Source organism: Aulonocara stuartgranti (genome assembly GCF_965226115.1).
Source record: "Aulonocara stuartgranti genome assembly, chromosome: 3".
Lineage (NCBI taxonomy): Eukaryota > Metazoa > Chordata > Actinopteri > Cichliformes > Cichlidae > Aulonocara > Aulonocara stuartgranti.
Genome location: NC_138941.1, coordinates 49,308,619 through 49,380,707, shown reverse-complemented (window position 1 = coordinate 49,380,707; position 72,089 = coordinate 49,308,619). Strand labels below are relative to the sequence as shown.

The window sequence follows — 72,089 nt, the reverse complement described above, 5'->3', positions numbered from 1 at the left end:
TGACCAAGTCATGGAGTCAGAAACCACTGAAGCAGAAGGAGGTCAGGATTCAGAGTGAAGCTCCTGCAGCAAAGACACATGTGAATGTGAAGTGTTTGATGCTTTTCAGGGTGAAGTACAAACAGGACCTGATGCTGTGAAAACTGCACCAATGAAACACACCTGGTCATCCACACAATCCTCAGCCTCCATCACATATACAGCTGGTGATGAAGATGAGCAGCATCATTACGTCACCTGCAGAAAGGGAGAGCGGGAGCACAGACATGTGAACAAGCTTAGAGCCGACCTCAGCTTAAAACAACACATAAACACATAAAACGAGCCGTGAGAACAACAGACCAGCTTTGACTGCATGTCTTTGATTGAAGCGGTAAGTGCATACAAGCTCCACAGATATCAGTGTTAGCATGCTTGTTTTCATCTGCCTGAAGGGGGGAAAATTGTGTTATAGTCACTGAAATCTGTCGTAAGAAGTACAATATCTGTACAATGTTGTTGTCCAATATCTACAGATATTGTAGTCCCCATATAAGTTATTTTACAGCATTGTTGTACAGATAGCAGAAATGGAATGGAAATGTATCTGTACATACCCATATGGAAAAGATATATATAAATCTTATAAAGTTTGTATCTGTCTTGTGTGAAACTTGTATGAAAAGCATATAAGAGTGAAAACAGATATAAGATCCCTTGAAAAATTATATAATGAAACTTGTATGTTTTGGATACTTACTAAAACAATGTATGAAAGTAATGCGAAAGTGGCCACTTTCATGAGTAAATCATATAAGGCTTACTCATGGAAGTGGCCACTTTCATGAGTAATCATGAACCATGAAGGTTTGGATTTTTTCCCACTATAATAAATTACTCACGTTATCTTTGTCTGATATTTAAATTAGAAAGAGCTCAGTCAGAGCAGAGAGTAACAAACACTTTTATTCTCAAGTGTCTAAAATGTTTTATGTGGCTTTGATTTGAAATGAAATTTAAATAAAAGCAGCTCAGAGCCGGTTCTGTTGACATATACTAAACGTTACCTCAAGAGCAGGAAATATTATTCAGGGCTGAACTTTAACCAGCTGCTCTCTTTTTTGGTAGACTTCACTAAATTTACATACGGTACATTAAGATCCATATAATGCAGCAAAGTAAAAATTTACACTCTTACTATAAACATTACAGTAAGTACAAAGGGCTTTCTTGAAATTTGATTTTTAATTTTAGTATTTTTGAGCCCTCATAACTTCATTAGTAGGGATGGGTACCGGTATCCGGTGCCATGATGGCACCGGTTCTGACATAAACGGTAGTAACCAGACCGAAAAGCAGTGCACATTTCGGTGCTTTATTTCGGTGCTTTTTTTCCCCCCGAGCTGTGATACACTTTAGCCAATCATTTTACCTTTGCAAGCGTAGTAGGCGGGGCCAGGTACGTATGTTCTTTTAGAGCAGAGCTACAGATTAAAAACGCCCAGGGCGAAGTGGTCAAAAGTCTGGCTGTACTTCACAGCAAAAGATGCAAACTCAGCAGCAACAAGTGCTTTAAGCTGATACTGTGATACTGTCAAAGGAGGTAACTCCTCAAATCCAATGAAACACCTGGCGACGCATAGCGTTCTTTTTAAAAGCCAAGAAATGCGCCGTATTTGATAGCTTGCTGCGAGACCTCACACCGAGCACATCTACTGCGGGTGGGTTGCCTGTTATCGGACCCGGAGTTTGCAACATCCCCCAAAAACACGAAGAGGAGAGTCCTGGCCTCTAGCCCTGCCAGTGTGGCAGAAATGATGAGGATGATGATGGCAGCAGCAGCCGCCGTTCTTCTCTGCGTGAGTAGCTTAATGTTGTTCGTGTGTAATTTACGTTGAGTAGGCTAACCACTTATTACATTAATGCATGTAAGGTTAACTAGCAAACACCGTCGTAGTTACATGCGGCTGTCTTCTTGTTTGATGGCAGATGCTCCCTTCACCCTGGCCAAAAAGGCTAAAATGACCAAAGAAAAAGTGGAAAACAGTTAAACGAGAGTTTTTTTCCATTGTTTAAGCACTGCTTCCAGCCAAGAGTGATACCATATATGCCCTATAGCTGCAGAAAAGGCTAACATTGTTATCTTTTTACAAAAAGACAGCTGAACATGAGAGGTTTTTGGACCAATTTTGTGTTCTCCGTTCTTTAAGCACCGGTTTGAGCACCGTTTAAGCACCGGCACCGTTTCAAAAGTACCGGTTTGGCACCGGTATCGGATAAAACCTAAACGATACCCATCCCTATTCATTACTGTGGGACCGACCAACACATGAAACTAATTAGAGTTTCATGTAATAGATAATAGATAAATTTTATTTTTATAATACCATTAAAAAAAACTTTCAAAGTTGATTAAAAAAAAAACAAGTTTGGATGAACATTAAAGGCTCAGATCATTATGCAGGCAGCTGGCTGGTCAAACCCACCCAGCAAACATGGGATTTGTCCATGCATAACTGGTTTATCTGCTATTTGCCAGACTGCTGCTGATTAGCCTGCTCCACTCTCTGTGTGAGGATGTCACATGACAGAAAAAAAACAAAAAAAACAAACAACAAAAAAAAAACGTGCCACACACTTCTGGACAGCTCCTTCAACCTGCTCAACAGTGTTTGCGTGACCCAGCATTTGAACTCCTTGACCTCATTAGCTGTCCCCGTGCCTCCTCTCGCTCTCTGATCTCCACTTCCACTTTCTTGAAAAGAAAACAGGGGACAACTTGACTCGGGGAAAAAAGACATTATTTTGTCAGATGAAAATGTAGAGTGGCTATTATTTCTATCATGGACCAAAAATCTGTTCTATGCTAATTATGTTGCAAACCGATCCCCACCACAGACTCAAACACAGCAAAACTCGTTCCCACCTACACAAGAATCACTTCAAAGAGTATGGAGAGAGTTTATGGATGAAAAGCAAAAAAAAAAAGAGCTGTCAAGTTTCATGTAACTCCAGGTACACGACGGCCAGCTGAAAACACGTCATGCACGTCGAGTTTGGATGAGTTTTATTTTAGTCATATCGCACAGCCCTAAGCTGGAGCTCAGCGGACTTATTCAGTGGAGGAGTGACACTAAATCAAAGTAAATGTGAAAGAGGATGACTTCAAACACTGAAAGCCACACCTCTGTGTGACTTATTAAATGTCACACAGTAACAGCCTTATCCTGTATAAATCCAAATAAATTCATACTACACTGGGAATGTTTCTTGGAGTCATTCCTAAAAAACTGCATATCCAAAGATCATCAGTTCAAACAACTGTACAACAAAGGCTCAACCTCACTATATACTTTATAAAGATCCTTATAAAGACGCCACACCCTAAAGGAAAAAAGGACACGGGAGGTGGCGTTTAGTTTCATGGTTTGTATCGCTAAAACTCTAGTTACACTTGCCTTTTGTGGTGTCGGGGTCAGACAAAAAGATGTAACTGGAAGTAAATTAAACACATTTCTACTGTCAGAAAGCGTGTGGCAGAAAAGAAGCCAGCAGACGGTTTAGAAATGCCGACGAGGCCCGTGTATGCTAAGCTTGTTAGCCTTGCTAATATGCGGGACAATAGTCCTTCTAGTCTGGTCAAAGTAGCACAGTTAGCACGTGTCTCATTGGCTCAAAATTATCTTGACGGTTATAATAACCAAGTGGATGAGCCAAAAAACTCAACATTTCCTGGATATATCTCACAAACCCTGAAGGTTTCAGTCAGCGCGAGCAAAGCTAACGACCGACGAAAATGGCTGATAGCTCAGAAAGCTCACCTAGAGTCTGAAGACCTCTCAAATCCCAAACTGTAAGTGAGAAACTGACCAGGATCTTTTCCATGTCTTTAAATGGTTTTCCTGAAAAGACTGAGGTTAGAATCCGTTTATTTGACTTGCTTCTTCCGCTGCCCGACACCAGCCGACAAGAATAAATACATGGCTTCAGCAGTGGCGTCTACTTCCGGTACTTTTATCTTAAAAGTACTCTGTAACAATGAAAAACTATAAATGTGCAGTAAAATGCAGTTGATACACATGTGTATCTAATATTACTCTACTTAGTGTTAATATAATATAATATAATATAATATAATATAATATAATATAACTGTCTAAATTCTTTCATCTTGAATAAAATAGTCAGCGTTGCCCTTTATCAGGTATAACAATTAAGTCTAACATCCAGGCATCCATGAAAACAGAATTATTAACTTCAACGGAGTTAGAAGTTAACAGGAAGTTTGCTCGCTAGTTTACACCTAAATATGATATGCCATGTTCTGACTGAGGGAATTCTGAAAAAATTAAAACCTACAGGTCTGCTATCACTTCCATCATAAATGATGGGCCAGAGATTCAGCGCAAGATTCATCACGTCGTCATTACAGAATGACACCGGGTCATTTGCATACTAACAGGTGATTGGATGTTGGACGTCCCTCTAGAGTCCCGCCTGCCCCCGGGCGGCATCTGAACATTTGCGCGTCAAGCCAATCTTTCTATCTTTCGTCCAGCACTCTGTAAGAATGAGGCTTTTTCAGCTGTTCGTATTTGTGTCCTTCATCTTTGCCTTTTGCAGTCAGGGACGGATACCACATGTGAGAGTTATTTTAGGAGACCCGTTTACGCTTCCAGAAAACTGTCAGACCAATGAAGAGGGTGATCTGTACCGGCCTTATCTTTACGAGACCCCCGAGGTGAAGGTGGCTGCTCACACGCAAGGCGTGTGGACACCGACCGAGGTTTACAAAGAGCGCATCGGTAAAAACTCGTCGGTCGTGTTTAATCACGCAGTTTATACCGATACCGGGGTTTATGAGCTTCGATGCGGCGCTCGGAGGGTGGGTGTTCAGATCAAAGTTGTCATGTCCTCTGAAAGATGCGTTAGCGAGGGAGAAGCGGTGAGCCTGCCCTGCTACTTTTCAACTACAGGGAAAGCGCGTTGGTCTGTGCGGTGGGAGAAAAACGGAGAAGACGTGTTTAAGCGGAATTCCTGGGAAGACACCGGGGCTGCTGAGGGCAGACTGTCGCTGTCAGCGGACTGGGTCACACACGGAAACTTTTCTTTAACCTTGAAGCAAGCTCAGAAAGACGATCAGGGCGATTACTTCTGCTACATCCAAGATGAAGTCGTGATTGCTGTGAGGCTGACGGTCACCAGCCAGAGGAGTCCGGATCAGAGCAACAGCACCCGTCCTCCGTTTTTGCCTGTGAGTATTCAGGGATGTCACATGTGTCACATGTGACACATGTGACACATGTGACATCCCTGAATACTCACACACACATACATATATATATATATATATATATATATATATATATATATAAATAAATAAATGTGACTTATGCAAGCCAGATCCTTTTATTCAGCAAAATTGTGATTAATAGCTACTGTTGAGGGGCACAGGCGGGACGCCACACGCACACACATAAAAAAAGAGGGAAAAAACTTCAATAAACGGTACTTGCCTGCTACACCGGCCTCTCCTCTCCACGCCTGCCCTTAAGTGGGGGAAACGTGTGTAACCGGTTTCTGCTTCATCCCGCTGGAACAGTTCGGCCCAGGGGCGATTTTAGCCCAGTAATTAAGGTTAGGATATGTATTTTTTTTATTCCAATCCATTCTTCTTTTGCAGCATTTAAATAACCTTGATCAGATTTGATGGTTTTGTTACAGACTTTTCAAAACAAGTGTTTTGCTTTTCTTTCACAAATGTGGGGGTTAAGTTGTGTTAAAATGTACAAAACAGTGATGTCATGTTTTGAGACGAGGACCCAGACACAGGGAGACTTGATGAATTTAAGAATCTTATGATTTAATAAAGAAATTTGCAGACTTACACAGAGATGGTAAAATGATGATGACTGATAACAGAGACGAAGACAACAGACGATGAGGACAGGGAGGAACAGGGGTTTAATTGCACCAAAGTGACAGAGAGAACTCGGGACAACATTTAAGGATGCAGGGACTGACAGAGACAGCTTTATCTCTCCTGGCTGGGCAGCTCTCTGGCTGCTCAGCACCCCCAAAGCTCTGATTCTAGAATCGCCCCTGGTTCGGCCCAAACAGACTCCTCGACTCTGCGATGTGTTGTGTTTTTAAGAAGACAAGGAGTCTCTGATCGTTCGTTGCCACTTTATTTCCTGAATGGAAACAACGGTGTTTTATCAATGCACAGGCTCGCCACACACCACTCCACAGCACACTACGGCAGAACATCTCATTAGCATACAGTTTTACACAATAATAAACAAATGAAAAGTACATAAAACTGGTGTTGGACATGTGTCCACTAGCACTTATTACACTCGGTGCCCATCAGCTTATCAAACATGTTTTATGTCTGTACTACTTAGCTATATCGTGTGCGGAATAATACACCGAGAGGGGGCGGGAGGGTGGACGTAGTCTCCCCAATACACGGACATTTGTGGCAAGTGGAATAATACCACGTAAACACTGTTAATGTGCTAACTAGGTGGTGCTGGTGGGGGACTCTTGAAGCACTTAACTTTCTGACCGGTGTTCAGTGTGACACAGATATGTTAGCCTTGCTGCTCTTCGTCGCTGCTTTTACCCGTTGGTGTGCAGATGGCCAGCCTGTTTTAGGAAGCTCCTTCACGTTTCCACAAAACTGTAAGAACGACGAAGAAGGAAAACTGCTCCGGGATGAGCCCCACCCGGAGGTGGAGGTGGCTGTTCACCAGCGCGGTGTGTGGACACCCGCCCGGGGCTACCGAGGCCGGATCTTTCGAAACTCGTCCATTTTGTTCAGTCGCATATTTTACAATGACAGTGGCGTTTATTTATTAAGATGCGACAGCCGGGAGATGCGCATCCAGGTTACAGTTCTGGTTCCCTTCAATGTCACCGTGAAAGAGGGAGAAAAAGCGTCGCTGCCGTGTTACTTTTCAACTGCCGACAACAAGTGTGTCTCTGCACGGTGGGAGATGAATCAGCAAGTTGTGTTTGAGTGGAATTCCTGCAAAGACGAAGATAACGGGACTGCTGATGGAAGACTCTCTGGAGACTTTTCCTTAAATCTGCCACAGGCGAGGGAGGAAGATCGCGGGTATTATTTCTGCTATAAACAAAATGAAGACGGAGAGAAAGAGAGGGATCCATCTGTCGTGAGGCTGGAAGTCAAGAAGAGATGATAACACCCAGAAGCGGTAAGTAGCCTATCCGGGGTTTTTTTTCCCCATAGCCGGGTTCGACATTAGATCAGTATGACGGAGTATTAGGGCCACATAAAAAAGTGTCTCTTTCGATCGCGAATAAACGCAAATTTTTTGGGGGGAAAAAGATGAAATCATTTTATTATTTAAACGTGGTTGTAATACGCACAAACGCGCGTTTTAACCCTTTAAACCCTGACCTAATTTAGCCTTTTAACCAGGGGTAGGCAACTCCAGGCCTCAAGGGCCGGTGTCCTGTACACAGCAAATCCAGCATGTCCAAATTAACACTGTCAGATTTGATTTCAACACTATTAAAGTGTCTATATGGGTCCACACCAGAGAGTGTTAATTTAACTCTTTTTGGAGAGTTGGTACGTTAACTCTGATTTAGTGTTAAACACCAAATCTGTCTGGAGTTGATAATTTAACACTTGGTGTTAAGAGTTTATATATTAACTCTCAAAGAGTATTTTAGTTTAACTACGTAAGAGTTATCTTCTAATTCATTCTAAAAAGCGGGAATTTTACTGTTCTGAACTTCTAGAAATTTCTTTTGGAAATAAACATTTGCTAAAAAGATGCAATGGTTTTTGAAAAACATTTATTCTGAACTGTGCACCACAATTTCAAAACATTTTCTGAAAGATGTAACAGCATACATGTTCTCACTTTCATTAGAATTTTGTTTATCAAAAGGTCTGACATGGTAAATGCAAATAACAGCATCTCAACACTTATTTCTTCAATACAATATGCATGTCCTTCATTCATCCCTTTGTGGAACTTCAACGCACTTCTGCTCTCCCTCATATTCCATCTTCACAAGCATATCCTGTGCAGAGATTGAATAAAAATTAGTTGACACTAATTAATGGCACAAATAATCCAGTAAACAATTGCAGCACAGTAAAAAAAAAAAAAGGAATCCTCTTTGAGCCATTACTTGTGTAAAGTATTTTCCCAAAAGACAAGGACACAGGCAACAGGTAATACTGAACTAAATGTAAAACCTCAACCTTTTTCATTTTTACCTAAACCGTGTGCACAAAACTCTGGAGGGATCTATGCTAACGTAGAATCCAGTCAGGACGTCTGCTACTGCTGTTTGCTCGTTTTTTTTATGGGCGATCGTTTTCAGGCTTCAAGTAGCACCATTATACCAACATTTCACATTCTAGACATTGTTTTAGGTGTATTTGACCAAAAGTTTGACTGAAAATTGACATGCAAGCTTTTTTCAAGGCTGTGGTATTTGCCCGCAAACAATACCTTTCAGCTAGCTAAAACAGAATATTATGCTATCACCGAGCAACATGGCTAATGCCTTTCACACAGCTTTGTCTCAACTCCAAAGAGCCACAGAAGTAAAAGCTCATAATAATAATTGAAACAATCTTTGAAAAAATGACTTACCAAGCATGGCAAACAACTCAAATATGTAGAGCAAAATGTTCTGAAACGGCTTCACTTCAGCTTCGATTGGAGCCGTGCTGGGGGCGGAGTCTGTGAATTTACTCTGTTGGTGTCATAGCCCCTCTAGGAGTTCAGAGTTAAGAGGTCAAGAGTTAATGTTTCCATTGTAACACCTCCAGATTTGACATAGAAACACTCATTTTTAACACTCGATTTTAACTACTATCATTTTACACCTCAGAGTTACATTAAAAAAATGTGACTCTGCTTAGAGTAAAATTAACTCTACTTTTGCAAGAAGACTATTAACACCAAAACATTTAACACTTTTGAATTTGCTGTGTAGGTTTTAGATGTGTCCTTGATCCAACACAGCTGATTTAAATGGCTAAATTACCTCCCCAACATGTCTTGAAGTTCTCCAGAGGCCTGGTAATGAACCAATCATTTGATTCAGGTGTGTTGACCCAAGGTGAGATCTAGAATCTGCAGGACACCGGCCCTCGAGTTGCCTACCCTTGCTAAAAATGCTAAACGTATCCGGTGACGGGTTTAAAGTGTTAAGCACGATCGTGATTCGTCACAAAAATCGGAAAATCGAGCTTGATACTAAAAAAAAAAAAAGAATAAATGTTTGGTCCTGGGAAATTATATGAAATATTTTTAATATTCTCAGGAATAATAGGCTCTGGTGTGTAAAGGCCTTTAGACTGCAGAGGCAAAGAAAAAGACGAACAGGAGGCCAATTAACTGTGAGCCCACAATACCCTAGATCAGGGGTGCCCAATCCCGGTGATTGTCTGCCAAAAACTGATTTCCGGTATTTGCCAAAAACTGATTGCTCCTATAAGTAACTTGTTGGCCTATAATATGTGAAACATATGTCAAATGCATCCCTCATGGATGACACAAAGCCACAAACAACATTCGTGTAACAAGGTTGAAGCCGCAATCAGTTTTTGGCAGTGACTTTTATATAACCTTTATTTATGCAGTTAAAAAAAAACTCATTAACATTAAAAATGTCTTTTGTAAGAGTAAGACAGCAGAAATGGCAGCAAATATTACAATAGTTCTGTAAAAATATTTTAAGTGGGGAAAAAGGACCGGATTGGTTATAATGTGAGTACAATAACACAGAGTTATAAAGATACTTGAAAAAACAGATAATCTTTTAATTCTATATATAACCCCTTTGTAAACGCTGTTCACCGAAGTCTATTTACCAACATACGTAAAGATATTACACATAAGAAATACACGGAAACATTGGAAATCACTTTTTGGCACAGCACCCGGTCCTCGAGAGCTACCGTCCTGCAGCTTTTAGATGCATCCTTGTTCCCACACACCTGAATCAAATGAATGGCTTGTTATCAGGCCTTTGCCAAACACGATGGCATGCTGAAGAGATCAAACCATTTGATTCAGCTGTGTTGGAGTAGGGATGCATCTAAAAGCTGCAGGACGGTAGCTCTCGAGGACCGGGATTGGGCACCCCTGCCCTAGATCAGCGGCCCCCAACCCCCGGTCCTCGGCCTGGTACCGGTCCGTGAGTCGTTTGGTACTGGGCCGCGAGAGTTGAGACTCAGGTGTGAAATGTATAGTTTTCAGGGTTTTTATCAGTTTTCAGCATTATTTTGTTATCGTTTTTATCATTAACTCAGTTTTCCTGGGTCTTTTCACGTGTGTTATGAATAAATCTTCTTTTTTTTTCGGTACCTACTAGTTTTATTTTGTTGTATTTATCCGCAACACCTTAAAGGCCGGTCCGTGAAAATATTGTCGGGCATAAACCAGTCCATGGCGCAAAAAAGGTTGGAGACCGCTGCACTAGATAGGTCTCCATTTCATGTGCTGGTTATCATCATAATCGTAATGGCTGCTAAACTGTGACTTACACTGAGCTCGTATTACAGTAACTTTTCCTCAGTGTGATTGTTTATGGACTAGTGTAACTTCTAGATGAAGCACATCAGTATATTTTGGATGAGAGGGCAGAGTGACTTTGACCGAGGCCTCGTGACTTCATAGGTGTAGCACGATCACGAGAAGAGCAGCGTGAAATTCCGGGTGTGCTTTGGTGTCATATACGGACAGAGAACCGAAAGGAGCGCGTATAAAGGCGTGGACCCGCTCATGGTATTCAGATGATTATCTCCATTTATTTTGAAGGTGGTCAGAGGGCCCGGTGGCACCAGTGTCCGGCAGCCTCGCCTCTGTCAGTGCGCCCCAGGGTGGCTGTGGCTACAATGTAGCTGCCATCACCAGTGTGTGAATGTGTGAGAATGGGTGGATGACTGAGTGTGTAAAGCGCTTTGGGGTCCTTAGGGACTAGTAAAGCGCTATACAAATGCAGGCAATTTACCATTTACCATTCCCTTTTCTCTGCAGCCGACAAAGAAAACAGGACAAACGACAAGAAACCTGAGTAGCTGTCAGCAGAGGAGGAACTTTGGTGTGCCAGCCTGGAGAAGTTCACTTTCCAGTCAGTCCTGTGGAGGACATTTGGATTCTCGGCCTTATGCACTCAGAAAAATAAAGGTGCCAACTGGAACCAAAAGTGGTTCTTTAGACTGATGCCATAGAAGAACCTTTTTTGGTGCCACAAAGAACCATTTCTTTCAGTGGTTCATTAAAGAACCATTTCTTTCAGTGGTTCATTAAAGAACCATTAAAGGTTCCCCAAAGAACCATCAAGAAATGGTTCTTTGGGGCACCTTTAATGGTTTTTCAAAGAACCTTTTAAAAAATGGTTCTTTAAAGAACCATTTTTAAAAAGGTCCTTCAAATGGTTCTTTAAAAGAACCATTTTAAAGAACCTTTTTTCAGTGGTTCTTTAAAAAACCATTTTAAATCTTTCAAAATAAAATGCATCATAAATTGAATTTGAGTAGGGTAAAATAAATACGAGCACAGCATAGACATATATTAATGGTTTATTGTCATTTTGTAGTTGACAAAAAGGCATTTTAACACTCAGCACAACATCACTACTAATACATGTCACATATTAGTGTTTTAAACAGTAATAAATATATTTGCTATACTATAAATAAATATATATAAATACTATAGCTACAGATAACACAACAAATAATACATGTATTGTTTAATTAATAAAACATCAGAAAGTGATAAAAACACATTAGAAATAGCAATAGCTTCATAACAGACCAATAAATCAACACATTTTCATCAGCAGATGTTTGCATGTTCAGTAAAAATATTTCAACAACAAGTTTATGATTAAAATGATCAATGAACTTCAGCCTTACGCTATGTAATGTACGTTTCATGTTGTACTCATGGTCCTTGGTTAGTCCAGTTTAGGACAATGTCTCTGACGTATGTATCATATCAAATATATGTTATATCAAAACAAGGCCACACCTGCAGTTGTTTCAGTTTTTCACTGGTGTTTCCTGTCAGCTGGTCAACCTCACTCAGGCAGACATCCATATCAGCCAACCAAATGACAAGTTCCTCCCTTTGTGCTTCAAATCCCTCCCACTCTGAGACAAGGAGCTGAAAGAGAGAGAAAAGAGTCAATTATAAAGAAGAGAGAAAAGTGAAACCCTCCTCAGAAGGTCTGACTCGCATACCTGCAATTGACCTGTGATGGACTCCAGTTTGGCGTTCACGTCATCCCTTGCTGTTGCCAGTAGCCGAGTCTGCAGGGTGCCCTGGAAGAGCTGAGTTAATGTTCGACTCCTCCTGGTCAGGCTCTCCAGCTGGATGAGCTGAGGTCTCCCCTCTCACCGCTGCCTCTGAACACAGAAACACAAATTGCATCTGAAGCAGGAGGTGCAGATTTTTTTTGCTATTCTTTTCTAAATCCAGGCTTGATCACGTGGAGGTAATTTGGAAAACTTTTTTGGCCAGTGGACGACTGTTGTCTTGCAGAAAGTCAAATCAATCAAACATATGCGATACACAATCAATTCACAAGAACACATTGTAAAAAATAAGTCCAGTTCTTGCCTGATTTCAAGTGAAATCTGCATCAAAACAGGGTGACAGAAGTAAAACGAGTGCACAAAGCCTCACTTTGTACAAGCCTGCTATTACAGTTCTCCTCTATGCAGACGACTTTCCTGTTTTGAAGGCACAACTTGGATCTGCTGTACGAATCTTATGGATACACACTAAATGAAACAATAGTGTGCATGACTCCAGATTCTGATCCCTCATCCTAATATGGTCCCAACATAGCAACAGCAATAAAGCAAATGTTGAGGCTTCAAAATACAAAGTCCATAAACCAATGGCTGACATGGGTTTTATCATAAGGGTGATAAATATACAGATTTCCGTCTGTCTTAGAGATTTGATGTTCATTTACCTGCAGATGCACTATACGTACCTGCTCTGTGGTTTTTCACAACATTTTGCACATCACTATTTAATACAGGAAGTAGGTGAACTAAAACAAGGCATCTTTCTTTGTGAGAGGACCATATTAATGAAACAAACCTCAATGACATCATAGGGAGCCCTAAAGATGCTCCTGCTGCTTCTCTTCCTCCTCATCCAAAGCTTCCTTCTCCTTGTCCTCGCCTTCCATCCAATTGTAATTCAACCTAATTGTGTTTCTCCCCCTTCTCTTCCTCATTTTGTTGGAGCTGTGAACACAATTAATGTGAATCTGGATTAATTTGTGCAAACAAGAAAAATCTACAGCTTTTTGGTCAGAGGTGCTCTTGTGATTTAAGCCGGGTAGAGTAGATTTATGTGTTGATGCTGCCTGCTTCAGCTGAGTGATATTTACACCCTGGCTGGATTACAAACTTTAACCATGTGCTGAACTTTGGCCCAGCGTTATAATAATGTATAATGTGTATAATGTGTATGTGTTAGTCCCCATAGGGAAATAGTTCCTCTGCATTTAACCCATTCACCCAGTGAAGCAGTGGGCAGCCATCAATGCAGCGCCCGGGGAGCAGTGTGTAGGGACGGTACCTTGCTCAGGGGTACCTCAGGGTAGCCGTTCAGTGGAGTTGAACCCCCGACCTTCCGATCATGGGGCCACCACTCTACCTACTGAGCTATCCCTGCCCGTTAATACCTCTTGTTAGTATAACGACCTCTTCTTAGCTTGCATGTATGATGTATGATGGTGGGTAAATGAAATATACAAAAAAATTAACTATATTACAAAAGAACATCTATCTTGGAAACATCAAATGACCGGAGCATAACTTGTCAACTAGTCCGAAAATAAGTTATACAGGAACAGTCAAAGACACACCTTCTCATGTCACATTTCTATTCATTTCTATATAATTTGATTAGACAATAAAGAGTTATCTAATCTAATTATTCATTCAAAACTCTTATGCATAGCTGTATTTTATAAAGCTCATACAGAATTCAAAGTACAGGTTCATGTGAGTATTTAATGTACGGCTCAGATCTACAGAATTTCAAGAGTTTCTAGAGCAGACACAGAGCTCACGCCACAACAGGCTTCAGGCGCCATTTTAGTGACTTTAACAATATATTAAATTTTAATTTCGGTCTAGCTGACATTAGGTTATGTACGCAGCACGCAATTGAACCACATATTTTAGAAGCCAAAGGTTCAAATTAGCTGGGAGCAGCTTCACTTCATTATAACAGTGGTTTTGTTAAGAAAACAGTTGGATACTAAATTGCGCTGACGTCAACGGCTAACGTATCTAGCTAAACGCTACTGTTAGCGCAACATTAACAGCAAGCTACAATGACGAGTAACAAAAACAAAACAGTAATAAGGTTTTCATGAAAATGTTTTACCTCTTCCAACAGTCCCAGAATCCACAGCTTCAAAGTCCAGAAGGTACTGAAGACTGTTATCCGTTTCGCTGTCACCGTCCGTGAGTTTTTTCCCCCGAAGGTCAAGGCCCTCCGCTCGCACACTGTCTGCGCATGCGCATCCCAACGACTGACCCCGTCCGCTCCCGGGAGATTATAGTATGACGTGTTCTGACGTCACTCTCTCTCCCTGTCATTTATTTGGCTCGAAACACATATCAACAAATTGATCAGTGATGAACAACTACTCAGATCATTTACCTAAGCTGTGCTTTGTCAAAACGAAGTGTGTTCATTACACTGACATTCTGTTCTGCAATTGTTATTTACTTGTATTTTATAATTTGACTTTACATACTGCTGGGTGGTTTGTAAAGTTTACAATAACTAGTATTATCATTATGCTATATTTTCAAAAATATATAATAATCTCAAAAGTAATGCCTTGGAGTAGAAAATAGTAATGCTTTATTAAAATTTAAAACTAAAGTACAGTATTTGAATGTGTGTATTGTGTCTACTGCTTGTTAACTCACCATATTCATAATGTGTTTGTGGGGTTAGGGGTGTGTGTCTGTGTGTGTGTGTGTGTGTGGGGGGGGGGGGGGGGGGGGGGGGGGTTAGGGTCTTTAGGCTTTGGCCCCCACCCCTGCCACCAGTATATTTTTAAGCAAATATTTCTAACTTTTATTTGAATATTCAGTTTCCTACCATCTTCTCTTAAAGGGTAATTGCCAGGTAACCCGCCCTCTCCCTTCGCACACACATGCACACAAAGAAAACACACAGTATAATTCACAGCCTCATTATAGTGAATAAATATTTATGCCATTTACACCATCAAACTTAGATTGCTAAGGATGAAGAACCTTTTGTTCTTTAAAGAACCATTTGTAATAGCTGAAGAACCATCCACAAAATAAAAAGGTTCTTTGACGTATGATGGTTCTTTAAAGAACCATGAAGCCATCTGAAGAACCATTTAAGAACCATAATTTTTCTGAGTGTGGGCTGGATCAGGGGCGATTAGGATCAGAGCTTTGGGGGTGCTGAGCACCAGGAGAGCTGCTCAGCCAGACAAGACAAACTTTACTTGTCACAATGAGACTTCTTCCCCATCTCTGTCAGTCCCTGCATCCTTAAATGTCTCCAGTTGTCCCGAGTTCTCTATAACTGTCTCCTTGGTGCATTTAAACCCCTGTTCCTCCCTGTCCTTGTTGTCTGTTGTCCTCATCTCTGTTATCAGTCATCATCATTTTACCATCTCTGTGCAAGTCTGTAAACTTCTTTATTAAATCATAAGATTCTTAAATTCATCAAGTCTCCCTGTGTCTGGGTCCTCGTCTCAAAACATGACATCACTGTTTTGTACATTTTAACACAACTTAACCCCCATATTTGTGAAAGAAAAGCAAAACACTTGTTTTGAAAAGTCTGTAACAAAACCATCAAATCTGATCAAGGTTATTTAAATGCTGCAAAAGAAGAATGGATTGGAATAAAAAAAACAAACATATTTAACCTTAATTACTGGGGGAGAATAATGAATGATGCTCATAGTGAGTAAGAAGTAAACTGAGTGCAATTTATGGACAGAGATTCACTTTTAATGTGTAATATACTACAGAAACAAAAAATGATCCCAAAACAGAATAATTACAAATAAATTATTACAAAATATTAATAAAAAACTATAAAAATTGAGGCAACTTTGCCTGTGTATCTTTACTGCAGACACTAATTTTACTAATTCAATAATACTAATTTTGTGTTGTAAGATTTATGAGTTTCATGCTTTCATAGTGGTACTTGAGAGCTTGGCATTTTCTCACACTGTAAAAAGTTTAAGAAACACTGATAAGTTAAGTGTATGTGTGCTTTTAGAAAACATTTAAACCTGCTGTACAGAATCTTTGAAACCAGTTTAAAACATTTTTAGAATATAAACAGAGCATCTGCTTCTCTTTACAGCTCCTCGCTCCACCAGGGCTGTTTGGTGGAGTGAGTAAATCATATAAGGCTTACTCATGAAAGTGGCCACTTCCATGAGTAAATCATAATATGGTTTACTCATGAAAGTGGCCACTTCCATGAGTAAATCATAATATGGTTTACTCATGAAAGTGGCCACTTCCATGAGTAAATCATAATATGGTTTACTCATGAAAGTGGCCACTTCCATGAGTAAATCATAATATGGTTTACTCATGAAAGTGGCCACTTTCATGAGTAAATCATATAAGGCTTACTCATGAAAGTGGCCACTTCCATGAGTAAATCATAATATGGTTTACTCATGAAAGTGGCCACTTCCATGAGTAAATCATAATATGGTTTACTCATGAAAGTGGCCACTTCCATGAGTAAATCATAATATGGTTTACTCATGTAAATTGACCTTCGTGTAAATGCTTGGAGCAGACTAACCTGTGAGCTGGAGGGTTCTGGGACGTTATATTTGATCTTTGAATGGCTGCAATCCAGTCGCCTCTTTGTTACTTCGGAAACATGGCTCGAACAATTTCTCTTCAACGACGTAATCCGATAACAACGGATCTCTTTACCCGTCGGCTTCCCGTGGCTGTCATGCGACCGGCTATTGCAGTTAATAATACAACAGCTTCTTGACATTTTTGTGTTTCTTTTTATCGCTGTATAACTGATTTTAATTGAAAGCCTGCGTGCGCTAGTACCGCTTGCCACGAGTTCCCAGAATCCTTTGCGGTTCTACCCGTGAATGACGTCACATTTTCAATCTCTATATAATATGCATGTTAAATTTTATATTTGGGGTAAAATATCAAGTCTTTTCAAGTAAACCGGTTCAAGTCCAATTCAAGTCCCAAGTCATTGGTGTAAAAGTCCAAGTCAAGTCACAAGTCTTAGAACATTTTTTCAAGTCAAGTCTAAAGTCATAAAATTAATGACTCGAGTCTGACTCGAGTCCAAGTCATGTGACTCGAGTCCACACCTCTGGTAGTTCAGCCCTCAGGGTAGTGGAACCAACTCTACATGTGGAGTCGAGACACTCTGTGAACATCAGGAAATAAGAAATCCCAAGCCATGCTGATATAATCAGGATCTGCCTGCATGAAACACTCAAGAACAGAATCTCTCTCGCTGATTTATTTCTCTTTGTTTGCTGTTAGATAGGTGTGTGTACACACTACAGCAGTGTGTGGCAGCAAACATTGTCAGATTCAACTGACTCAGCACATAATGCACTGAGAGATTAATGCAGTGTATTCTATAAGAGTTGTCACAGTGGGACAGAAGTTTCACCTGAACAGAGACATTTTACTTCCAAAGAGGTTTTGCTTGGATCCTCAGATCTGATCCCAACTCTGCTAACAAAAGCTCCACCGGCTCCACTGACATCCTGAAACATGTACGAAAGCTTCAACTCTCGGATCAAACCATGAAATTCTGTCTGCTGCTGAGAATCAGATGAACCCAGAATCTCAGTTTCCTCCTTTTCATGTTTAGAAACATCAGCTCATCATCACTGGATGTCGACTACATTTTTTTCACAGTGGGTTTTTTATGAGGACATATAGTCTTTATAGTCGTGGCTGGAGGTCGGGGCTGTGTGAAGGCTGATCTAACATCATCAGTTATTTTGTATTTTACCAGGTCATGAACACAACACTCTACTTTGTTTTTTAAATGGAGTAAATAAAGTTTGTTACACACAGTGGCTAACAGTGATGACTGACCTCAGAAAGTGAGAGGAAGGACTCCAATCATCCAGCTGGTCACCATGGTGACCAAAATTATGGAGGCACAGAAGCACAAGGAGGAGGTCAGGACTCAGAGTGAAGCTCCTGCAGCAAACAAACATGTGAATGTAAAGTGTTTGATGGTTTTCAGAGTGAAACACAAACAGGACCTGAAGCTGTGAAAACTACACCAATCAAACAAGTCTGTTGACCGTTGTTGTCATCATCATCATCATCTTCATCCATCTGGCGTTTGAGCTGGATTCAGTGAAGTGAATTTGGACCATGTGATCAGTTGACCTGAGGTTTCTTTGTTTTTGTTGATTTAACAAACTGCATTAAAATTTACCACACGCTACTTTGTCCATTAATGTAGAAAAATATAGCCTTTTAAATTCAGATGAACATATCATACAATACAACAACATGAACCTCAATACCACCAGGACAAAAGAGCTGAAAGTCTACTTCAAAAGGAGGAAGTCTGTTCTACAAGTGCTACAACCAAAAGAAGAATGGATTGGAATAAAAAAAAAAAAACATATTTAACCTTAATTACTGGGGGAGAATAATGAATGATGCTCATAGTGAGTAAGAAGTAAACTGAGTGCAATTTATGGACAGAGATTCACTTTTAATGTGTAATATACTACAGAAACAAAAAATGATCCCAAAACAGAATAATTACAAATAAATTATTACAAAATATTAATAAAAAACTATAAAAATTGAGGCAACTTTGCCTGTGTATCTTTACTGCAGACACTAATTTTACTAATTCAATAATACTAATTTTGTGTTGTAAGATTTATGAGTTTCATGCTTTCATAGTGGTACTTGAGAGCTTGGCATTTTCTCACACTGTAAAAAGTTTAAGAAACACTGATAAGTTAAGTGTATGTGTGCTTTTAGAAAACATTTAAACCTGCTGTACAGAATCTTTGAAACCAGTTTAAAACATTTTTAGAATAGACAGAGCATCTGCTTCTCTTTACAGCTCCTCGCTCCACCAGGGCTGTTTGGTGGAGTGAGTAAACCATATTATGATTTACTCATGAAAGTGGCCACTTCCATGAGTAAATCATAATATGGTTTACTCATGAAAGTGGCCACTTCCATGAGTAAATCATATAAGGCTTACTCATGCACTGGGGTGGGCCTATGGTTTTTTTTTTTTTTTTTTTACCAGAGCAGGAAGTAACAAAAATGGATCTTGTTATTGCTTGCCAAAGTGGATAAATAAACCATAAAAACGCAACTTCCTCGTTTGGACAGTGGACTTCTTTTGCCTGCGAACGAAATAGTATCTCGGTGCAGCAGTGGCTTGTGGACTTTTAATTGTGGGATGTTTGGTTTGTCAAGCAAAAGGAAATGCCACTACAAGATCTTTAAAGTACTCCCTCCTCCTCTTCAGCACATCTGCCACCACAGCTGCGTCTCCTGCACAATGCCAGCTTTTATGAACGCGCTTTAGTGTTTAGTGTGCACTTTAATGATGTCGACGTTTTTATAGAAACAAATGATAACAATGACTATTCACATGTGATTTTATATTAAAACTCCCATTTGATCTGTTTTATTTAATCTATGCTATCCTGTATTTTTAGATATTTGTATATATATTTTCTCAATAAACTGTCCAGTTCCTGTCTGAGTGAGGACATTCGAAAAGGCCTCCTGTTAGATTATCAGGAAAGTCTGGACATTTGCTGATTGCACTGTTTTGTTTTTTTTGTTTTTTTTAACGAATCCTTTATGTATCCGAGTAATTGAGATTCAAATTTCATTTTCAACAGAGACCTGTCCTATTATGGATTTCAGTTTATGTTAAAGGTTCATCTTTCCAAACAAAAGCTTTTAAAAAAGAAAGACAACAGATCTAACTTACACATCATTTACACTCCAAAAGGGAGCTGAAACACTTCTTTATATTTTACTACAAAATCTTCAGTCTCAGGATGTTGGCCAAAACACTGGCAAACGTTTGCCCATAAATGTGTTACACTCATTTCCCTGCTTTCAGCTTTTCAGATTTAACACTGCAGTCAGCAGCTCGATCTTCAATATGAGTCATGCAACTTAGCAGGTCTCACAAACAAAGCCAACAAGCCTGAGCTCTCCACTCATGAACTTGTGAGATACAACGAAAATGACATTTGTTCACCACACCTCAGTAAAGCCACAGCCATGTAAGAATAAATGGTCAGAGTTTAGTTTTATTGATATAAAAGCATCCAGTCTCTGGGACCGCCACAGAAGTTCTCTCTCTGAGCTATTAGACCTCCACTGTTAGACATAAACAGTGGAGGTCCATTAAAGATAAGTGATGTCACATATCCATACATAAATTAAACCGAGGAACGTGTAATGTCAATCAGGCTGTTTTCCAGCATTATTTTAATAAGAAACCTGACACGCCAACAGAGATTTACCCTCAGCCTTCGTTTTTTGTGTTCATTCCTCTTCTTTTTATCAGCGGCGTTTCTGGGAAACTGATTCAAGCCGCTGCAGGAGACGATGTAACGTTTCCCCTCACAGAGGAGTGCATGAAAGGAAGAGGCACGCTGAAACGTGGCCTGCAGGACAACAGCCTCCATTCAGTCGGGGATCTCGACGGCAGCTGGAAGCCGGCTCCAGGTTATATTAACAGGCTTTTCCAAAGCAGCGACTCTGTGATACTGACCAGTGCAGATATCAGTGATGAAGGCTATTACGAGTTTGACTGCAACAACAAGAAAGAAGAGAGTGCACAGCTGCAGGTATTCATACCTTCTGATGTTTTTGTACGCGAGGGCGAGGATGCCATCCTCCCGTGCCGCTCCATCACAGCAGGTCAGTGGGTGAAGTCTGTGCGCTGGAGGAGAGATGGAGAGGTGGTGCTGGAGCTGGATGTCGGGTCGGGGAAAACCACATATGGAAAAAGCTTTGATGAAAGCCGGGTCTCAATACCATCAGACTGGGACCAACGAGCAAACCTGTCCCTCATCATAAACACCGCTACGCTGTCCGCCTGCACGTCTCCACACCACCAACACCACCGAGCACCACATCCCAGCCTACAACCACAGAGAGGGTAAGAACACAGACTGCATTCGTTTTAGACTTCACTGTGAACATTAAAGGTCTACTGAGGTATTCTTCCACACAACCACACATTCAGCCACACACAGTGCAGATAACAGATCAACAAGATATGTTGTATATGGGGAAGGGAGTGGGGGTTGGGGGGGGATTAGGCGTTTAGGGCAGTCATGGGCTCTGATAACATAGTCTGTGTCGTAATAAAATTCAGAAGCCCACGTTTTTCCTGTTTTGTCGACATTCTACAATTTTCTGCAAATTTAATGTCACCATATCTGCTGTCCAAGTTTCAGACTCATCACTTAACTGATGCATATAAATATCTCATCTTTATGTTGAGCTTTACGTTGTTTTATTTTCACTTTAACTGAAAGCATTTAAAGTCAGTTAAAACTGCTCACTAACATTTCTGCTCTGTCTTCTTGTCCTCTGCAGCCATCAGAGTGCTCCGACTGGTCGTGGAGAACATTCTTCATAACGGCAGCTGTATTTGTGATCGTTGCCCTGCTTGTTTGGCTCTGCTGGTTTCTGAGGGACAGGATATTCAATGTGTGCACTTGAGATTTTGGTGGAGGATCCTCAGAGCAGGAAGAAATAAACTTGGAAAATGTTACCATTAGTAATGGTGACGGACACCTCTGCAACGGCACAGAGGAGGGAGGAGGAGGAGGGCCTGAAGAGGGCAGAGAATCAGACTGTGACCAACAAAACATAATCAAGTCAAACCCTGACTTTATAAATGATGAGTCAAAAACAAAAAACAACTCAACCCTTAAATTGTAGAAGAAGCTTCTGGGATGAGAGGTGAAGGTCCACTCACTTTCTTTCCAAGCTCTTCGGATCACTTTGCTAAATCGTTCACTCTTCATAACTTTTTTACTTCACTTTTATTTATTCAACTTACTTATTTACAGAGATGGGCAGTAACGCGTTACTTGTAATCTGATTACTTTTTTCAAGTAACGAGTAAAGTAAGGGATTACTATTGCAAAAACGGTAATTAGATTACCGTTACTTTCCCATAGGAACGCTGCGTTACTGCGTTACTAAAACCGTGATTTTTTTGCGAGAATGTCTCATGGCAGTGACGTAAGCGAGTGCGCCGTTCGTGACAACAGCTGTGTGCAGATCAACAATGGATCACATATCGATTGTGAGAGAGTATGAGCGTGCAGCGTTTAAAGCGTGGACGTACTGACCTTACTTTAAGTTTGATTCCATAAAAAGTGACAAAAACATTAGCGTCCATCGTGCGTGGGAAGAAAACTTCTTTTTACAGCGAAAAAACCCCTAAACTTCCAAGCAAGCACCGAGTGCGCAACAACGTAATGGGAAATTCACAGAGAAACTCGCGGATTCTTCCACTGACCGCTGCACACCTGCACCAGGGTAAACCTCCGCCTACCCTGCTCCTGCTTTACAGGTGAAAATAGAGCAACAGGACCGCTGAGTCTTTGACTTTATTTATTTTCTGCTGTGTTTTACTTGCATCTATTTGAAAGAGTGAGTGTGAACACAAAAAACATTTTATTTTATGTGCTGGAATGTGTAGAAAATAGCTTTAAATGTTAAACAAATTACTTCCAGTCAGAGAATGTTGCATATAATTAAATTTTTGCCAGATGCATGAAGTTAAAAGATTAAAACTGATAAAACAAGTTAAAAAAAGAGACTTTTCCATTTGATTACATTTTGTATGATGGATTATGCAGAAAAAGTAGAATTGGGCTGAAAGATCTATCGCTTTATCACCTCTTCAGGTTGTAAATCGTGTTTTTAAAAAGTAACTAAAGTAACTAAGTAATTAATTACTTTTGAAAATAAGTAATCAGTAAAGTAACGGGATTTCTTTTTTGGGGAAGTAATCAGTAATTAGCTACTGATTACTTTTTTCAAGTAACTTGAACACTACTTATTTACTCTTTTTATATTAAAACTATTCATTTACAGTGAGCCCATGTCTTGTTTGTTTGTACAGATTTACAGTCGTTACTCTTTTTACTTTGCTCTTTATAAAAAGCTCAGGGAAGCTGCTATGTGCCAATAAGGTTGAGTTGATAACAAAGTGACACTCCCCTGATGAAGATTACAGTCATTCAGACATTTTGTTCATATTGCACATTGTACATATTGAGACGTTTTTTAAATGATTGCTGGAGGTATTTGTGTGAAATAAATACAGCAAGGAAAAAGTTCATTCCAAAGATATTTGAGGAAATAACAAGTGAGGCGGAAACGATGAAAATCAAAGATACAAAACATCAGCAATATCAGCAATATCAGCTTGTAAAAGAGCAAACAGGGTCTTTGTTCTACACAAAGACCTTCATTTACTTTACTGCATCCTCTCCACCCTGAGAGCAGGACAACAAGCTCAAACACTGACAGTGTATTTATTTGGTATGAACCTGATAAGATCATTAAACAAATAACAGTAGAGATGAGTTCAGTTCTAACTTCCTGACAACTGCTCAAGGGTCTGAAGTGTCTCTGAAGTGTTGCTGATCTGTGCATGTAAAGCTAAAAGTAGACTTCAGATTTTCATTAACCATTTAAACGTACAAGGAGGTAGTGTTTTCTTTTCTGTTTATGGGTTTGTGGCCTCTGTCAGTAACTGTTCTCAGTCTTTACACATCAATTTGTCAGCTATTGCCATGCAAAACAAGGTGTGTGCACACACAAGGCATCAGATGAAAGTACAACAATGATTCAATGACTTTGTTGTTAACTTTCTCGCAGTGCTTACATACTGATCGTCTGCAGCACTGCTTACTCTCCTTACTCACTTATCAGCACCACTGCTGTTCGTTTGTTGTATTTGCTAATCTCTATTGATCTCTATCAACAGTTCTTCTAATATTGTTTTGGACTGAAGTAGGTGTGAAAGGAGGCGTGAAATCACTTTCAGTGTGAGAGCAAACAGAGACTGAAGCATGTCTGTTATATCTGACTGAGGTTTTATGAGCCAGCTAATGCAAAGAAAGCTAAGCTATGCTGGACTTGCTTTGTAGTTCACAGAGGTGGGACCAAGTCATTGTTTTGCAAGTCTCAAGTAAGTCTCAAGTCTTTATCCTCAAGTCTCAAGTCAAGTCTCAAGTAATGTCAGGCAAGTCAGAGTCGAGTCTCAAGTCACTGGTGTAAAAGTCCGAGTCAAGTCTCAAGTCTGAAACTTTGAATTTCAAGTCCTTTCGAGTCTTTAAAAAAAACAAACGAAAAAATAATGTTGCAGTTATGCTAAATGTAAATATTAGACCATGTAATTTTTAAATCTGTGTTTTTCTCAACACATGACAAAATAGTGAACTTAGAAAATATACACAAATTGTGAAATTGCACCTCTTTAAAATGCAGCTCAATTAAACCTAGCTCCAAGAATAATTTTCACCGACAGTTCTGAGATAAGCTGCATGTTATTCTTGGATGCGGTTGTAGGACCGGCTTTAAAATCGCATGACAAAAATATCATACATATTAAAAAAAACTGCATCACCAACGTAGCCTGGACAACATTTGCTAGTTAGATGAAGTCAGCTATCTCATTGTAGCATATTTATATGCATATTTATAATCATACGGTTCTTGGAGTGAGTGCATACACTCATGAAGTTTAGTAACTTCAGGTCACTGCAACAAGCCCATGTACAGTTTACCGACGGATGGGTGCAGGACCTTGAAATGCACCGTGTAGAACGAAAGACCATCGTACGTATCATAAGTTTACCAGTCTCACAAATCGTCTTCATAAATACACATTCCTTAACCGTTTATTAATAGGACCTTTGAGCTCAACGGTAATTAATTAGTAGTGGAAATAATTTCTGGTAGCATCACAGAAATGTAGCAGTGACAATAATACTGTATGCTGTAATCGCACTGGGCAATTAGTGATACAAAAAACCTGTTTTATCCTGTGAATAAAAGTATATGTTTTTGTCAATGTACCATAATAACAGAAGCGAAACGCAATATTGTGTCAGGACAATTCACTATTTATGCACAATAAATAAAGGAGCATAGCGCGACAATTTCTGTTCTTGCTTATAACCTATATCACCAATTATGTTATGTAAATGACGTATTAACTACTAATAAACACTGACCTTCGTGTAAATGCTTGGAGCAGACTAACCTGTGAGCTGGAGGGTTCTGGGACGTTATATTTGATCTTTGAATGGCTGCAATCCAGGCCATCCGTCGTGTCTTTGTTACTTCGGAAACATGAACAATTTCTCTTCAACGACGTAATCCGATAACAACCGATCTCTTTACCCGTCGGCTTCCCGTGGCTGTCATGCGACCGGCTATTGTAGTTAATAATACAACAGCTTCTTGACATTTTTGTGTTTCTTTTTATCGCTGTGTGACTGATTTTAATTGAAAGCCTGCATGCGCTAGTACCGCTTGCCACGAGTTCCCAGAATCCTTTGCGGTTCTACCCGTGAATGACGTCACATTTTCAATCTCTATATAATATGTTAAATTTTATATTTGGGGTAAAATATCAAGTCTTTTCAAGTAAACCGGTTCAAGTCCAATTCAAGTCCCAAGTCATTGGTGTAAAAGTCCAAGTCAAGTCACAAGTCTTAGAACATTTTTTCAAGTCAAGTCTAAAGTCATAAAATTAATGACTCGAGTCTGACTCGAGTCCAAGTCATGTGACTCGAGTCCACACCTCTGGTAGTTCAGCCCTCAGGGTAGTGGAACCAACTCTACATGTGGAGTCGAGACACTCTGTGAACATCAGGAAATAAGAAATCCCAAGCCATGCTGATATAATCAGGATCTGCCTGCATGAAACACTCAAGAACAGAATCTCTCTCGCTGATTTATTTCTCTTTGTTTGCTGTTAGATAGGTGTGTGTACACACTACAGCAGTGTGTGGCAGCAAACATTGTCAGATTCAACTGACTCAGCACATAATGCACTGAGAGATTAATGCAGTGTATTCTATAAGAGTTGTCACAGTGGGACAGAAGTTTCACCTGAACAGAGACATTTTACTTCCAAAGAGGTTTTGCTTGGATCCTCAGATCTGATCCCAACTCTGCTAACAAAAGCTCCACCGGCTCCACTGACATCCTGAAACATGTACGAAAGCTTCAACTCTCGGATCAAACCATGAAATTCTGTCTGCTGCTGAGAATCAGATGAACCCAGAATCTCAGTTTCCTCCTTTTCATGTTTAGAAACATCAGCTCATCATCACTGGATGTCGACTACATTTTTTTCACAGTGGGTTTTTTATGAGGACATATAGTCTTTATAGTCGTGGCTGGAGGTCGGGGCTGTGTGAAGGCTGATCTAACATCATCAGTTATTTTGTATTTTACCAGGTCATGAACACAACACTCTACTTTGTTTTTTAAATGGAGTAAATAAAGTTTGTTACACACAGTGGCTAACAGTGATGACTGACCTCAGAAAGTGAGAGGAAGGACTCCAATCATCCAGCTGGTCACCATGGTGACCAAAATTATGGAGGCACAGAAGCACAAGGAGGAGGTCAGGACTCAGAGTGAAGCTCCTGCAGCAAACAAACATGTGAATGTAAAGTGTTTGATGGTTTTCAGAGTGAAACACAAACAGGACCTGAAGCTGTGAAAACGACACCAATCAAACAAGTCTGTTGACCGTTGTTGTCATCATCATCATCTTCATCCATCTGGCGTTTGAGCTGGATTCAGTGAAGTGAATTTGGACCATGTGATCAGTTGACCTGAGGTTTCTTTGTTTTTGTTGATTTAACAAACTGCATTAAAATTTACCACACGCTACTTTGTCCATTAATGTAGAAAAATATAGCCTTTTAAATTCAGATGAACATATCATACAATACAACAACATGAACCTCAATACCACCAGGACAAAAGAGCTGAAAGTCTACTTCAAAAGGAGGAAGTCTGTGCTACAAGTGCTACAACCCAATCAGCATCAACAGGGAGTTAGTTGAAAGGGTGTCAAGATTCAAGTTCCTGGATGTGCACATAGACACAGACCTCCAATGGAGCTCAAACACCTCAGTGTAGAAGAAGGCCTAACGGCGTCTCCATTTTCTGAGAATCCTCAGAAAAATGGACCTGAAGAAGGAGCTGCTGATCGCCTTCTACGGTTGCTCCATTGAAGGTGTGCTGACATACTGCACCACAGCATGGTCAAAAAAAGCACTTCAGAGGGTCATTAAAATGGCCCAAAAAATCGTTGGACATCCTCTTTCCTCCCTGAACGATCTGCACAGCATTCGCTGTCTCATGAGGGCACGCAGCATCCTACGGGATTGCACACACCCAGGACACCGGGTGTTTAAGCTGCTGCTGTCTGCCAGGAGAGTCAGGCTGCTGAGGTCACAGACAAACAGACTCAAGGAAAACTTATACAATAGTCCTAATCAATGCTAACAGCTGACCTGATTGGCTACCTCCCTGGACTTTAACAATAACAACAATAATAATATTAATAACAACAACGTGCAATAAACATTCACTCTTATTTATTTATTTATTAAGTCATTTATTTTTATTTTATTTTGCTCATACTCATTCGGGGCCTTGGGTCCTGGTTTGTGTGTTGCCGGGGTTGTGGGCGGGTGGGTGCATGGGGGCCCATCCCTGGCGCAGGGTGCCGCCGGTGCGTCGAGCCGCCTGTGGGGCTCTTCAACCGGTGGGGGAGATTGTCACACCTTGCAGGAGCTTTCCTCCCCTCAGGAACTCTCTGCAGGAGGGGGAGATACAGGAGAGGTGGAGGAAGATCTCAGCCTGGGCGTCTATTGTCTCATGTAGTCTGGAAGACGAGTGGATGGTGGGGTGGGTGCAGTTTTCTCTGTGGTGGGGTTGGGTTGACTGTCCCGGGCTCTGTGGGGCCGGGGGGCGCTGCTGCGCTGGGCCCCGGTCTGGATGGGCCTGGGCCTCCTTTCCCTGGTGGGTCGCGGAGTATGGGAGTGCCTACTGGGGTCAGCGGGGGAGCTGGCCCCAGGGAGGGGGTCACCTGCCCCTCCCTTCCTTCCCTCCCCATCTCCAGCTGCCTCCCCCTTCCCGCTCCACCACAACCACCCACACATGCAGGGCCTTGGAGTAGGGGTATGTCACCAGGGTGCAGAGGAGGCTACCCCCCCCCCTGTCCCCTTCTGGCTGCCTCTGCCTCAATTTTATCCCACAACTTAGACATTCACATTATTCACACTCTCATTACACATACATATAGGATCTTGGGGGTGGGCACAATACACGGAGTCCAAGTTACCATCAGGGTGTACACCTCACCCCTGGCATCGTTGCCCACCTCTCAATTTTAAATACATGTAGACATTGAGGGCTAGCAGGAGGGACCATGTGCTTACCTGCTGCTCTCTGGCAGGTAGCTCCATGCCCTCCTGGGTTTTAATTGCACCTTAGAACACACATGCATCAATATTACAATGAGCGGGTGGAGGGAGGTTTGGAGTCTTCTCTCACCCCCATTCTCTGCGGCCTGCTGGAGCGGGGGGGCTAGGAGGAGTTGGCCGTCCGGCTGTGGTCTGGGGTGTGGGGCCTTCCTGCTGCTGCGGAGTCGGGGCGGTCTGCCTCTCCCCACCGCAGGGAAAAGGGTAACACCACCTGGGTCTGGGTGCAGTTCCCCCCTCCAGGGGCAAGGGTACCTAGACCCGGTTTGTAGAGTACGCTTGGGGAGTGTGATCGTGTGTACAGCGTCTCTTTATGTCTGTCTCCACGTCGGTTGAGTGTGGAGTAAGTGCACATGAGAGCATGAGGGTGGGAATGGATGTTTGTATCTGTGTGTGCCTGTATGTCTGTGTCTATATGTCAGGTTGGGTATCAGACGCCACCTCTCTGGGGACATCTCAGGCCCTCCAAGGTTTGGAGGCCTATCTCCACCCACCACCACTTCCCCTGCCGGTGGCGGACTCCCTCAGGTGTCGGTGCGTTGGTGGTTCTTTGTATCTGGGGGTGGGCGTCCGGGTACACACCGGCTCACTCCTTGGCGGCCGCTTATTGGGGCTCGCTCGGGCCATTTCGGAGGTGGGGTGCCCCCGGCCTCTCGGCCTGGGGCTCGGTCACTCAGGCACAGCTGGCTGCCGGCGGAGCTCACGGGCGCGTCACTGCAACTCCCCCTGGCTTCTGCTCCGCGGCTGCTGAATGAGCCCTCATCTGGGACTCTCCTCAGCTCTTACTAGAACAGTGGCGCGGCTGCCCCTCTGTGGTTCTTCCTTGGTCTCTTGTGCTCTGGGGGCCTCTGGATGTCTGGAGTTTTGATCTCCTCCATACCTGCTTGATACCATAAAGGACAGGGCTGTGGCTCCCCACACTCCCTAGCAGATCGTTACATGGAGAAACCTTTGGAATGCAAGCATGCTGATCCACACAGGTATGCACACAGGTGTACACACGGGTATTCACAGACGTGGACTGCAGCTTTCTTGGCTGCTGCCTCAAAGCACATTGTGCGCTGTCTATCTTGCGTGCTGCACAATATCGTTTATTATGTAGTAATTATTGATATCTATTGCTAGCTAGTTTATTGTGATGGTGCTTTTTTTTTTCTTATTATGTTGCTCTGTTGTTTGCTTTCTCTTCTGTTTTTTTTTCTCTCCATACAGGTGATCCAGGTGTTGTTTTTTTTTTTTGTTTGTTTGTTTGTTTTTTCTCTCTTCCCCCCCTTCTCACTGTCTCTTCTCCCCTTTGGTTTTCTTTCTCTCCCTCTCTTTCATTCTTTCCCCCTGTCCTATCCCACAGTCATGTCTGTCCCGTTCACACTGAACACTGGTGCTCCACAGGGGTGTGTACTGAGCCCTCTCCTGTACTCACTCTACACCTACGACTGCACAGCCACTAACAACTCCAACATCATTGTGAAGTTTGCGGACGACACTACAGTGGTGGGTCTTATCACCAACGGTGATGAGACGGCTTACAGGGAGGAGGTCAGCACCCTGACCCACTGGTGTCAAGACAACCATCTCACCCTCAACGTCGCAAAGACAAAGGAGTTGATAGTGGACTTCCGGAGGTGCAGAGAAGTACACACCCCCATCACCATCAACGGCGCTGCTGTGGAGAGAGTGAGCAGCTTCCGGTTCCTTGGCGTACATCTGGCTGAGGATCTTACGTGGTCAGTACACACAAACAAAACAGTGAAGAAGGCGCAGCAGCGCCTCTTCTTTCTCAGGAGACTGAAAAGATTCGGCATGAGCCCCCGCATCCTCAGGACCTTCTATCGCTGTGCCATTGAGAGCATCCTCACTGGATGCATCACCACCTGGTATGGCAACAGCACCGCCTACAACTGCAAAGCTCTCCAGAGAGTAGTGCGGTGCTCTGAACGGATAATTGGAGGTGAGCTTCCCTCCCTCCAAGACATCTACAGGAAGCGGTGCCTGAGGAAAGCAGGGAGGATCATCAAGGACTCCAGTCACCCCAGCCATAAACTGTTCAGACTGCTTCCATCAGGAAGGAGGTTCTGCAGCATCCGGTCCCGTACCAGCAGACTGAGAGACAGCTTTTTCCATCAGGCCATCAGACTGCTGAACACGTCATAGACACCTCAGCTTCACTACTGGAACTTCAACATTATGCACTCCATACTGTACAGTAATGCCACTGTTTTGCACATGTCTCAACTCTGTATATTTTTATATATTTTATTTTATTATTTTTTACTATTTAATTTGTAAAAATGTGTACACACACACACACACACACACACACACACACACACACACACACACACAGAAAAATATTTAGTATACACATCCAGAAATGCATACACTATTATATATTGTACATATATTTATTAGTTTCAGATGTAGCCATTCTTGTATTTTGCTCGTTTGTGTTGTTGTGTTTTGCACATCTCTGTTGCTTGTGGGGCTCGCACACAAGAATTTCACTCACATGTACTGTACCAATGTACCTGCACATGTGATGTGACAATAAAAGTGATTTGATTTGATTTGATTTAAGAACTGGTTGTTTTGTATCCTGAGTTTAATGGGAAGTTGTGTAAATCATGTTTGGTTTTTTTAAACTAATTTTCCACGCCTAATAACAATAACAACATTATAAATGATTACAGTGAATAAGGCTAATAGGACCAGAGCAGAAAGATTCACTGCTCTAGAAGCCTCGAGAAAAATCTTCAAGCCCCACAGGAGACGAGTCAGCATCACACACAAAGATCTCAGCGAGATCAGACACGAACCTGGCCACAAGTTCCTGAAGGAGGACGAGGGCCTGACTGCTGAGAGTAATTTATGCAGAGAGGGGTGTTCACCCACTACCCACTGGACACAGAAGACTGTTGGATGCTGATTGGTTGGGAGTTCATACAGAGTTCACCAGGAACAGAACTACAAACTGCATATGTGACCCACAGCTGTGATATGAGTGTTAAGATGCCTGCTGCATCCTGACCCACAGCAAATGTGACAGGAACTATTTTCCACAACACAACCCACCACAACCAACACTTTATAATAAACCTCCCTGAACAACAGACAGCCCTTCTTTACACAGTGTTGCCTTCATAGTTTTTTTTTTCATATTTTTATTGAGAGACAAGTGTACATTAGTTTTTCTTACATGAACAGATACAATAACACACCCAAAACCTAAGAAGAAACCCAAAACCTAAGAAGAAACCCAAAACAAACACTAACCACACACCCAAAACCTAAGAAGACACCCAAAACCTAAGAAGACACCCCACACCCACACACCCACACCCCCACACACCCACAGACACGCTTAAATAAAATTGAAAAAACAAACAAACAAACAAAACAAAACCTAAGAAGAAACCCAAAACAAACACTAACAACAAACCCCAAAACACACACACAAAAAAAAGGGGGGGGGGGGGGGGGGGGGGGGGAGAGAGATGATATTAATCAGCTGGTAGAGCGTTTAATGACTTGCAATAGTTTACGAAGGGGTCCCAGATACAATAAAATTCTCTGTATTTGCCCTTCGCCACAAGGCCTATCTTTTGCAATTTAAGAAATGACATCACATCTCTAAACCTAAAAGAAACTGAAGGTGGCTTTGAAGATTTCCAAAGGAGTAAGATGCAACGTCTAGCCAAAAGTGATGTAAAGGCTAATATTTTGAAGTGTGTAGGGTCGGTTAGTACGGTGTTGACTGGAAGCCCAAAAACAGCTAGAAAAGGGTCCATGCAGATTTGGGTCCCAAGAGCCTTCTCCTAATTTTAACAACTGAATGGACATTTAAATCCATAAGTTGTTTATATATTAAAGATATAATTGACTTCTTATTGGGTTTAAGGGATAAGAATTCCTCCCACGGTTGGACATTTGGAAGAAGAGGGTAGGAGGGGAAGAGAGCAGAAGTGCAATGCCGTGCCTGAAAATAACGGAATAGATCGGTAGCCGGAAGATTTGTTTCTGAACACAGGTCTAAAAAAGTTAAGAAAGTGCCATCTTTATAGAGATCCTTAAACGTATTAATACCATGACGCTTCCACTGTACATAGGCACCATCAATGAGACCAGGACTAAACAGATGGTTCTGTGTGATGGGCATGTGTACTGATGCAGAGATGTACTTAAAATGACTCCTGAATTGTTACCAGACCCTTAGACTAGACTGTACCACGGGATTTTTGGTGAAATGAGAAGGCTTAAGTGGTAGTGGAGAGAACAATAAAGCTTCTAAGGATGAGGAAGTGCAAGACAGGCGCTCCAGTTTGCACCACAGCAGTTCTTGAGATTCAAGCCAATGGGTCAATTTGTGAATATGAGAGGACCAATAATAAAATAAAAAGTTAGGCAAAGCAAGACCACCATCAAACGTCAGTCTCTGTAATAATGATTTCCTCACCTTGGGATGTTTCCCTCCCCACAAAAACGATGTAACTAGCTGGTCTAACTTTTTGAAAAAAGCTTTAGGTAAAAATATAGGAATACTCTGAAACAGAAATAACAATCGAGGCAAAATGTTCATCTTTACAGCATTGATCCGACCAATTAGGGACAAAGGTAGCGATTTCCATCTCTGAAAATCTGATTGAATTTGAATGATTAAAGGGGAGAAATTGGAAGAGTATAAAGAAGACAAAGTACGAGTCACGTTAACTCCCAAATATTTAAAGCCGGTAGGGCTAAGTCTAAAAGGAATGTCAGATTGTTTAAGTGTAAAACTTAAAGAATTTATGGGGAAACATTCACTTTTAATAAGATTTATTTTGTAACCTGACAGAGAGCTGAACTTGTTTATAGAGACACAATTGATGGCATGCTAGATAAGGGATCAGATTGGTTCTGATCTGGTTTGGGGTGTCTTGTACAACAGTCGAATCCATGAAATGAATCTGTCCTTGAAACCAAATCTTTGTAAGACCGCAAAGAGAAAGCTCCACTCTACACGACTGAAAGCTTTCTCAGCGTCAAGTGAGATAACTACTTCTGGATTAGTGGTTGAGTGTTGGGAAAGAATGACATTCAAAAGCGTGCGAACATTAAAGAACAGCTGGCGGCCTTTAATAAAGCCATTCTGTTCATCTGAAATAATAGTAGGAAGAACCTTTTCAAGGCGAATTGCTAACATTTTAGCCAAGACTTTAACATCCACATTCAGTAGGCCTATACGAGGTGCAAGACGTAGGATCCTTACCCTTCTTTAAGAGAACAGTAATTAGTACTTGAGACAATCTAGGGGGCAATAGACCACGTTCAAAAGATTCATTATACACTGAAAGAAGTAGTGGGGCTAACTTGTCTATAAATGTTTTTAAAAATTCAACTGAAAACCCGTCAGGTCCTGGTGCCTTAATATTGTGCATGGTCTTGATTGCATGCACAATTTCATCCAACCTAAAAGGGGCATCTAATTGTTCAGCTATAACAGGATCGACAGTGGGAGAAAACATGCCACCTTCATAGTTGAGTGAAGCCAACACTGTGGACTCGTAGAGCCACTCGTCTACAGCATGAGTCAGAACACTAGCTCTCCCTCTCTAGCTTGATCAGTGAGAAAACAAATGTAATCTGCAAACATGTACTTCCACAAAAAGCTATAAATGAACATCTCATGCTGCTGAGCTGTGACTCACAGAAAACTGAAATTAAAAGTAAGTGGGACTATTTCACCTCATACACCAACACTAACAGGCACTTTGAGCGCTCAGTCACTCCATCATTGTTTCTCTTCAATATAAACAATGGAAACGCCGGAAAGATAAATGATGGCAGATTTTACTGCAAGATTCTGCATTTGTCAGAAAGAAACTTGACATGCTGACAGAGTTCTACCTCCAAAACAATAAGAAAGACACAGACTGATCTTATGGGCTGAACACTGCTCTTACTGACACCCTGCTGGCAGACTGCACAGACTGAGTGCCAGATTCATTTTTTTATTAGTTCAAAGTATACAAAGAAGAAAAAGCAAGAAAATTTCTGATCAAACTAACCCACTGATCAGACTTCGATTAAACAGAGTATCCACAGTTCTCAGGGAGAAAATGAGAAACACTACAGATGTTTGTGGTCTAACAAGTTTCATCACAGCTCATGTGTGACTCAGCACAGGACGGCTAAAAATGTTGGCTGACCTGTTGGATGATAATCCTTCTTTGTTAGGTGTGGCTGTGTGCAGACAGAAATAGGACCCAAGGTGCAGACTCCAGAGACAGACTTGAACTCAACAAAGGCTTTAATTCTGAACGCAACATGACATAACTAGAAAAACTCAAAATAAACTAACACAGGACAGGCAAAACACACAGCAAAATAAACGGTAGATCACGACACAGACACTAAGAAACACAGGGCTTAAATACACAGAGGGAGCAATCAGGGAATGAGTAACAGGAGGGAAACACAGCTGGGGCAAATCAGGCCTAACGAGACCAGGGGAAGCAAAACCAGACACGGGTAGGCACTTTAACAAAGGGAACAGAGACACTGACTGGATGTGGGGATACAGCAGAAAGGGGAGACAGCAACATGGAACACAGACAGAAAACCAGAACACTAAAACTCTAACCAAACCCCACCCAGAGAACCTAAACTAAGAATAATCCTAAAACCCATAAAGCAAAGCTAGAATATAATGAAATAACAAAATCAAAGAACCAAAAACACAAAAACACTGGGTCAACGACCCAGGGACCCTAACATTCTTGTGCATTTCTGCCCACTTTTTCCACCACAGCTTTTGACCTTTTTGTGAATAAACAACAATGATCACCTCATTATAACTAAAAATAATCACCACTTCAATATCTGGAGAGAGATTGCTGAAATTCAAATAAAGAAAACTACATGACTCAACTATGTGCTGCACCACATAGTTGAGTCATGTAGACACAAAGAAATCCAGCAATTCTTGATATTTGAATATTGTCACTTTTTTTTGTTATAAGTTATTGAAAGTCACACTAACGGATTCAAACCAGATGTTTGTGGTCTAACAAGTTTCATCCCAGCACATGTGTGACTCAGCAATGGAAAAGACGGCTAAAAATCTTGGCTGACCTGTTCAGTAATGACAATCCTTCCTGTGCATTTCTGCCCACTTTTTCCACCACAGCTTTTGACCTTTTTGTGAATAAATAACAATGATCACCTCATTATAATTAAAAATAATCACCACTTCAATATATCACCAGTGAAATATCTGGAGAGAGATTGCTGAAATTCAAATAAAGAAAACTACATGACTCTATGTGTTGCACCACACATTTATAAACATTTTGCAGCCTTCTGAGTATTGCAATAAAACACACTGTGATTTATCACGTTTTTACTGCAAAATATTTCCTCAAAGTTAAACTTTGTCAATATCTGTTTCATCCAGTCAGATCAGCTATTTTTTTGCACTAAAATGAGACGATCAAACACACCAACGCTGTCAACAAAATCTGCCATAAATGTTGCCATGAGACAGTCAATCATCATCATCAAACGTCATTAAAATATCTAGATACTATGCTCTATCAATTTATTTCCCCCCAAACCTAACGGCAATAACTCTAATTTCAAACAAAGTCATGACTGGGCGTGAAGTTGGTGTGTGTGTGTGTGTGTGTGTGTGTGTGTGTGTGTGTGTGTGTGTGTGTATTTTTGTCCTAGATGGCCTGACGCAGCAGTTAGGGGCAAACTCTATGTCAGAGTTTGTCTTTGCACAAGCAGTGCAGAAATGGCTCCGATACGCCCCAGATCGTTTGGGTGGTGCAGGACGCACATCATGCATCCCCATCCCAGAGTAAAAAATTACAAACTTCTGTGAAACATATAAATGTAAATAGGAAACTGTCTTTTAATAAAGTATTTAGCAAACGAAACATGCCTATTGACCTTTTTTTGTTTATTTTTTTTCTGTTACATCACATGCAATGCTTTCTTATTTTAGGATATTAATATTGACATGATACATTGTGAGACATTTGGGGTTTTTTTTTATAAAGGGTGTCCAATTTGAGGAATAAGTACAATTATGTGTTTAGGTGGTTTAAGTATTGATGGAAACATGCAGTAGTTTAGTATTGGTTAAAATACCTATAAAGAAAGGTAGATTTCCAGTCATGATTTAACTGTTGTTTTAATAAAAAGCAACTGTGCGAAAGAGGTGGAAAATCAACACCATAGCTCAACAGTGTTTCAATATCAGAATCTGACATTGTTTCAATGTCAGCAGTATTAGAAAACATAACGTTGAATCAATGTCAGGTTTCAACATTGATTCAACATCAAAACCTGACGTTTCAACGTTAAAAAAGGGTGCAAGAGTGACGTTAGGTCAACGTCACATTTCAACGTTGGTTCAATGACACAGCCTGATATTGACTCAACAGTGTTTCAATGTTTCCTTGCTATCTGGGAACGATGAGCTAAAATGATAATAATAATAAAAACAACAAAACAGTTTACCTGAAGTTATGCAGGAGTATCCGGGATGAATAAAAGACTACTGAGTAACGTCCTCATGTCTGTAGCCGGTTTAACGCACATACTGTGCGGACATTTTAACATTTTCCGCTCTTTGCGGCTCCTATTTTATGCTCCTACACTGTTTTACTATTTCACTCATTCAAATGTTGTAATCGGGGCAGGGTAAGCAGCAGCTGCCAGAAGCACACAGATGTCAGAAGCATAGGGCAGACCGGGGATAGTTGTAACGTGGGTCAGTTGTAACACTTCCAGTTTCTCCAATCAGGGCTAAGTTTCAAATGATGTGATTCATCCTGTGCATGCCCAATTCAGTTCTGCTATCACATGTGAAAGATTTGCACATTTTGTCAAACACAGACAATTTAACACGAAAAAAAGTAATTTGTATGCCAAAAAGTAAGTGTTTTTTTAAAATTATTTAAACTTCTAATAGCATTATCTGCTTTTCAGTTAAACTCATCAAACTTAAATTATGTTATTTGTATGTCTGTGGGGATATATTCTGTGTAGGTCTTTAGTGCTAATGTTTTAGCCGTTGGCTTAATGCAGATGTTACAACTTACCACACTATTACTTTAACTTATATTAAACAAGTTGGGGCAACGACATCAGCAGAGAGACGTTCACTGCACCTTTGTATATGTGGTTAATGCCATTGGCAACACAATTCCTCCACTGTTTGTGTTCCCACACATACATTATGCAGACCTCTGTGTCAGAGATGGACCAGTAGGAAGTACTGGTAGTGGAAATAAATCAGGATGGGTGCAAGAAACAGATTTCCTCATCTTTCTGAAGCACTTTGCAAACCACACCAAGGTAAGCCATGATAAAAAGTAATGGAATTGCGATGCTGGTGAACAACTACATTTTTCCAGCTTCATTGTTATGTTCAAAATTGGTGCAAGAGTTGTAGGTTATAATGCCCACTGAGCCAATGAGGCCAAACTCAAGGAAGACCAACCAAAATGAATGAAATATTCAGTTGCAGAAAATTCCAGAATTTGTCTTTTTTGGGGGGTTGGAATATGTTCAAAAGCTAGATTTCTGCATTCTGTCACACACACACACACACACACACACACACACACACACACACACACACACACACACACACACACACACACACACACACACACACACAGCTACATTAATGGCTCTAAGTGCATTCATGTGTTGAATAAACAAAGATTACATGTTAATGTTTTGTTAGTACCCTTATTTCATTGTGTTACATTTCACCCCAGAATATGTTACAACTAACCCAGACTATGGGGTTAATTGTAACATTTCACTCTTTGTGTTTGACACCATACCATGCAATGGGTAATTGTGCTGCAGAGAAAATAGCTGCACTATTTAATAGCCGAGACATGTAAATACTTTGCATTACATTTTGAATCCACTACCTTAAAAGAGCTCCAATTTACAGACAGAAATGTCAAAAATGTTAAGACTATCCCCGGTCTCCCCTACAGGATGGAAGTGTGCGAAAAAAAACCAATCATTGCTCTGGACTACAAACATTCCATGTCTGCAAAATAGTCCCCACCCCTCTCTTCCACTCACCAGTTAAGAAAAGTAACCAATCAGTGTTCAAAAAAAAAAACAGGCACCGCCCATCATATGTTTCCTCCTACTTCGCATCAAAGAAACGCTCTAGTCCTTCTCAAGATGAATCCTTGGAGCTATTTCCCCGTTTTATTTGGTATCAGCCAAGTATTTGGAAAGTCGACCAAAGCTCCTAAATCTGGGATTTCCTTTAACGTAACTGTGGAAGAAGGACAATCTGCATTACTACCGTGTTACTTTCTAATAACCAATAAATCTGTGTCTGCAAGGTGGGAGAAAAAAACGCATGTTGTAGTTGAGCGCAATTCCTACGAAGACCAAAGAAACAGAATTGATGGCCGATTTTCTGTGTCATCTGGCTGGGAGGAAGATGGAAGATTTTTTTTAACACTACAACAGACAGAGAAAGCAGATAAAGGGGTTTATTACTGTTCCAGACAAGTGGAAAGCGGAGAAAAAGTGAGGGGATATCCCTCTGTTGTGGTCCTGAAGGTCAAGAAGAGAGCATCGGTAAGTAGCCATATCTTGAGCCGAAACAAGGAGTGTGTGTGTGTGTGTGTGTGTGTGTGTGTGTGTGTGTGTGTGTGTGTGTGTGTGTGTCGAAAAAATCTCCGAATCGGTTTTATGAAGTTTAGTATAAGGAATTCATATTGATTTGCATTTGCATACTAACAGTGATTGACTGTGTAGCTGGGGGGTGGAGGGGGGAAAGAGAGGCCTCGTGACCAGATAGGTGTGGCACGAAAACGAAGAGAGCAGCGTGGAATTCTGAGTATGTCCTCCTTATGAGCTTTTATTAACCCGTGTCTCGCTCCTGGAATTCAGCTAATTATCTTATGTTCCCTGTACTCTGACACAGAAACTCCAGCCGAACATCGACAAGTAGCTGCCAGCAGTAGAGGAATTTGGACTGCCAGCCTGGAGAAGTTTTGATTCCCGTCAGTCCTGTGGAGGAGAAGATTTGAAGTGTCGGCCTTGTGCTGGATGCTGGTGAACCACCCAGCGCAGATGCGTTACCTCCCTGCCCCTGCGCTCATCAGTTGCTGCAACCGGTTAAATATATTACTGCTAGCTGCATATTTTCAGCGTGTAAAAGCATACCCTCTGAATGTGTTTGAGGATGCAGGAAAGGGAATTCATATTAATATGTATTTTATTCCGTTCATTTAATCTTCAAGTTTGCATTTTTTGAAACATTCCGTTAATAAGCCTTTTGTTTATGTAACATTTTATCCAACTGCATGTATATTTATACAGACTGTCACTAAATAAACTATTCAATGAATGTCTGAGTAATGAATAATTTAAGTTTTTAAAATCACAAAAATAATGCGAATTATTTGTTTTCTGGGACACACTTGAGTTAATATTATTATCCAGAGTGTCAACGATTATGGTGAACATTACTGTCACTGAATAAATGTTTTAGGTACAAGTTATGTTTGTGTTGCCGATGATTTTAGGTTACATTTGAATATAAAAAATAATTTTCTACGATGCAGAAAAACTGCAGCTTCTTTTTTGAGGCCTGCGTGTGGCCCACGGGAGAAACCTCGGCCTCCTTTCCTCTCTGCAGGAAATCCGATTACTGCTGCAGCTTGAAATAAGTTCATGTAATACAAAATTCTACCCTTATGCATTTATACTGTAGGCCTACTTCAGTTTAAATTTCAGGTATACGTAATTTACTTCTACTTGCTATATTTTAACACAAGTATCTGTATTTTCTACTCATGACATTTTCAAAACAGGCTCTTTTAGGTTTAACACATTTGACGGGAAGTTATTATTTCACGTCACTGCGCGCATTCAAACATTAGTACAGGGCTCGGCAACCTGCGGCTCCGGAGCCTTAGTGCGGCTCTGCGTGGTTTGGGAAAATAAATTAGAAGTATTTAGCTGAAGTGTATTTTATTTAATTATTATTTTATTTATTTAACTTGTAGTTCTCAATTTGAAGATTACTGTAATATTGAAATGTAAAAACAAAATTATATTCTATTATTTTTTCATCGCTCAAAATAAGCGTCACACTCGCGGAAGCCGGTGTACCCGCCGAAACACCGTGCATTTATCGAGACTTTCAACCCCAGGTAAGCCAATTATGGATCTTCGGATCTACATTTTGTCAGCAGCTGGTCTCCACCGTGAACTATGTTAAAAACAAACACCGCTCACGCCTCAAAGATGACAGCTTACAGTCCTGCGTAAACATGAAAGTGACTTTGTAAAGCCCCGATTTGCAGACGCTGTGCCAGAGGTTCGGGAGCAGAAGTTCCATTGAAAACATACCACGGCAGTGTGTGAATGTGTGTGTGAATGGGTGGATGACTGGATATGTAAAGCGCTTTGGGGTCCTTAGGGACTAGTAATGCGCTATATAAATACAGGCCATTTACCATTTACGGCATATAGGGCTGCTCGATTATGGCAAAAATGTTGGCAAATTATGGCAAAAAAATTGAAAATCGTTTTTGTTTTGTTTTTTTTACATATATTTCTACTTGGAGAAAGGTTTATCCCTCAAAACTTTAAATACAAAAAAGTTGCAAAAAATAGTTTACAACAACAGGAAATTTATTTTTAGTATCTTCATAGTTTTATTTTGGAGATACAGCAATTTTTATATACTGCAGGAAAAACAAAAAAACAATCCTATGATGCAAATTTGCAAAGAAAACAGCATGTGCATCAAAATAAACTATTGCCAGCAGTGCAATTTGAGTTCTAAGCATATCAATCATAAAGTTTGACACCCTCCCCCTAAACAGTTATTGGTTTGTTGCTTCAAGGTAACATTGTGCGACAAGGGTAGTCAAAACCAAGTTATTCTATAATACGTTTTATTAGTACAACAAGGATGAACCAATAATCAAACAACAAATAAACAATGTAAACATTTCACAGAACAATAAACCACCAAAATACATCCGACATTTGACCCTAACCCCATGCACGTGTGTGCGCGCGCACACACACACACACACACACACACACACACACACACACACATACTCGCTTAAGTCCCGTTTGGGGTCGCATATCTTAACTCCCACCCTTTGGGGACACCACTTTCTGTATGGTTTAGAAGCAAGCTGGCAACTCAGTTTTACTCCTCCAAGACCACAGAAATAAAAAATCACTTGAGATTTTCATTTTAAGCAACATTTGTCCAGACAGTATTTTTACCTTCACATTGGGGACTGGGAATGTTTAATGTCCTCTTTGGGGTCTTCAGCGATACACAGATAAACAAACTATTTTATGCTACTTTTGGGGACCTTACTTCCATTTGGGGTCTTCAGCGACACACACATACACAAACTATTTTATGCTACTTTTGGGGACCTTACTTCCATTTGGGGTCTTCAGCAATACACACATACACAAGTTATTTTATGTCAGTTTTGGGGACCATACTTCCATTTGGGGTCTTCAGCAATACACACATACACAAACTATGTTATACCACTTTTGGGGACGTTACTCCCCTTGGGGTCTTCAGCAATACACACATACACAAATTATGTTATGCCACTTTTGGGGTCGTTACTTCCATTTGGGGTCTTCAGCAATACACACATAACTTCAGTTTTGGGGATATTACTTCATCAAAGTAAGTACAAGGTAATGTTATGATTTAACCATCTAGAAATGTTTTAGGATGCTGCTGCTGCTCAGTGTCACAATGTTAAAAGCCATCTTTTTCTACCCAACCTAACAATATTCATTGCAATTAGGTCTGCTAACTTGACAGAATCCAATGGATTTGCCAGAACTTCAAAGTCAGGTCATTACTTATTATGAAAGAAATCACAACTTATTGTGCCACAGAAACATTTAAATATTCTGCTTCTTTTATTTCTACCGTGTTGTTTTTAGCACTTTACATGCACTTCATGTATACACAGGAACTTGCAGCAACAAAGAAACAACAAAATATCTGCACAATTCATTAAGTGCTTCTACCTGCAAATGTAAAAAACTTTGATTCCAAATACATCTCATACAGTGCGAAGTGGACACAATGAAAACCATGTTAAGAAAAAAATGTCAACTTGAAAAGATTTGTTTTTTTCCTCTCAGAATGACAAAAGGTTTTAGGAAACAAACTTACACCTGCTTACTGAACCTGAAATTTTTGGAGTGCAACATCTTCAAAACATCTTCAGAACCATTTTACCAGAGAAACAGGAAATTTTAACTCACTGAAATCACAAACAGCCCTCAGTCCTTTGCACAAGCTTTTCTTTTTAAGGCAGTAATGCGATTTCTAACATAATTTTTTACCCCAGTCCAGTTTCTGTCTTTCAGTGCATAGGGTTCTGCATTGATGCATTGAGTGCAGTCCAGCTTCTGAGGCAACTTGCATGTGTTGATGAAACGCATCATGTGTTTTTCAACTGCACGTACCTCATGATCTTCCCACTTACATTTGGCGTTACTTCGGTTGCCTTTGAAGAAAAGAAAACAGACATCAATACACTGCTTAAAACTTTTTCAATATCAAATGTTTTCCTCCTCTACTCAATGAATAATGTCATGTATTTAATATATATATATATTATTAGTGCTTATTTGCTGATTATATTCTTTTACGTATAAGAGATGGCCAGCGTTGAGTGTAAACTAGGTCGCAGGCTGATAGGAAACTGCATGCTTTTGCAAAGAATATGAGCTGCAGGCAGAAAGTGAAACTAAGTAGAGTGTTTGATCGAAACTTAAAAGTGTGCGTGACGTCTAGAGGAAGTATATAAATAACCAGACTGCCTGCTGCTGCTTCAGACTTGAGCTGATGTCTGTGTGCTCAGTCTCCATTTTCCGGAAAATGTAAAATTAAAGATCATTTTTTGAGTTAGACCACTTTGAGCCGTGTCTTTCTTCGCTGTTAAAAGAATACAAAGAAATGAATTTAATAATTGGTGCCATGACCTGGATTCTTTTGCGGCTGAGAGGTCTAATTTGGACCTTAAGGTACGATCTGATATGAGGCGGACAACAGACCGGTCTAAAAAGATTTAAAGGTAGGCACAAGCCTGTTCAAAGTAAAAGCAAAATTGTGCATATTGGATGAATTCTGAATTATTTGTTCGCCGAGTTGATGATCGTGACCGTCATTTATTTATCACCTTTTCACTTCATTAATTCACTGAACCATATTTATTTTTCTGTGCCAATGTATAAAGTTTATGTTTATGCCAAAACAAATTGGTCAGTACCCTTTTTCAAGGGAGGACTGAAAGAAGTCCTTGGAGATGAAGACGTCCCTGGAGATGAAGAAGTCCATGGCCCTCTGTCTCCATCCTGATCCGTTGTCTCATTCTCTGGTGTTTTTATTGCCTCCAGAGCCGATTGAAGAGGCTCACTCTCATCGCTTGAGTTATCTGAATTTTCCAGATCAACTTTTTCTAAAGGTTTCCAGAGCATTTAATAATTAAAAAAAAATCAATTATTATATTTTAGAGCATCCTAATAAAATTTACACTCTTACCTTCGGGGTCAATTTCAATATCATCAAGTGTTTGGCCTTTATAATGTGAAACAGTTCCGTTCTCCAGTGCCAAAAGTAATTTGCTCATCTTAGCAAGCTGAAGTGTTCCTTGAGGCAAGCGGTAATACTGCCTGTGCACACGTATGTCATGACCCAGAAAGTCTGCTAGTTGATCTGCTTCATTTTCTTGAAGATTAAGCACCTGCGACATTGTTGCGATATGTTTTCGGAGCCTTGTTGATGTTAAGATTTCAGGGTGTTTTGCTCCACTCTCCTTTGCCAACATTTGGATACAGTCTCTTCCTCGATAGGCAGATAAAGCTCCTGGTCTAGCAAACATGTAAATGTTCTCTTTGGGGACGCCACAAGATTCACGAGTTTCCACAAGGAGCTCCATTGCAGAGACCATTGATGGTTTTAGGAGAATAGGAACTCCTCTCCCTCGTTTTCCACGGATTTCTACTCTGGTGAAGAAATCACACATTTTTTTCTCAAGTGAGGTCAGACAAGCAGCCATGTCCATATTGATTTCTGACTTTTTTCTGTCTTTAAAGGTGGACACCTCCATTCTTGATACCTCTCCTTCTCTTCTTCTGTTAAAAATGATCACTTGAGCTAGTGTCACTTTGGCAAGCATTGCATAGCTGTATGGAGTTGGAGTCAACCTCAGCATTCTTTCAGCACCGCTTTTAACAGTCTCCATATGGCGATCCAAGCATTTGACATCAGCTGTTAAAGGTAAAATCTGTGGTGCATTCCACTTAGACTCCTTCATGGTTGTTGTTGCACCTCTGGTGATCAGTCCCTTCCATCTAAAATTTTTGATAGCCTTAAATTCTCTGGCAAATTGCACAAGGCTTGAGTCTCCGTCTTCTGAGGACAAATTGTCAGTCTCTACAAGCTCACAGATAATTCCCAGATTGTTGCCAATTTTTAGAGCTAAGGTAGGTTTCTGGAACGTATTTCTTTCAGGATCGTACCCAGCCACCTCTTTCACTGCAGATATCAAATGGTTGAAGTTTGCAGGATAAATCAGTTCCTCTGCCTTTTGAATGGGGGTATTCTTCTGAGCTATAAGCAGCAGTCGCCCAAGTTCCCTAAGCCTTTGCCTTATGTAGTCATGTCTGTTCTTTCTTGAACCATTTAGATCATAAAGGTGCTGTCCAAACTGAAGAAGAAGTTGGTCATTTTGGATTAATTGAGTTACCTCGTCATATTTCATGCAGGAAATCACAGTTTTCAAGCCCTCTCCAATGTCACGAACAACAGCAGTTTTCAGTGCACATTTGGATCGAACCCGCTGCTTCCCACTCTGGGAGTCTTCTTCACTTTCTTTCTTTGCTGGGCATATTCTCATGTGCTTCCACAGTGTTTTCTTAGAATAGAGTCCCTGGCAGTGATAACAATGAATGTAATCAATGCCCTCTGTGGATTTCTTTGGTCTATAGCAGGCCTGTAGCTCACCAGCCCCCCTCTTCACAACACTGGCATTATGGGCAAAATTTCCGCGTCTTCTAAGGATGTTCAACCTATTGCGCCTCTCTCTTGAATTTTTGGGATATTGAAATGCACGAGCAACCTCTTCCTTATTTTTATGTACAGTCTCCAGGTGTCGTGCAATTTTTGATGTAGGCTGGAGACAAAACAAACAATAGTTTCTCTTATCATATACACGGCGACTTCCAGACTTTGAAGGTGGTAACACTTTGATCGAGTCCAAAATCTGTTGAGTTCTGCTTTTCTTCGGTGTACTTTCATTACTATTTGTTGCACTGTGGGACGAGAGCTTTCTCTTTCTTGGAGTTTTTGAGATCCTCTTCTTAAAAGTTGTGGCACCATTGCCTTTATTTAAAATTTCTGAATAATTATCTAGTTTTTGTGGAGATAAATCGGGGTATTGCAGAGAAGGCAGAGACTTCTGTGCAGTTGGATAAAGAGGTTCATCTTCATCTAGCTGAGAGGAACTTCCTTCAGTGTCTGGAACATAATTAGCATCACTATAGTCTGTGTGATCGGATTCATCAGAAGATGTTTCTGTATATGTCGAGACCTTGGGGAAAAAATAACATCTCTTTAAGATTTAAGACATGATAGAAGTATTTTTTGTGACAGATTAAAAGTTAGAGCTATTTAAAGATAAATAAAACATGTATATTAAACATTTTCCACCTGTTTTTGTCTTGAGGACCTCTTTTTTGAGTATTCAACGAAGCAATTATCAGATGCTGGTTGAAGTAATGATGTTGTGGCAACTATAGGAGGAACTGCAGCCTTAAAGGATGGACAAAAAACAAAAACTGAGTTTCTAAAAGTATCATATTATTACAACATATTTTTGATATCTATAAAACCAAATAAGGAAATATTAAACTGTAAAAGTAATACTAGTTATAGCATAAAATTCAACACTGGAATCACTGGTTTGAGGATATACATTTGAAAAAAAATAATATGTCATTTAGAAAACAAGGTTGCATAGGGTATTTTTAAAGAGGGATATGAAAATTAATATTAAAACAAACCTAAACTGCACAGCAGTGTACTTGTGAAATTCATTATATAGCAGACATATTTAACAATAATAAACAATCTTTGTGTTTTCAATTACACAGTACTTGTATGGACAGAACTTTGTTGAATTAGTTGGGTAATAAATGTATTGCATGTATAAGAAAAAGCATCATGCGAACAAATGACAGCCTAACAGTAACTGTTATGCTTATTGTAGCTATTAGCTAAAACCAATAATTTAGCTTAGTTTGCCCTGGGCTCAGCTTTGACAAATATCATCAACTGTTATTATTATTAGGCCTCACACTTATAACTTTTGGGGACGTTTCTAACACAAATACACTCTGCTTTAACCTAAGCCTCCCCTAAATTGACCGTGTTCTTCGTGTTGTGCGTGCCCGCGTCTGTGCATCTCATGGCGTCTGTGTAGAAATGACTAGTAAGACAAGGCTGCAAACTATTCTCACAGAACTCAAATGTGAACTTGAATCCAATAAGAAGGAGAAGGATTTTGGGCAAAATACATTTATATATATAAAAAAAAAAAAAAAAAAAAAAAAACGATTCTGGATTTTAATGAATCGATATCACGTTATCCAAGCCAGAATCGATTTTAATCAATGAATCGATTATTAAAACCCACCCATACTAACAACAGCAAAAACATCACCAACTACAGTCATCATTAGACCTCACACTTATAACTTTTGGGGACGGTTCTAACACAAATACACTCTGCTTTAACCTAAGTGAGGACAGTAAATGGCAAACTGAACTAAGGCCACTCATTAGATACTGATGAGAACATAACACTTACCTGAATGCAGAGTTCAAGATCACCGGTTTGGTTGCTGATCTCATAGGTAGACTTATCCTAAAAACAGAGACATGACTTCACTTACAACTACAAAAACATCACCAACTACAGTCATCATTAGGTCTCACACTTGTAACTTTTGGGGACGTTTCTAACACAAATACACTCTGCTTTAACCTAAGCCTCCCCTAAATTGACCGTGTGCTTCGTGTTGTGCGTGCCCGCGTCTGTGCATTTCATGGCGTCTGTGTAGAAATGACTAGTAAGACAAGGCTGCAAACTGTTCTCACAGAACTCAAATGTGCACTTGAATCCAATAAGAAGGATCTCTCTCTCTCTCCCTCCAGCTCTGTTGATGTGCCACTGGGAGTGTAACGACTGCCCCTCCCCCTCACTGCTCAGAGCAAACACAAGCCTCATGTCCAGAGTGAAGCAAAAAAAAAAAAAAAAAAAACATTTAGAGATTTAGAGAAAGGAAAAAAAAACGGGGCAGGCTGCCGTTGTTCACTTCAAGGAGGCGGCTCTACGGGCCGTTTTGTTTGCCACCGACACACACACACACACACACACACACACACACACACACACAGTATATATATATATATATATATATATATATATTCTCAATCACATTCACACCACTCTCTTATATCAGTTCCACTACATCAAGACTATTTTATGGTGATTAGCCGTTTTGTTACCATGTATTTTGCAAGGTAAGATAACCATGTCCTGCATTAAAAACCACTGAGTGTCTATGGTGGTGCTGTGCCTAATATTGTGCTCATTTGATCCAAAACCTATTTTTCCTTTATTTTGAAGGCAGAGGCTTAGATCCATTAGGTATCCACGAGAAAAGCCTTATCACATGTCAGGATTACAGTATATGGAAAATATGTGATTATAATGGAAGTCAATGGGGCCCAAAATGGTACAAGGGTAACTGGAGGTAGTACACATGTGAATCTCCTTTACTATACACCACACCATAGAGGGGATCAAATACACTCTGCTTTAACCTAAGTGAGGACAGTAAATGGCAAACTGAACTAAGGCCACTCATTAGATACTCATTAGATACTGATGAGAACATAACACTTACCTGAATGCAGAGTTCAAGATCACCGGTTTGGTTGCTGATCTCTAGAGTAGACTTATCCTGAAAACAGAGACATGACTGCACTTACAACTACAAAAACATCACCAACAACAGTCATCATTAGGTCTCACACTTGTAACTTTTGGGGACGGTTCTAACACAAATACACTCTGCTTTAACCTAAGTGAGGACAGTAAATGGCAAACTGAACTAAGGCCACTCATTAGATACTCATTAGATACTGATGAGAACATAACACTTACCTGAATGCAGAGTTCAAGATCACCGGTTTGGTTGCTGATCTCTAGAGTAGACTTATCCTAAAAACAGAGACATGACTTCACTTACAACTACAAAAACATCACCAACAACAGTCATCATTAGGTCTCACACTTGTAACTTTTGGGGACGTTTCTAACACAAATACACTCTGCTTTAACCTAAGCCTCCCCTAAATTGACCATGTGCTTCGTGTTGTGCGTGCCCGCGTCTGTGCATTTCATGGCGTCTGTGTAGAAATGACTAGTAAGACAAGGCTGCAAACTGTTCTCACAGAACTCAAATGTGCACTTGAATCCAATAAGAAGGAGAAGGATTTTGGGCAAAATACATTTATATAAAAAAAGAAAAATCGATTCCGGATTTTAATGAATCGATATCACATTATCCAAACCTGAATCGATTTTAATCAATGAATCGATTATTAAAACCCACCTATACTAACAACTACAAAAACATCACCAACTACAGTCATCATTAGGCCTCACACTTATAACTTTTGGGGACGGTTCTAACACAAATACACTCTGCTTTAACCTAAGTGAGGACAGTAAATGGCAAACTGAACTAAGCCCACTCATTAGATACTCATTAGATACTGATGAGAACATAACACTTACCTGAATGCAGAGTTCAAGATCACCGGTTTGGTTGCTGATCTCTAGAGTAGACTTATCCTAAAAACAGAGACATGACTTCACTTACAACTACAAAAACATCACCAACTACGGTCATCATTAGGTCTCACACTTGTAACTTTTGGGGACGTTTCTAACACAAATACACTCTGCTTTAACCTAAGCCTCCCCTAAATTGACCATGTGCTTCGTGTTGTGCGTGCCCGCGTCTGTGCATTTCATGGCGTCTGTGTAGAAATGACTAGTAAGACAAGGCTGCAAACTGTTCTCACAGAACTCAAATGTGCACTTGAATCCAATAAGAAGGAGAAGGATTTTGGGCAAAATACATTTATATAAAAAAAAATAATAATAATCGATTCCGGATTTTAATGAATCGATATCACATTATCCAAACCTGAATCGATTTTAATCAATGAATCGATTATTAAAACCCACCTATACTAACAACAACAACAACAAAAACATCACCAACTACAGTCATCATTAGGCCTCACACTTATAACTTTTGGGGACGTTTCTAACACAAATACACTCTGCTTTAACCTAAGTGAGGACAGTAAATGGCAAACTGAACTAAGGCCACTCATTAGATACTCATTAGATACTGATGAGAACATAACACTTACCTGAATGCAGAGTTCAAGATCACCGGTTTGGTTGCTGATCTCATAGGTAGACTTATCCTGAAAACAGAGACATGACTTCACTTACAACTACAAAAACATCACCAACTACGGTCATCATTAGGTCTCACACTTGTAACTTTTGGGGACGGTTCTAACACAAATACACTCTGCTTTAACCTAAGTGAGGACAGTAAATGGCAAACTGAACTAAGGCCACTCATTAGATACTGATGAGAACATAACACTTACCTGAATGCAGTTTTCAAGATCACCGGTTTGGTTGCTGATCTCTAGAGTAGACTTATCCTAAAAACAGAGACATGACTTAGCTTACAACTACAAAAACATCACCAACTACAGTCATCATTAGGTCTCACACTTGTAACTTTTGGGGACGTTTCTAACACAAATACACTCTGCTTTAACCTAAGCCTCCCCTAAATTGACCATGTGCTTCGTGTTGTGCGTGCCCGCGTCTGTGCATTTCATGGCGTCTGTGTAGAAATGACTAGTAAGACAAGGCTGCAAACTATTCTCACAGAACTCAAATGTGCACTTGAATCCAATAAGAAGGATCTCTCTCTCTCTCCCTCCAGCTCTGTTGATGTGCCACTGGGAGTGTAACGACTGCCCCTCCCCCTCACTGCTCAGAGCAAACACAAGCCTCATGTCCAGAGTGAAGCAAAAAAAAAAAAAAAAACATTTAGAGAGATTTAGAGAAAGGAAAAAAAAAAACACGGGGCAGGCTGCCGTTGTTCACTTCAAGGAGGCGGCTCTACGGGCCGTTTTGTTTGCCACCGACACACACACACACAGTATATATATATATATATATATATATATATATATATATATATATATGTATATATATATATATATATATATATATATATATATATATATATATATATTCTCAATCACATTCACACCACTCTCTTATATCAGTTCCACTACATCAAGACTATTTTATGGTGATTAGCCGTTTTGTTACCATGTATTTTGCAAGGTAAGATAACCATGTCCTGCATTCAAAACCACTGAGTGTCTATGGTGGTGCTGTGCCTAATATTGTGCTCATTTGATCCAAAACCTATTTTTCCTTTATTTTGAAGGCAGAGGCTTAGATCCATTAGGTATCCACGAGAAAAGCCTTATCACATGTCAGGATTACAGTATATGGAAAATATGTGATTATAATGGAAGTCAATGGGGCCCAAAATGGTACAAGGGTAACTGGAGGTAGTACACATGTGAATCTCCTTTACTATACACCACACCATAGAGGGGATCAAATACACTCTGCTTTAACCTAAGTGAGGACAGTAAATGGCAAACTGAACTAAGGCCACTCATTAGATACTCATTAGATACTGATGAGAACATAACACTTACCTGAATGCAGAGTTCAAGATCACCGGTTTGGTTGCTGATCTCTAGAGTAGACTTATCCTAAAAACAGAGACATGACTTCACTTACAACTACAAAAACATCACCAACAACAGTCATCATTAGGTCTCACACTTGTAACTTTTGGGGACGTTTCTAACACAAATACACTCTGCTTTAACCTAAGCCTCCCCTAAATTGACCATGTGCTTCGTGTTGTGCGTGCCCGCGTCTGTGCATTTCATGGCGTCTGTGTAGAAATGACTAGTAAGACAAGGCTGCAAACTGTTCTCACAGAACTCAAATGTGCACTTGAATCCAATAAGAAGGAGAAGGATTTTGGGCAAAATACATTTATATAAAAAATAATAATAATAATCGATTCCGGATTTTAATGAATCGATATCACATTATCCAAACCTGAATCGATTTTAATCAATGAATCGATTATTAAAACCCACCTATACTAACAACAACAACAACAAAAACATCACCAACTACAGTCATCATTAGGCCTCACACTTATAACTTTTGGGGACGGTTCTAACACAAATACACTCTGCTTTAACCTAAGTGAGGACAGTAAATGGCAAACTGAACTAAGGCCACTCATTAGATACTCATTAGATACTGATGAGAACATAACACTTACCTGAATGCAGTGTTCAAGATCACCGGTTTGGTTGCTGATCTCATAGGTAGACTTATCCTGAAAACAGAGACATGACTTCACTTACAACTACAAAAACATCACCAACTACGGTCATCATTAGGTCTCACACTTGTAACTTTTGGGGACGGTTCTAACACAAATACACTCTGCTTTAACCTAAGTGAGGACAGTAAATGGCAAACTGAACTAAGGCCACTCATTAGATACTGATGAGAACATAACACTTACCTGAATGCAGTTTTCAAGATCACCGGTTTGGTTGCTGATCTCTAGAGTAGACTTATCCTAAAAACAGAGACATGACTTAGCTTACAACTACAAAAACATCACCAACTACAGTCATCATTAGGTCTCACACTTGTAACTTTTGGGGACGTTTCTAACACAAATACACTCTGCTTTAACCTAAGCCTCCCCTAAATTGACCATGTGCTTCGTGTTGTGCGTGCCCGCGTCTGTGCATTTCATGGCGTCTGTGTAGAAATGACTAGTAAGACAAGGCTGCAAACTATTCTCACAGAACTCAAATGTGCACTTGAATCCAATAAGAAGGATCTCTCTCTCTCTCCCTCCAGCTCTGTTGATGTGCCACTGGGAGTGTAACGACTGCCCCTCCCCCTCACTGCTCAGAGCAAACACAAGCCTCATGTCCAGAGTGAAGCAAAAAAAAAAAAAAAACATTTAGAGATTTAGAGAAAGGAAAAAAAAAAAAACACGGGGCAGGCTGCCGTTGTTCACTTCAAGGAGGCGGCTCTACGGGCCGTTTTGTTTGCCACCGACACACACACACACACACACACATATATATATATATATATATATATATATATATTCTCAATCACATTCACACCACTCTCTTATATCAGTTCCACTACATCAAGACTATTTTATGGTGATTAGCCGTTTTGTTACCATGTATTTTGCAAGGTAAGATAACCATGTCCTGCATTCAAAACCACTGAGTGTCTATGGTGGTGCTGTGCCTAATATTGTGCTCATTTGATCCAAAACCTATTTTTCCTTTATTTTGAAGGCAGAGGCTTAGATCCATTAGGTATCCACGAGAAAAGCCTTATCACATGTCAGGATTACAGTATATGGAAAATATGTGATTATAATGGAAGTCAATGGGGCCCAAAATGGTACAAGGGTAACTGGAGGTAGTACACATGTGAATCTCCTTTACTATACACCACACCATAGAGGGGATCAAATACACTCTGCTTTAACCTAAGTGAGGACAGTAAATGGCAAACTGAACTAAGGCCACTCATTAGATACTCATTAGATACTGATGAGAACATAACACTTACCTGAATGCAGAGTTCAAGATCACCGGTTTGGTTGCTGATCTCTAGAGTAGACTTATCCTAAAAACAGAGACATGACTTCACTTACAACTACAAAAACATCACCAACAACAGTCATCATTAGGTCTCACACTTGTAACTTTTGGGGACGTTTCTAACACAAATACACTCTGCTTTAACCTAAGCCTCCCCTAAATTGACCATGTGCTTCGTGTTGTGCGTGCCCGCGTCTGTGCATTTCATGGCGTCTGTGTAGAAATGACTAGTAAGACAAGGCTGCAAACTGTTCTCACAGAACTCAAATGTGCACTTGAATCCAATAAGAAGGAGAAGGATTTTGGGCAAAATACATTTATATAAAAAAAGAAAAATCGATTCCGGATTTTAATGAATCGATATCACATTATCCAAACCTGAATCGATTTTAATCAATGAATCGATTATTAAAACCCACCTATACTAACAACAACAACAACAAAAACATCACCAACTACAGTCATCATTAGGCCTCACACTTATAACTTTTGGGGACGGTTCTAACACAAATACACTCTGCTTTAACCTAAGTGAGGACAGTAAATGGCAAACTGAACTAAGGCCACTCATTAGATACTGATGAGAACATAACACTTACCTGAATGCAGAGTTCAAGATCACCGGTTTGGTTGCTGATCTCTAGAGTAGACTTATCCTAAAAACAGAGACATGACTTCACTTACAACTACAAAAACATCACCAACAACAGTCATCATTAGGTCTCACACTTGTAACTTTTGGGGACGTTTCTAACACAAATACACTCTGCTTTAACCTAAGCCTCCCCTAAATTGACCATGTGCTTCGTGTTGTGCGTGCCCGCGTCTGTGCATTTCATGGCGTCTGTGTAGAAATGACTAGTAAGACAAGGCTGCAAACTATTCTCACAGAACTCAAATGTGCACTTGAATCCAATAAGAAGGATCTCTCTCTCTCTCCCTCCAGCTCTGTTGATGTGCCACTGGGAGTGTAACGACTGCCCCTCCCCCTCACTGCTCAGAGCAAACACAAGCCTCATGTCCAGAGTGAAGCAAAAAAAAAAAAAAAAAACATTTAGAGAGATTTAGAGAAAGGAAAAAAAAACACGGGGCAGGCTGCCGTTGTTCACTTCAAGGAGGCGGCTCTACGGGCCGTTTTGTTTGCCACCGACACATACACACACAGTATATATATATATATATATTCTCAATCACATTCACACCACTCTCTTATATCAGTTCCACTACATCAAGACTATTTTATGGTGATTAGCCGTTTTGTTACCATGTATTTTGCAAGGTAAGATAACCATGTCCTGCATTCAAAACCACTGAGTGTCTATGGTGGTGCTGTGCCTAATATTGTGCTCATTTGATCCAAAACCTATTTTTCCTTTATTTTGAAGGCAGAGGCTTAGATCCATTAGGTATCCACGAGAAAAGCCTTATCACATGTCAGGATTACAGTATATGGAAAATATGTGATTATAATGGAAGTCAATGGGGCCCAAAATGGTACAAGGGTAACTGGAGGTAGTACACATGTGAATCTCCTTTACTATACACCACACCATAGAGGGGATCAAATACACTCTGCTTTAACCTAAGTGAGGACAGTAAATGGCAAACTGAACTAAGGCCACTCATTAGATACTCATTAGATACTGATGAGAACATAACACTTACCTGAATGCAGTGTTCAAGATCACCGGTTTGGTTGCTGATCTCTAGAGTAGACTTATCCTAAAAACAGAGACATGACTTCACTTACAACTACAAAAACATCACCAACAACAGTCATCATTAGGTCTCACACTTGTAACTTTTGGGGACGTTTCTAACACAAATACACTCTGCTTTAACCTAAGCCTCCCCTAAATTGACCATGTGCTTCGTGTTGTGCGTGCCCGCGTCTGTGCATTTCATGGCGTCTGTGTAGAAATGACTAGTAAGACAAGGCTGCAAACTGTTCTCACAGAACTCAAATGTGCACTTGAATCCAATAAGAAGGAGAAGGATTTTGGGCAAAATACATTTATATAAAAAAAGAAAAATCGATTCCGGATTTTAATGAATCGATATCACATTATCCAAACCTGAATCGATTTTAATCAATGAATCGATTATTAAAACCCACCTATACTAACAACTACAAAAACATCACCAACTACAGTCATCATTAGGCCTCACACTTATAACTTTTGGGGACGGTTCTAACACAAATACACTCTGCTTTAACCTAAGTGAGGACAGTAAATGGCAAACTGAACTAAGCCCACTCATTAGATACTCATTAGATACTGATGAGAACATAACACTTACCTGAATGCAGTGTTCAAGATCACCGGTTTGGTTGCTGATCTCATAGGTAGACTTATCCTGAAAACAGAGACATGACTTCACTTACAACTACAAAAACATCACCAACTACGGTCATCATTAGGTCTCACACTTGTAACTTTTGGGGACGGTTCTAACACAAATACACTCTGCTTTAACCTAAGTGAGGACAGTAAATGGCAAACTGAACTAAGGCCACTCATTAGATACTGATGAGAACATAACACTTACCTGAATGCAGAGTTCAAGATCACCGGTTTGGTTGCTGATCTCTAGAGTAGACTTATCCTAAAAACAGAGACATGACTTCACTTACAACTACAAAAACATCACCAACAACAGTCATCATTAGGTCTCACACTTGTAACTTTTGGGGACGTTTCTAACACAAATACACTCTGCTTTAACCTAAGCCTCCCCTAAATTGACCATGTGCTTCGTGTTGTGCGTGCCCGCGTCTGTGCATTTCATGGCGTCTGTGTAGAAATGACTAGTAAGACAAGGCTGCAAACTATTCTCACAGAACTCAAATGTGCACTTGAATCCAATAAGAAGGATCTCTCTCTCTCTCCCTCCAGCTCTGTTGATGTGCCACTGGGAGTGTAACGACTGCCCCTCCCCCTCACTGCTCAGAGCAAACACAAGCCTCATGTCCAGAGTGAAGCAAAAAAAAAAAAAAAAAACATTTAGAGAGATTTAGAGAAAGGAAAAAAAAAACACGGGGCAGGCTGCCGTTGTTCACTTCAAGGAGGCGGCTCTACGGGCCGTTTTGTTTGCCACCGACACACACACACACAGTATATATATATATATATATATATATATATATATATATATATATATATATATATATATTCTCAATCACATTCACACCACTCTCTTATATCAGTTCCACTACATCAAGACTATTTTATGGTGATTAGCCGTTTTGTTACCATGTATTTTGCAAGGTAAGATAACCATGTCCTGCATTCAAAACCACTGAGTGTCTATGGTGGTGCTGTGCCTAATATTGTGCTCATTTGACCCAAAACCTATTTTTCCTTTATTTTGAAGGCAGAGGCTTAGATCCATTAGGTATCCACGAGAAAAGCCTTATCACATGTCAGGATTACAGTATATGGAAAATATGTGATTATAATGGAAGTCAATGGGGCCCAAAATGGTACAAGGGTAACTGGAGGTAGTACACATGTGAATCTCCTTTACTATACACCACACCATAGAGGGGATCAAATACACTCTGCTTTAACCTAAGTGAGGACAGTAAATGGCAAACTGAACTAAGGCCACTCATTAGATACTCATTAGATACTGATGAGAACATAACACTTACCTGAATGCAGAGTTCAAGATCACCGGTTTGGTTGCTGATCTCTAGAGTAGACTTATCCTAAAAACAGAGACATGACTTCACTTACAACTACAAAAACATCACCAACTACGGTCATCATTAGGTCTCACACTTGTAACTTTTGGGGACGTTTGTAACACAAATACACTCTGCTTTAACCTAAGCCTCCCCTAAATTGACCATGTGCTTCGTGTTGTGCGTGCCCGCGTCTGTGCATTTCATGGCGTCTGTGTAGAAATGACTAGTAAGACAAGGCTGCAAACTGTTCTCACAGAACTCAAATGTGCACTTGAATCCAATAAGAAGGAGAAGGATTTTGGGCAAAATACATTTATATAAAAAAATAATAATAATAATCGATTCCGGATTTTAATGAATCGATATCACATTATCCAAACCTGAATCGATTTTAATCAATGAATCGATTATTAAAACCCACCTATACTAACAACAACAACAACAAAAACATCACCAACTACAGTCATCATTAGGCCTCACACTTATAACTTTTGGGGACGGTTCTAACACAAATACACTCTGCTTTAACCTAAGTGAGGACAGTAAATGGCAAACTGAACTAAGGCCACTCATTAGATACTCATTAGATACTGATGAGAACATAACACTTACCTGAATGCAGTGTTCAAGATCACCGGTTTGGTTGCTGATCTCATAGGTAGACTTATCCTGAAAACAGAGACATGACTTCACTTACAACTACAAAAACATCACCAACTACGGTCATCATTAGGTCTCACACTTGTAACTTTTGGGGACGGTTCTAACACAAATACACTCTGCTTTAACCTAAGTGAGGACAGTAAATGGCAAACTGAACTAAGGCCACTCATTAGATACTGATGAGAACATAACACTTACCTGAATGCAGTTTTCAAGATCACCGGTTTGGTTGCTGATCTCTAGAGTAGACTTATCCTAAAAACAGAGACATGACTTAGCTTACAACTACAAAAACATCACCAACTACAGTCATCATTAGGTCTCACACTTGTAACTTTTGGGGACGTTTCTAACACAAATACACTCTGCTTTAACCTAAGCCTCCCCTAAATTGACCATGTGCTTCGTGTTGTGCGTGCCCGCGTCTGTGCATTTCATGGCGTCTGTGTAGAAATGACTAGTAAGACAAGGCTGCAAACTATTCTCACAGAACTCAAATGTGCACTTGAATCCAATAAGAAGGATCTCTCTCTCTCTCCCTCCAGCTCTGTTGATGTGCCACTGGGAGTGTAACGACTGCCCCTCCCCCTCACTGCTCAGAGCAAACACAAGCCTCATGTCCAGAGTGAAGCAAAAAAAAAAAAAAAAACATTTAGAGAGATTTAGAGAAAGGAAAAAAAAACACGGGGCAGGCTGCCGTTGTTCACTTCAAGGAGGCGGCTCTACGGGCCGTTTTGTTTGCCACCGACACACACACACACAGTATATTATATATATATATATATATATATATATATATATATATATATATATATATTCTCAATCACATTCACACCACTCTCTTATATCAGTTCCACTACATCAAGACTATTTTATGGTGATTAGCCGTTTTGTTACCATGTATTTTGCAAGGTAAGATAACCATGTCCTGCATTCAAAACCACTGAGTGTCTATGGTGGTGCTGTGCCTAATATTGTGCTCATTTGATCCAAAACCTATTTTTCCTTTATTTTGAAGGCAGAGGCTTAGATCCATTAGGTATCCACGAGAAAAGCCTTATCACATGTCAGGATTACAGTATATGGAAAATATGTGATTATAATGGAAGTCAATGGGGCCCAAAATGGTACAAGGGTAACTGGAGGTAGTACACATGTGAATCTCCTTTACTATACACCACACCATAGAGGGGATCAAATACACTCTGCTTTAACCTAAGTGAGGACAGTAAATGGCAAACTGAACTAAGGCCACTCATTAGATACTCATTAGATACTGATGAGAACATAACACTTACCTGAATGCAGAGTTCAAGATCACCGGTTTGGTTGCTGATCTCTAGAGTAGACTTATCCTAAAAACAGAGACATGACTTCACTTACAACTACAAAAACATCACCAACAACAGTCATCATTAGGTCTCACACTTGTAACTTTTGGGGACGTTTCTAACACAAATACACTCTGCTTTAACCTAAGCCTCCCCTAAATTGACCATGTGCTTCGTGTTGTGCGTGCCCGCGTCTGTGCATTTCATGGCGTCTGTGTAGAAATGACTAGTAAGACAAGGCTGCAAACTGTTCTCACAGAACTCAAATGTGCACTTGAATCCAATAAGAAGGAGAAGGATTTTGGGCAAAATACATTTATATAAAAAAAGAAAAATCGATTCCGGATTTTAATGAATCGATATCACATTATCCAAACCTGAATCGATTTTAATCAATGAATCGATTATTAAAACCCACCTATACTAACAACAACAACAACAAAAACATCACCAACTACAGTCATCATTAGGCCTCACACTTATAACTTTTGGGGACGGTTCTAACACAAATACACTCTGCTTTAACCTAAGTGAGGACAGTAAATGGCAAACTGAACTAAGGCCACTCATTAGATACTGATGAGAACATAACACTTACCTGAATGCAGAGTTCAAGATCACCGGTTTGGTTGCTGATCTCATAGGTAGACTTATCCTGAAAACAGAGACATGACTTCACTTACAACTACAAAAACATCACCAACAACAGTCATCATTAGGTCTCACACTTGTAACTTTTGGGGACGTTTCTAACACAAATACACTCTGCTTTAACCTAAGCCTCCCCTAAATTGACCATGTGCTTCGTGTTGTGCGTGCCCGCGTCTGTGCATTTCATGGCGTCTGTGTAGAAATGACTAGTAAGACAAGGCTGCAAACTATTCTCACAGAACTCAAATGTGCACTTGAATCCAATAAGAAGGATCTCTCTCTCTCTCCCTCCAGCTCTGTTGATGTGCCACTGGGAGTGTAACGACTGCCCCTCCCCCTCACTGCTCAGAGCAAACACAAGGCTCATGTCCAGAGTGATGAGAACATATTATGTGCAGGACACTCCTGAAAAGCTGTGTGTGTTGAGACAACAACCAGAAATAAAAAGACCGACAAGGTGGCTAGAGCCCTACTCCCCACCCCTCAACATTTTTATTTCTGGTTGTCGTCTCAATAAACAAACACAGAAGCAGCTCTTCAGTGGTGTCCTGTACAAAATGACAACAACAAGTCAGTAAGGACCCAGTACAGGCTTTAATGCAAGGACAGCGTGATGAGCCAATGCAGCGGCCCCACAGACCACACCCCACCATACCAGTATATTCACTGATATTAAATACTATTATCTTATCGAAATACAAAACATACTTTGTATTTCAACTCAAAAATAACAACACCATGTTCTGAAGAGGTTTAAGAAAAACTTGAAGAGGTTTAAAATCTAAGCTGTTTTAACAGTAGTTTATGTGATATCTTTGGGCCAAAATCAAATATAGTTAGACTTATTTGACATCATGTGCAGCAATAGTGCAATGCAATAGTTTACCATCTTGCGCCAAGGCCAGTCGGCTTTCCCGTAGTCATAAGTTATTTCTTCTCCTGGGTCAATGTCACGTAAGGCAAACAGGCAAAGATGTGGCCTTCCTTCAACTTCAACTGTTTTCATCTTACAGCTAGGCCTTCGGTGGTCATCATTCACAAGCCTTCCTAATGACTTGTCTTCAACAGAAGCATCAATGCTTGAAGAAAAAAAAGTATCAACAGTGGAGTAAATCAACATACTGTGTGGCATGTTACATAAATAATAGATATTTGTAGTAGTGTATTAAGTATAGCATAGATCCAAAATACACTGTAACATGAAATATTGTCTTACCACCAAGAGGTTCCTTTCCATTTGAAATCAAATAAGAATACTTCCACCGTATCATTGAACTTGTTTTTTTCAAGATAAGGATCTGCTTTGCAAAGTTCTCCACGGTACTCAAGAACAAATTCCCCCTGTTTGAAAAACTGCGAGGCAATTACACCACGACCTTTAAAAGAAGAAAATATTGCTCTAGTTTAAAAAAAAATGTTTCCACCAATTGTAAGACATTTTAAAACTTATGAATAAAGTTACTCTTCTTTACACAGCCTATTAAAAAACTATAACATAAACGCTTGATAAATGCAAATGACATGAGCAAGGTTATCAGTACTGAATGTCTAATTTGCATACAGGAGCGAAGTGTTACTGTTTATGCGTGCTGTAATTATCAAAATGCACAAATGACACTATACCTTTGCATGGGCTGATGAATTGCTCTGTTAGACCAGTCTTGTCAGTTTTCAGTTTAATATAGTGTTCTGCATCGTGTTGAGGATTAACTCTTTTTCTTCTTCTACCTGATGTTTCCATCATAATATCAAATGCAAGATTTCTTTTCTGTAAAAAGAGATTTAAATACCTAATTATTCCCTGTGTTCACCAACTCCAAATTAAAATACAGTATGCCTTTTCTTAAATGCTTATAATAAAATATAAATATTTGATAAATTATTTAAAATATTTGTTAATTACTAAAGCACACTATCAACTCTCATGATTACATTAAAGATTACACTGAAATTTAACATTTGTACTTTTTCTTGGCTTTTTTCTGTTTTATTCGATTGACTCAGTAAAGAATGTCAGGAAAGCGGGGCAGAAAGAGAGGGGGGAAGACACTGGGCAAAGGACTCGAACTCAGGCTGGTGTCAAGAAAAAAAAAAAAAAAAAAAAGAACTCAGGCTGGTGTCGAGGCCACCTCGAAAACAGCTAACAAATAAATGTCACCACGGGAATGCTGTTCACAAGACAGCAAAAATCAGCGATCTAGAGAAAATTGTCTTGTTATCATTCCCCCGTACATTTTAGTACGTACTCTGATTTCAATGTTAGCTCATTTGAGTTTTATCAAGGGTACACCTAGCTAGCTAACCAATATCAACATTCATCTTGAAATAACTTTCTTACATTCAGACAGAAAATACTGACATTTCTTTTTGTCGTGTAATTTCCTTTTCAGCAGAAACCTAAAGGCATGGCAATAACAAACTAAATGTCTTAAGCTACTTTTCATACCTTTAAAGCTGCTCCATGCGCTGCTGCTCTCAGATGGCTACCTCCATGACTGCGATCCAAAGCTATTGTGACCCTCCCCCACCCGCCTCTTCTTTCGCGCCTCTCCTTCGCGCCTCTCCCTTTCGCGCGCCTCCCGCCCGCCTACCGGCAGGCCCTGCCCCATCCACATATCTAAAAAAAAAAATCTGAGAAACCAACGTTTTTTGCAAAGCCTAATGGCAAGATTATGATTATGCACTTAAAGATGTTCAATCAGTCGTTTCAGTATTATTGTAATTATTAATTTAATTAATTATTATTTTAATCACTGTTTATCTTATGAAAACTTAAAAAAAAACAATATATTAATCTGCAAAAATTAAATCAATTTCTAAATGAAATTTCTCAGTTTCCTTGCTTTAAAGTATAGAGGAACTAATGTTTGGGGTTTTGTACACAGTGAATAAAATTGTCAAATGAGAAAAATACGAGCTGCCTTACTATTCCACTTTAAAAGGTAAAAGTATCACTTTTACCTTTTAAATGTTCTAGTATTATAATTTTTGTTTTGTTTTGCTGGATTTTATTTCACACTATTTTCTATGTTTAAAAACAGTCTAAAATATGTAAAGACTGAAATTAGGTAATAAACACTTTATCTTAGTCTCTCCAACAAGCTCTAGATCTTCCCCAGAGAGATCCCAGTCAGTGGAATATGCTCAGGGAGGCACCCAGTAGGCATGCTGGTCATTTTGATGTGGTGGAGCAGTGTCTCTCTTTCAAGCACCCCTCAGATGACAGAGCTCTGCACAGTACCATAGACCTAGAGGAGCTAACTCTAATCACAGCTGCTTCACACTCAGCTGCAAACCACTCTAGTACACACTGAAGGTCATGGCCTTAAGAAGCCTGAAGTACCATGTCATTTGCCAAAGATGAGACCCCAAGGTTCACAAACCAGACACCATTTAATCCATGAAAACCACCAACAGAATCAGTGACAAAGGTCAGCCCAGGCAGAGTTTAACCTTCTCTGGGAACAACTTCAGCTTTGTGTCAAGAATGCAAACACAGCTCTCGCTTTGGGAATACAAAACAAATCAGGTTACCAGAGGGCTCATAATTGGTTTATTTCTCTCAATCCAATTGAACGTTTTCTATCCTCTGTGATTGGAATTATTGTCTTGCCTGAAAATCCACACTTGTCTTTTCTTCAGATTCTTTTGAACAACTGTCCAGGTAGACTTCTCCATTCATTTTTCCTACAATTAAATAAAGTCTACCACTACCTTATGGTGTAAGACAGCCCCCTCCATAGTGTCTTAATGTACAAACTTTTCTTTTTGCATAGTGTTTTTGAGGGTGATGTGGAGAACAAATCACTCCAAAAAATGCTGTGTACAATGATATCAAAAGAGTTCACCTTTGAACATGTGCATACAGGTCAATGCAGTAGATTGGTTACTTTTTTTTATGGGAAAAACTGCTATTTGCATGTCTTGATGCATGCTCGATCATCCAGATAAGTAAATCCCAAAAGGTTGATTAAGTTCTTCTGGACGTAGCATTTTCAATGGGAGAAACATTTTATCACTCATATCCTCCCTGGTGAATTTGATGTGTTAATCCACTGAGTTAATGTGATCCATTACTTGTGGTACATCCTGAGATTTGATTTTCAGCTAGGTGTCATCCACATACCTGAACCAATGACTTGGTGGTGTTCCAGGATAGGATAACAAAGATCTCTTTTCCACTTCTTCCATGTACAAGTTATGAACTACCTATTCTTCAGTGACTGGAACCCAAGTGAAGTAAGAGGTGTAACATTGTACAAGACCATTGTTTCATCTGCCTCCATAATGGCATCTCTCACTTTCTCGACAAGTTGTTCTGGATGTGTTCAGAGCTGCCTACCAACGGGTTGAGCATCGAAGCCAGAAAATTTGAGATGGCCATGTTGATCATACAGAAAATTGGTCTTAAATGTACGCCCTGTTCATATAAACAGTAAGCCATAGAATCAAGAATTACTTACCTGGATGTTTGAGCATGCATCAAGACAGTAATCAACGTATTAACATTATCTGTGCAAAGATGAATACTTCTGAAGTAAAACAGTGAAAAATTACAGCACTTTAAAGGAATAGAAAGCCAGGTATTTGGCACATTTTGTTACCTTTTGTGAGTAGAAATTTCTTAGGTATTGAACAGAAATGATTTAACTTTATTTACATACCTAAAAAGGTTTCCCTCTAAATTCAGAGGGGCTGTAACTTCGGCTTCTATTGTCCGATTTGTGTTGATTGACATCTCTTTTTAATTGTTTGAGCTAATAAAATCACAGTAATATGGCCATGTTCACGTCAGTCCCACCAATCAGAAGTTGCAAGGCCAAAGAAAAATGCGTGACCTCGCCCTGGTCCAATCAAATGTCTGTAACTGGGCAGAAAATTATATATTTTTTAAAAATAGTAAACATCTCCAAGGCATTGTGGGAGAAGGAAACATTCTGTAGTCCCATATAGATGTTTAAACATTGGAAACAACAAGCAAAGTCCGATTATAACGTTACTGATTATTGATCGTAAAAATATTGTGGTCTGATTTTGCGGCTGGTTCGTTGATTTTTGGTCAGAGTGTGACGAAGCTTGCAGTTCTGGAATCTGTAAGAGCTTTCTTTTCAAAACCATGTATTGTTTTATTGGTTAGCTGAGGCTCCATGCTGATGAGGCTCCACTGTGTTTGTTTACTGACATTTCATGAAATGGTGTAACTGCTTTTGTGTTTGTGTTTGGTGGTTGTAGAAATGGTAGAAATGGATAATATGAGCGTTTAGCTGAGATTCACAGGTCTCTATGGATACCATGTATGCCAGGACTTAATATTAGTGAGCTTGTCTTGCAGACGATTGAACGGGATCTAACTCCTTTTTGTCCCCAGTACCAGGTACCTTTATGCATGTTGAACTTTTTTAATCCCTGGCTCTAATGCTGCTACTCTATCAGATCATGGCAGAAGAGACGACTCTCTACAATTTACATTGGCTTCTCCTGTGATTAAATGACAGATTAAAACAGATATGTATGGGAACATATGAGTAAATTAGTGTTGTTAAAGAAAGAACAATTCTTATTTTTTTATTTTATATTTCACTTGCTGGCACAACTGCTGTAAGAAGACTCTTCAGAGATGTGCTATCAGGAAGCGGCAGTCTTTATACTTAAAATGGCAGCACAGAAGGATTTGAAAGAGAGGACTTGTAAGTGTGCATCCTTGTAATCTTAACATAGATTAGCATTATAGTGGCTCTTTTTATCAATACAGATATAAAGAGCCACATATTCATCTTGACTCAAGTATTTGTGATCAAGGAAAAAAGATTTCAGAATATGTTAGGAGATATTGGATGGTAATGATTTCTATTGATATACTGATCTTTGTTGAAATTGCAGATTTCCAGTTGCATATGATTGATTTGATTTGTGGATTTGATTGATTCAATTCAATGTTATTTATACAGCAACAATAGGGAAGGCAAGTTTATTTATATAGTACAATTAAACAACAAGGTGATTCAAAGTGCTTTAAAGAGAAATTAAAAAACAAAAACAGCATGATTTAAAATTGGTTAAAAAACAGTAGATAAAATCAGAACAGTAGATAAAATCAGTAGTTAAAATATAAGTTTTGAAATTTAAGCTTAAAAGTGTGGATTTGGTGCTTTATTCAAATGGAGCTGAGAATAGGTGAGTCTTCAACCTGGATTTAAATAAACTGAGTGTTTCAGCTGATCTGAGGCTTTCTGGGAGTTTGTTCCAGATATATGGAGCATAAAAGCTGAATGCAGCTTCTCTGTGTCTGGTTCTGACTCTGGGAACTGATAAAAAAACGGATCCAGATGACCTGAGGCATCTGGAAGGTTCATACATTCAGGTCCAGACCAAAAAGGCTAGGCAGCGCCTGTATCACCTACGACAACTGAGGAAGTTCAGGGTCTCTCCAAAGATCCTCAGGATTTTCTATACAGGCGCTGTGGAGAGCATCCTCACACAGAACATGACATCGTGGTTCGGGAACAGCTGTGTGAAGGACCAAAAAGCTCTCCAGAGAGTGATCCGTACAGCAGAACGCTGCTGCAGGATTGCTCTCCCCCCGCTTCAGGACACCTACACCAGGAGATGCCGGACTAGAGCAGCGCAGATACTGAAGGACCCGTCCCATCCTGGCAACAAACTGTTCCAACTTCTGCAATCTGGTAGAAGGTTCCGCATCATCCGGGCAAGGACAGAGAGACTCAAGAGGAGCTTCTATCCCCAAGCCATCCGTGCCCTAAACACACACACCCGCCCTCTCACATCATCTATAATTGACTGAGACAGGACTCTCTTCCAGACACTCTAAACCAAGGCACAATGTACATTCCAAATTCCTTTAATTTTAAATATATTTATATTGTCTATCCTGTAAAATAGTCAGATGTCTATTCATATTAATGTACAGAATTCACCTGCTTGCTGCTACTACTGCACATTCACCCAGTGTATATACTATATATATATATATATATATATATATATATATATATATATATATATATAATGTTCTTCCTCTACACCCCCCCCCCCCCCCCCCCCCAAATATTTGCACATGTCGAGGAGCGTGTCAGGCTACATTTCACTGTGTGTTATACTTGTATAACTATGCATGTGACAAATAAAGAACCTTGAACCTTGAATACTGGGTCAGGAGGTCAATAGACTAATAGACTCCAATTTGTTCACGTGAATGGAGAGTCGTCTTCACACACTGAGGTTAAATATGGAGTTCCATGGGGTTCAGTGCTAGGACCAATTCTGTTTACATTATACATGCTTCCCTTAGGCAGCATCATCAGAAGACATAGCATACATTTTCACTGCTATGCTGATGAAACCCAACTTTATCTATCCATGAAGCCAGATAACACACACCAATTAGTTAAACTGCAGGAATGTCTTAAAGACATAAAGACCTGGATGGCCGCTAACTTTCTGCTTCTTAATTCAGATCAAACAAAGGTTATTGTACTCGGCCCTGAAAATCTTAGAAATATGGTATCTAAGCAGATTCTTACTCTGGATGGCATTACCTTGGCCTCCAGTAACAGTGTGAGGAACATTGGAGTCATTTTTGACCAGAATATGTCTTTCAACGGACATATTAAACAAATATGTAAGACTGCTTTCTTCCATTTGTGCAACATCTCTAAAATTAGAAATATCCTGTCTCTGTTAGGATGCCTGGGTCGTTGACCCATGGTTTTGAGTTTATTATATTATTTATCATTTCTAGTCTTTGGTTTCTTTGAGTTCTGCCTTATGGTTTACATCTCTGTGTTCTCTAGTTGCTGTCTCCCGTCAGCTGTATTCCCTTGTCAAGTTCGCGTCTCTGTGTTATGTTTCCTGTTTTACTTTGAAAGTCTGTGTCATGTAAATGCGTCTGGTTTTGCTTCCTTTGTCTTGTTAGGCCTGATTTGCCCCAGCTGTGTTTCCCTCCTGTTACCCATTCCCTGATTGCTCCCTCTGTGTATTTAAGCCCTGTATTTCTCTGTGTTGTGATCTACCCTTTTGCCATGCTGTGAGTTGGCCCAGGTAAGTTTGTTTTGATATATCCAGTTATGTTACATTTGAGTTTAGCATTAAAGCTGGTTTGAGTCCAAGTTTTGCCTCAGTGTCTGCACCTTGGGTCCTTTTCCAGCCTGCACAAAGCCATTTCATAACAGTCTCAGAATGACGCTGAAAAACGAGTTCATGCATTTATTACTTCCAGGCTGGATGACTGTAATTCATTATTATCAGGAAGTCCTAAAAACTCCCTGAAAAGCCTTCAGCTAATCCAAAATGCTGCAGCAAGAATACTGACAGGGACTAGAAAGAGAGCAGATTTCTCCTGCTTTGGCTTCCCTTCATGGACTTCCTGTTAAATCCAGAGTTCAAAATCCTGCTCCTCACACACAAGTTCTTAAATAATCAGGCCTTATCTTAATGACCTTATAATACTAGATCACCCCATTAGCGCAATTTGCTCTCACACTGCAGACTTGTTGTTCCTAGAGTATTTAAAAGTAGAATGGGAGGGAGAGCCTTCAGTTTTCAGGCCCCTCTTCTGTGGAACCAGCTTCCAGTTTGGATTCAGGAGACAGACACTATCTCTACTTTCAAGATTAGGCTTCAAACTTTCCTTTTTGCTAAAGCATATAGTTAGGGCTGGATCAGGTGACCCTGAATCCTCTCTTAGTTATGCTGCAATAGACGTAGGGCGCTGGGGGATTCCAATGATGCATTGACTATTTCTTCTTCAGTCACTGTCTTCACTCACTATGTGCTAATAGGTGTGTGAATCATACTTTAATTTCTGGCTCTCTTCCACAACATGTCTTTATCCTGTCTTCCTTCTCTCAATGCATCACAGAAGATGGCCCCACCCCTGGAAAGTGGATGAGCAACTGTCATTTTGCAGTCGGGTCACTTTTTGTGGAGAAATAAATAAAACAATATAATAGGAAAATAAGGATGCTAAGTATATTGATTTCATGACAACTAAACTTTGTGGTGCCCGAATTTATGCACCTGCTTGATTTTTGTTTAAACAATTATTGCACACTTTTTGTAAATCCAGTAAACTTCTTTTCCCTTCTGAAATATCACTGTCTCCTATATGATATACACTCAACAAAAATATAAACGCAACACCTTTGTTACTGCTCCCATTCCCCACGGGATGGACGTAGAGACCTAAAATTCATCCCAGATACACAATATAACCATCCCTCCCAAACAGTGGTCACAAATCAGTCCAAATGTGTGGTAGTGGGCACATCTGCTATATTGAGATAATCCATCCCACCTCACAGGTGTGCCACATCAGGATGCTGATCTGACATCATGAGTAGTGCACAGGTGTACCTCAGACTGCCCACAACAAAAGGCCACCCTGGAATGTGCAGTTTTGTCTCACAGCAAAATGCCACAGATGCCACAAGCAATGAAGGAGCGTGCAATTGGCATGCTGACAGCAGGAATGTCAACCAGATCTGTCGCCCGTGCATTGAATGTTCATTTCTCAACCATAAGCCGTCTCCACAATAAAGCTGACTTTGAATTTAACTTGAGTCAAGCTCTGGACATATCTCTAAGGCCCAGTCAACCATGCTACAGAAGCTAATCTTTCCCGCTTGTATCCAGGATATAATTTTTTTTCTGTCATGATCCATATGTAATGACCATTGTCTTACAGTTTTTGATCAGCTCTTAAAGAGACTTCGGTGAGAATTAAGTTTTATGCCATATGATTGACTTTTTATGCTTTTTAGGCAGTATTTTACATACTGCCTAAAAGGTATTAACATTGAAATTTAGCTCAGCTGTTTCACCAAATTTTGGATCCCTGCACCATTCAACAGAAATTCAAGAAGCATCTTAAATATGTTGCAATACAAGTATCAAGAATTTAGAGTAATTTATGTCAAGCTGCAGTTCAGAAAGCAAATATGAACCTAAAGTGCTCCATTACTTCATGCATCTGCTTCACATCATGCCAAATAATTCTTTAAAAAATATTAAAACTATTTATATCATAATTACGTGAAATATGACTCTTTTGTATTTTCTAGTGTCTTCTTTACCCTTTTGAAAATATAATCTACTAAATAGTCGACTGATTTCTATTATTTAGTCAAGAGAACAAATGTTTGTTTATATAAAACCATTCATACAAAAGAATGTTGAATAAGATTTTCAACAAAGATCAGTATATTAAAAGAAATCTTACACTATAATAATATAAGGGTTAGGGAGAGGTAATACACACACAAAAAAATCCAAGAAATGTCACTTTTGGGGACAGTGGAAATTCTTGCAATTTCACACACTTCCACTAGGGGCAACATAGAGTTATACACAGATTGCGAAAATTTTTGGGGGCAATGTCATACACATACACAAAAAATCTAAAAAATGTCACTTTTGGGGTCAGGTGAGATTTTTGGATTAAAATATGTTTTAGAACATGCTGAACGTTGTTAGAGGTAAATCTAATTGGGGACGGTGGTTTTGGTCCCCAAAGGGAGAGGTGTCCCCAATTGACTGGTGTGTGAGCTGATAGAAGTCCCCAATTTTGACACAAGCAAACTCACACACACACACACACACACACACACACACACACACACACACACACAATTACTTTACCAACTGACCCCTGAGCTCCTATCCCTCAAACCTGATTCAGGGATCCACTCCTCCACTTCCCTGTCACTCCCTGAAAAGCTCACTGTCCTCACTTTCTGAGGGAATGTCCCTAACTGCACATTCCCTTGGTTTCCTTGCATAAAAGGTTTTTACGTCCATGTCCTGTAATTATCAGTAGATTGTAAAGTAAAAAACATTGACTATGATCCTATAAATGCACACAAACACATCTCTACATACATATGCATTATTTTGCCTGAAAAAAATTAGGCTAACTGCACAGTGTTGCCTTGAGGCAACGAATGAAAATTAACAGTTTTACTGTATAAATAAATTTTAAAAAGTAGAACAAACAATCAAATATACTTCTTAAATTATTCATGCACATACAAGTGTTTTTTATATACATTTATTTCACTAAAGCGCTATATAAATGCAATCCATTAGACGCTGCTCATGGTCAGTGATGAGGCTTAAATCAATTCAACCTTTATACAGACTGAAGTTTCTGGTATACAGACGGTGTGAACAGTATACAGTCAGTGCAGGGAGTGGATATTAGCACCTGCAAAATCTCACTTTAACCCTTCACTTTACTCACTTTACTGTTTGTGGAGGCAAAGTGCACCTTTCAAGTATTTCAACCTTTATTTCGATTTAACAATGTCTGTCATGAGGTGTAATGGACAACGTAAATGCAGGGCACTGCAGGTCAAATGAGCTGTTCGTTCTTTTAAAAAGGCACAAACTGAACAAAGTCCAAACAGACAGGAATCCTATGAAGCACAGAAGTCACACGGTGCTTGAACGAATCACCTGCCAAGGACAGAGAGACAGACAGACTGTACAGGAGAAGAAAAAGTGGCCCCAACAACCCAGAACAGACCTTAATGAATGAATCTGATTGTTTAATAAATTGCTGTCAGTGTTTTTCCATTTTTCATGTTTCCACATTTCTGCTGCCCAGAATGATCTTCCCCTCTGTTATAACAAGTTTACAACAATCAGCCAACAACAGAACAAAGTCTGATAATGAAAATGAGAATAACCCTGTTCCTCCCTGTCCTCATCGTCTGTTGTCTTCGTCTCCGTTATCAGTCATCATCATTTTACCATCTCTGTGCAAGTCTGTAAACTTCTTTATTAAATCATAAGATTCTTAAAGTCGTCAAGTCTCCCTGTGTCTGGGTCCTCGTCTCAAAACATGACATCACTGTTTTGTACATTTTAACACAACTTAACCCCCACATTTGTGAAAGAAAAGCAAAACACTTGTTTTGAAAAGTCTGTAACAAAACCATCAAATCTGATCAAGGTTATTTAAATGCTGCAAAAGAAGAATGGATTGGAATAAAAAAAACAAACATATTTAACCTTAATTACTGAGGGAGAATAATGAATGATGCTCATAGTGAGTAAGAAGTAAACTGAGTGCAATTTATGGACAGAGATTCACTTTTAATGTGTAATATACTACAGAAACAAAAAATGATCCCAAAACAGAATAATTACAAATAAATTATTACAAAATATTAAT

General features: G+C 40.0%; 2 protein-coding genes and 1 long non-coding RNA gene across 3 annotated transcripts; all 3 read right to left on the bottom strand.

The window, feature by feature from the left end:
* Window positions 1-12,045: 12,045 nt before the first annotated feature.
* LOC309704056 lies at window positions 12,046-14,502 on the bottom strand. Its single transcript, XR_014276134.1, has 4 exons — window positions 14,403-14,502; window positions 13,101-13,249; window positions 12,230-12,394; window positions 12,046-12,152 (listed from the first exon to the last, which is right to left on the bottom strand). It is a non-coding gene; the product is annotated as an uncharacterized lncRNA (long non-coding RNA).
* Window positions 14,503-41,810: 27,308 nt separating this feature from the next.
* LOC309702067 (uncharacterized protein) lies at window positions 41,811-50,207 on the bottom strand. Its single transcript, XM_082526475.1, has 7 exons — window positions 50,156-50,207; window positions 48,613-48,669; window positions 47,511-47,567; window positions 46,352-46,453; window positions 44,183-46,232; window positions 43,911-44,099; window positions 41,811-43,145 (listed from the first exon to the last, which is right to left on the bottom strand). Exons 5-7 carry the CDS (start codon window positions 45,537-45,539, stop codon window positions 42,919-42,921), a joined length of 1,773 nt encoding a protein of 590 aa, XP_082382601.1. The 5' UTR covers window positions 45,540-46,232; window positions 46,352-46,453; window positions 47,511-47,567; window positions 48,613-48,669; window positions 50,156-50,207; the 3' UTR covers window positions 41,811-42,918.
* A 29-nt stretch (window positions 50,208-50,236) lies between these two features.
* LOC309698400 (uncharacterized protein) lies at window positions 50,237-62,408 on the bottom strand (the record flags this gene model as incomplete). The annotated part of the gene is made up of 18 exons (XM_082520833.1): window positions 62,343-62,408; window positions 61,520-61,664; window positions 61,113-61,272; window positions 60,783-60,975; window positions 59,844-59,900; window positions 59,213-59,269; window positions 57,864-57,920; window positions 57,216-57,272; window positions 56,111-56,167; window positions 55,862-55,918; window positions 55,226-55,282; window positions 54,160-54,216; window positions 53,529-53,585; window positions 52,444-52,500; window positions 52,195-52,251; window positions 51,548-51,604; window positions 50,405-50,461; window positions 50,237-50,242 (listed from the first exon to the last, which is right to left on the bottom strand). Exons 2-18 carry the CDS (start codon window positions 61,638-61,640, stop codon window positions 50,237-50,239), a joined length of 1,221 nt encoding a protein of 406 aa, XP_082376959.1. The 5' UTR covers window positions 61,641-61,664; window positions 62,343-62,408.
* Window positions 62,409-72,089: the final 9,681 nt, after the last annotated feature.

What these genes read in the sequence shown, in the direction of transcription:
- LOC309702067 (XM_082526475.1), bottom strand. Translation starts at nt 45,539, where the DNA reads ATGAGAATATGCCCAGCAAAGAAAGAAAGTGAAGAAGACTCCCAGAGT. An exon ending in TATTGAAATTGACCCCGAAG is followed by an intron (nt 44,100 to 44,182) that starts GTAAGAGTGTAA and finishes GGAAACCTTTAG; the next exon opens with AAAAAGTTGATCTGGAAAAT. An exon ending in CAGTCCTCCCTTGAAAAAGG is followed by an intron (nt 43,146 to 43,910) that starts GTACTGACCAAT and finishes TTTTCTTCAAAG; the next exon opens with GCAACCGAAGTAACGCCAAA.